Here is a 59,106-nt window from a genome sequence, read left to right as displayed (position 1 = left end):
GAATGGGCTAAGAGGGGGGGGGGGGATTTGGAGGGGACAGGCTCCTTGGAGTGAAATGCAACATTGCCTGGAAACCTAGTTTAATCTAGATCTACGGCTTACAGGTTATGTGATGTACTCAGCTTTATCCAAACAGAACACTCACCACAGTCAAGTAGCGTGGTGGTTTGCATCGGTTGCACTTCTGCCTTACAGCACTGAGGGCATAAGTTCAATTCCCAAACATGGACTTATCTGTGTACAGTTTGGTTTGGATGTTCTCTTCAATGTGTGACTGGCTTTGCTCTGACACTTGAACTTAACCTTGGACTATCACTACAATGGCACAGGATTTGGGGAACTAGTTAATTAGCTATGGTATTTACCACATACCTTTTGGAATTAATCTTGCACACAGGGCACAGTTGACCTGCCTCTTGGAGAGGTGGAGGGCACATGTTCCTTTTTGATGACATGCAAAGAGCTAATGGAAACCTTTTCTGCTATAAAAAATGATGATGGAGTTCTAAACAAACCATCTTCCTTAAATGTTACTTTTTTTGGATTATTATATACATTCTCTTTTGTCCTTAGACCCACATATTCTGTAATTGGAATATATTAATCAAGACACACACACACCAAAGAATCTGTTTATCGAACTTATATTAGTATTAAAATCTTCAAAAAAGCAAAACTATTTAGTCTTTAATAAAACTATTTACATAAAAAAAAAAAAAATACTCATACAGAGTAGACCAGTAGGCCAATTTGCTTTCCAATCCTTTTATATATTTATTTGGTTTTTTTTAAGTTTTTTTAATTTTATTTATAAAAACCCGCACTTCTGCCCCAATTTCGGCCAATGTTGGTGGGGGGTTGGAGGTCAAGTCACAGCTTCCTCCATGTGTGCTGAAAGAAACAAAAATCAAAAAAAATAAAATACACGCAAACCTAAGTTGTCAAACAGACAGGACTTACTAGAGATGTGAACGGTTACATTACTTTAAAATGTTAGGCATCTAGCTCAAAATGCATTTGGCTGCACATTAGATGTTGATAAGGCTTTGTGTAGCATTTTTATAGATGTACTACATTCTGGTGTGCCTCGGGAAGAGGGGCGTGGACAGGGTCGTCTTAACAGCATTATAGTGCCCAGGCCATTATAGTCCACTGAGGCCCTACCTACACAATCACTCACAGGAATTCTATGAAAATTGACACGAATCATGCTTATTGCTATTCACAAATTCAGTGTTTGCCAATTAAAATGACTGCTGAAGAGCAGACATTAATCTATAAACATTTGGCAAATCTAACATGACCCTTGATTTTGTCAAGCAAGATTTTCAAATCCAAAAAGTTACTCAGTTGTTTAATCATACAGACAGAGGTGGCACAGTACAAAATTACTAGGAATTTTCTTTTATTAATCAACTGTTCAAACCAAACTTTAACTTGCTTTATTGCAAGAGAATTGTTTTATAATTGCATTAAAAATCAATAGCATAATATACTGACAAGTTGACAAACCAATCGGGCCCGTCTGTTCGTGTGGCCCCTGCCCTGCGTGGCCATGTGTTAAGATGGCTCTGGCTGTGGTTTTCTGGTTTACACAAAATCAAATTTGGAGGGCCATTATGTATTAAACCAGTGACATTTATGTCACCTTTTAATCAACATGTGTGACAGCAGGGATTATTTACATTGCAATGTTAGACCAATCAGAAAAGCCTTTCCTGTAAATACTTACTCTCTCCTAACGCCTCATCCACTTGAGGCAACACCAGCTGCCCGTTTTCCTCTTGGTCCGGCTGGGCCTCGGGTTCAGGCTCCGTCATCGGCTCCAACTCCGACTCAGCGTCACCAGAGGCAGAGGTGGAGGACTGGGGCTCAGCCTCCGAATTGTCGGGCGACTCCTAATCTGCCTTTCCCTGCCCCTCCACCTCCGTCTCTGGGTCGGCCTCGCCTTCATCATTGGCGTCGCCATCCCATCTCGGCCAGGACTGGCTGCTGCTGCTGCTGCGCTGGTGGCAGTGGCTGCTCCGGCTGTGGCTGCTGCTCATCCTCCTCCTCCTCCATCACCGTTGCCGCCGTTCCCAACATTCCCGGTCTGTTGGAAACAAGCCACAAATAAACAGGGTATTGTTAACAGATTCACCAGCTTAATAAACGATAGTAGTACGATAATCCTGTGATCAGACATTTTAAATATACTTCTCATTGCCAGCACAGACAAATATTAACTACTACAAAAGAAAGAATATAAACATGATCAATACAAACCACTTCACATGACCTGTAACCAATGATTGTTTTTGGTATAGGAATGTCGAATATCTCAGTGGCCTAGTGGTTAGCACTTTGGTCTCACAGTACAGGGGTCAGGAGTTCGAGTCCTGTCCATGGCCTTATCTGTGTGGAGTTTGCATGTTCTCTCCATATTTGCATGTGTTGACTCCAACACTCCAAAAATATACTACTAGACAGTTATTTGGCAGATTTTTAAAAATGCCAATAGTCTGTGTGGATATGTTTGGAAATTTTAGTCTGTAAGCTCAAATGGGGCAGGTACTGATGTGAATGAGTTCTCTCTGTACAGCGCCACTGAATTAGTGGAGGGATATCAAATACTTTTGAAATCATCCTTTGTTGGGACTCCCTCACATTGCAAATAGCCAGTTAATGAATGACTGATTAGGTATATATAGTACAGTAAGTAATATGTTTGCACCTTATGGGACCTTCAAAATCTCTGAAAATGAGCTAAGGACTTGGTTTTCCTAGCTGGCTTTCAAATGTTGTGGCAATAATAAAAACACATCTGCCACTATAATCTGCAAAAAAAATTTAAGCTAAGGTCAGCAAGTTACAGCACTGAGGTCAAGAGTTGGAGAGCTTGAATCAAAAACCTGCATTAATGTTCTAAACTTTCTAAATAAATCATTTAGGAAAGTAAATGTTCAGCAGCCAAATGTAGGAGACAGGAGCCAAAGCAGGTTGGGTGCATTGGAAGGGGAATGACCTTTCTAGTGTGGAGGTAGGTTGATATCTAGTATTAGGCCATGTCAGGTGATTTGGGTAAACATATTTGGATACATATACCAACAATACACGCGTTTTTGGCGATTAATAAAGAACTCACTTCTTATAATCAGCTGGCGGAGTTCATGAAGCAGCTGGGGCTGACTGCGCTGGAGTTCGCTCCAGCGCCACTAGAGCTGGCCAACGGTCCTGTTGCGATGGTACCGCAGGCTGAGGTGTCTGCGGACCCTCTGGTATGCCCGCAGTTTGACCTCGTTAGAGATATAGCGGCCCAAGGGCACGTTATCCATGCCCTCGATAAGCACTCTAAGCTCTCTGCGGCTAAAGATTGTCGCCCTCATTTTGTCCATCACTCTTACTCTCACAAAATGGAAGTATTCGGCGCTCTGATTGGTTCTCTGAGCACGTATGGGCGCGCTCACGTCTCACATCTGACACCTGTGTGTGTAATGGCTGCCTCTCCATCCAAAAACATGGCGCCCATCGCAGGTGAGTCGAGTACGCTTTGCTCTGCAATTAGGAAGTCAGTGTACACCTGGCCTATTAATGAAATCATGAATTTAAACCCACCTGGACTCTTCTTTCATTCCTGTTCATTTGTATGTTGGCAGGGTAGGCTTTGCACGATTTGGAGTGTTTTTGGAGTATTTACCTTGTTTTTTTCAAACAGTATTACAGTAAGTACTATTTGATGTAATATGTTTCAATAGATACAACATGTTTTCTTCTGATTAGAGACCAACCTTGTTAGGGCAAAATCAATGTTACTTTGCTCACAACATTCAAAGAGTGGCCTTGCCCTCAAAGTGTACAGGCAAAGTATACAATTTACTGCTACACTCTGCTAATGAGCTTCCCCCTACAAAACCCACTATTAAGTAGATTATAGCATTGATGGTCAGATTACTGCAAATGTATCTATGCGCTTATTTGGGTGAATCAAAAAAAAGGAACTATATAGTCTACACTCTTAATCCTGTCTATGTCTTCTTTTGCATTCACCTTACATTTCAACTCACATTGTTTTGTTCCTGCTCAGGAATTGGAATGGCAGATAGGTGAGTTAACTGTGTTGCCAACTTGATTAACAATGTAATAAATTCAACAGTGGCGAGTGGTAGTATTTGCAAAATGATGAATCAGTGATTTTAGTCAACTAATTTTTAGGTACCGTTTGAGAAGTGACTGTTGTGTATGTATAGAAAGAACAAGCATTTTTATATTAAGGTGCATGTGCTTGATAACTAGGTTGGAGTCTGATGAATGCATTCTTTAAGGGGGTGGGTTGGCCTACAATGTTTCATTGCACCTGACTGTTTGCTTTGCCAATAAACACCCTCCATTTCTTTTATATAGCAAAATGTCGGAGGCTGGACCCAGCACCGAGTGCCCGGCAGGGGTGCCAACACGGCGACGCCTGAATTTCTCTGATTCAGAATTATAAGTACTGGTGGAGGAGGTTATAACAGAATTCCATTCGGGCCAAGAATCGATTACCGGATATGAGAGAGCTCAGAAATGGGCACAAATTACATCTAAAATCAATCAAATTTCCAGATGCCAGCGTAAAACTGGAGAAGTTCATAAACGGTACAAATCAAATGTTTGTTCTAAAGCACTCTTTTGTTTGGATGACTGTAAACATATTACTAGTAAGACGCCTGTGAGCTTAACACATCCTTGTGTCTGTGTAAGTCATTTCTCTAGCAAGGCCTTAGTTACACTACGAAATCCCCATGGTACTTTGACAAACAAACATGTTCAGTTTTCTACATTATCCAGACACATTTCACTGTTTATTGGTTTTGTTATTTTGTGTGTTAATTGGAAAAGGACACTATGAAGTTGCATGTTTTGTACTATTCTGCCATTTAACGGCATATTCTTTGTCATTTCCGCAGATGGGCTGACTATAAACTACGCCTCAAGCATAAAATAACAAAAGCACGGGAACATGCCCGAGCAATTGGCGGGGGCCCTCCCCTGGAGGCGGGTATAACACCGATTGAGGAGCGTGCAAGCGTTGCCATTTCAATGGCCGAAATTGTTGGGGTGGGCGACATTGATACCGGATCTACCCCACCCCAAGTAGGACAGCTCTCTCCCCTAGGTACATGATGATTCTCATTATTTAATCTCTGTTAATGTTTGTGTCCTGTATCTGCACATGTGACAACTCTCAGGATATGTCTTCTGTCAAACTTTAATGTCAAAATGTGTTTGTCTATCACATACTACGAAATGAAATGTACACACTGAATAGAAATTGTATTAATATGTTGGCCCATTGTAAAATGCTACCAAAATACGTGCCTATGCCTGCTTATCAGGACTGGCAAGGGCTGTTTGTGAGCAAATTACCTGGAATCTTACACTTTACAAATGCTACATCACGCTTGTGGCCGAATGTTTAAAAAGATAACTTTTAGCGTAACAGGTTGGATTTAATATATTCTCTTCTCTCTTCTCTCTTTCTCTATATACAGAATGTGAAGTCCAGGCTGCTGGGAAGGTGGAGGAGGAAGCTGCCCGTGATGTGGAGGAGCCTCAGAGGGAGCAGGCTGAACTCTCGAGGGTGCAGTCACTCTCACTCGCCAGTGGCGCACGCAGGGAGACCCATAAACCCCCCTCCTCCGCTAAAAAGTGCCCTATATATCGGCACTGTAGTATACAGCAGCCGCGGCGCTAAGAAGCTAGCAGTGTTCTTGTCACTCTCCAGTCTCCAGTGACATTGCTCACACAGAAACAGGGGTAGCAGTGTTCTTGTCACTATCCAGTCTCCAGTGACATTGCTCAGTGCCATTGCTCACACAGAGACAGGGGTAGCAGTATTCTTGTCACTCTCCAGTCTCCAGTTAGATTGCTCACACAGAAACAGAGGTAGCAGTGTTCTTGGCACTCTCCAGTCTCCAGTGCCATTGCTCAGTGTAATTGCTCATACAGAGACAGGGGTAGCCGTGTTCTTGTCACGTGAAAAAAAATCACTGGAAATTAATGTTATTCTGGTTAATAATAATGTAGCAACAAAAAAATAGCTAAATTATGTGATTTTAGCAAAAAAAATAGGGATTTTAGAAGAAAAAATAGGGATCCAAAACCAAAACACGAGAGGGCGATGTTGCCAAAACCAAAACTCAAAGTTAATCCAGATCCAAAACCAAAACACCGGGGTTAGTGAACATCTCTATTCACAGCTAACTGAATCTCTCCCAGAGTGTTGCTAGCAGGGGAGACGATCAGTGAAGACCTGTGTTTTGAATGATTCTGATGCTATAGAAAACTCTGAAAGCTTTATGGGTAGAAAGAAAAGTGCTTTTTTCCCACCTTTTCAGCTCCCCTAGGCCCATGTTTACATTGGTTTCCTCCACGTTTCCTCAAAAACCAGGGCCGCAACTAGGGCTGTGCGAGAGGGGCGACCGCCCAGGGCCCAGCGCTGAAGGGGGGGGGCGCAGTTTATGAATATTTTAGGCTCATCTGGTTATAATTTGAACGGCAGATTTCCTTCTTGACCCAGGTGCTAAAATTTTAAGTTACGACTTAAAATAGGATATTTGGTTTCTGACAAAAGTGACTTTAGTAATAGGAAATTAGATTGTAAGATACACTGGAGTAGGGACTGATATGAATAAACAAACATTCTCTGCTTATACAGTGCTATGGAATATGTTGGCTCTGCAAAAATAAATGATAATAAGAACAGGATGTTCAGGATTCTTCATATGTTTGTTGAACATTGTAAATATCTTTTCATTCATTTCTGGCAAGATGTTTATATATTATTATCATGGTAAATTATATATATTAGCGTTTGAAATATCGCCTCTAGAACATACTTGCCAACTCTCCCGGAATGTCTGGGAGACTCCTGAAATCCGGGTAGGTCTCCCGGACTCCCGGGAGAGCAGGCAAATATTCCGCATACGGCAACTTACTCGTCAAAATGACGGGATTTGCGGTGATTCGGCTCATTTTGGCCCCGCCCCATGACAAAATGACGTTTTTTTTGCAGAGGTGGGGCCAAAATGACCCTATTGAACGTTCTCCGCCCTCTACTGCCCTGCAACCACTCCCCCTGCCTGGGATCTCCCGGAATTCCCTTTTCAAAGTATGCTCTAGAAGCTCTCACGAGCAGGGCCTGCGCATGTCCAGGACTAGACCATATGTTAGTAAAAGCAGCCATGTCTGTTCGTATGCCAAGGACACTTACTACAGCCTACGATTTCTGGGCGTGAACGGGGAGGTCAATGTACAGTAATAAATGTACAGTAGGGGCGTGCCAAATTCAAACGCACACAGCCACATCAAAATCCAGCTCTGGGCATGGCAAAGTAACTTGTTTTTCTGCCGTATCTCTTGCCCAGCTACAAGGCTAGTCTAAGTCCTGATCAGTAGTGATGACAGTCTCGCATGCATGCTATAACATGTGTTTGCAATCAGGAGCAACTGTAAAAATGCATATTATGTTCAGTAGACATTAAGATCATCCTAACAAACATATTTCATGAGGGGGGGGGAAATCTTTTTTTTAAAAAACGAAAATCTGTTAATGCCTATATTAATAGAATGTGACATTAATTAATTTTTTTTTCTGTCCGTTATTTTGTGAATTTACGATCCACAAAGGTATTGAACATATCCTGCAGCCTCTTGTGTAGAAGAGCACAGCAGACCTACACCCGCATCTTCAGATCCGCTCCATGTTGAATTTGGGAGTACGCAGAGCCATTTTACGCGCACTATTAAACTAACCACGATGCGCTCAGAATGCCGGCCTTGATGAACCAGACCCCTAGTGTTTTCCTTATATACTTTTTAGTCATTTTGAGGTTATAATTATGTCAATTTATTGTTTGTTTTTATATCATTTTGTCATTTTTGTACTTACTAAAATGTTTCAGAACATGGTATATATTTATTGATAACAACTGTTTCATATACTGTAGTGGGCAAGGCAGATTTTATTTTAAGAGCTTTGTGGGTAAATTTAGCAAGCCGCGTATTTGACAAAGTAGGGATGTTGCCTATAACAACCAATCAGATTCTAGTTATCATTTATTTAGTACAGTCTACAAAATGACAGCTAGAATCTGATTGGCTGCTATAGGCAACATCTCCACTTTTTCAAACCAGCAGCTTAATACATTTACCCATCGGTGATCTCTGTAAAGCCATCTATAAATAAAGAATAAGAAGGGATATGTAGAATTATTCTCGGTATATAGAAGACAGGAAGTGGTACTATGCAGTCAGACAGTAATGTGCGGCAGGGCTGAATTTACCACTAGGCAACTTCCTAGGGCCTGGCGATCCCCAGAGGGCACCTCCAGAGCCGACGGTGAGCGGGGTAGGCAAGGGGGAGGGGCGCTCCCCTCCGCCTGCCATCCCCCTCTGTTCACCGGCATAGTACAAAAAAAAATTGCGGCCGAGTTAATAAAGAAAAAAAAAGTCACCTGATCACGCGACGACCCCGGCAGTCTTCTCTCCTCCTCACTCCCACTGCATGTCGGGCGTGACGTTATCACACCCAACGTCAATTTCAGTGAGGATTCGGCTAGGAGCAGTGGCAGCGCGACAAAGAAGAATGCAAGACAAGAAGAACAGAAAAGAAGAGAAAAATGCAATAGAAAGGTAAGTAAAATTGTTATATTAAGTACATATTGTGTGTGTGGGCAGACATTGTATTTATATTATGTGTGTGTGAGGGTGTAAGAGTATAAAACAATGAATAGTTATGAAAGGTACAAATATATGTGTGAAATACCTTAAAAAAAACTATAACTACAGATATGACAACTATGCCCTTGCAGAAAAACAAGTGTTTACTATAGTACAGACAATAACAGGATGCAAGACTGAAAATAAACGGCCTGGAAGTCATTACGTATTATTGTATTGTGTGTGTGTGTGTGTGTGAGGGGCCAGCGTATTTGTATTGTGTGTGTGTGTGAGGGGCCAGCGTATTTGTATTGTGTGTGTGTGGGAGGCCAGTGTATTTGTATTGTGTGTGTGTGTGTGTGTGTGTGAGGGGCCAGCGTATTTGTATTGCGTGTGTGTGTGAGGGGCCAACGTATTTGTATTGTGTGTGTGGGGGGGGCCAGTGTATTTGTATTGTGTGAGAGAGGGACCAACGTATTTGTAATGTGTGTGTGTGTGAGTGAGGGACCAACGTATTTGTATTGTGTGTGTGTGTGAGTGAGGGACCAACGTATTTGTATTGTGTGTGTGTGTGAGTGAGGGACCAACGTATTTGTATTGTGTGTGTGTGTTAGGGGCCAGCGTATTTGTATTGTGTGTGTATGTGTGTGTGTGTTAGGGGTCAGCGTATTTGTAATGTGTGTGTGTGTGTGAGAGGGGCCAGCGTATTTGTATTGTCTGTTTGTGTGAGGGGCCAGCTTATTTGTATTGTGTGTGTGTGTGGGGAGGGGCCAACGTATTTGTATTGTGTGTGTGTGTGTGTGTATGTGTGTGTGAGGGGCCAGCGTATTTGTATTGTGTGTGTGTGTGTGAGGGACCAACGTATTTGTAATGTGTCTGTTTGTGTGAGGGGCCAGCTTATTTGTATTGTGTGTGTGTGTGTGTGTGGGGGGGGGGGGGAGCGGCCAACGTAATTGTATTGTGTGTGTGTGTGTGTGTATGTGTGTGTGAGGGGCCAGTGTATTTGTATTGTATGTGTGTTAGGGGCCAGCGTATTTGTATTGTGTGTGGGTGTGGGTGTGCAAGGGGCCAATGCATTTGCACTGTGTGTGTGTCTGTGTGAGGGGCCAGTGTATTTGTATTGTGTGTGGGTGTGTGAGGGGCCAGCGTATTTGTAGTGTGTGTGTGGGACCAACATATTTGTGATGTGTGCGTGTTAGGGGCCAGCGTATTTGTATTGTGTGTGTGTTTGGGGCCAACGTATTTGTATCAGGGAGGGGGGGCCCAAACCAGTTTCTTGCCTAGGGCCCCATGGGGTCTAAATCCGTCTCTGATGTGCGGGAAACAAATATGTATGTTATATGTTTATCAGTGGTTTCCAAATATTCACATATATTGGGACAGTAGAGAGTTAACATCCAAGAATAATAAACAAAACACTCACAAAACAACAGGCGCTCCCAGGATGTCATTGTACAGTATATACACAGACCTTGGTTAATCATGGACATAGAAAACTGCTGAGCCTGTCTTATCTGGTACAGAGCAAATATACAGAAGTTGCAATGAGCTCTGATAATAAGCCTCGCCTCCTAGCCAGTGAGTGGAACTCCCCTCTGCAGCCTTGTATTCTGTATCACACTATTATATGTGTGTATAGTCCTCTGAGTGCTCATGAACTACTAAGATGCTGCTTCTGCCTTCCGGAGACCTGAATAATTTGGAACTAGTGGGGAGTGGAGGATTTGGACTTGTATATAAAGGATGGAGCCAGACACTCAAAATGGACATTGCCCTTAAGATGATTCAAGGGGCTCATGGGTATGTTAAGTAACAGAAGCTTATTTTTAACAATCTTAAAAAAAAATTAAATAACCATAAACTGTTTTTGCATAGTTAACGTAGTTACATAGCTTTTTAAAGCTACATTCATTTTCAAGTACTGAGAATGTTTTGTTTTCCATTGAATACAGTCGACTAGTGGTGCGATTACTCTGCTTATTGATTAACAGCAGAGGTGGCTTTTCAGGTGCTGGTGAACTACAAGCCCCAGCATGATATTCAGGTTGCCTATTTCTGAACTACACTATTGATGCGTCAATCAGGCTGCTGTGCATAGCAGCTTATATGCGCCTTCTTCTGTTTCACACGTATTGGTCTTTATAATCCTATATAGTCGTGGCCGTTTCTGCGTTATACTTTACGTGTAGACGCATTTTCCACCTGTCTTGCGTTTGCCAGGATAAAACAAGGTGAGCTTATGCATCTGAATTGTGGTTTTGAGAGTATAATACAGTTCTCTAGTTGCATAAACAGAGGTGGGCTGCATTTGGGATACACACTGTTGTGCAATAATTGGTGGGTTTACCAGGCATAGAAATTCCAAGATTAGTTGGGAAATTCCCTACACAGGAAATGCGTGTAAGCATTTGGGATATGAGGTTAGAAGGGGGAAGGAAATAAAGCTAGTTTCACTTTCATATTGGGTACCTTCACGTTGCCAAAACATGACAGTGAGACAACAGGCTTGTGTAGTTATAGGGCAACGTATGACACGTCATCAAGCCCTGGATTTAGGGAAGGGGGGGAGGGTGCACAACAGATGTTAATAATGAATTGATTACACAAGCTGACATGTGTATTAATAAAGTGTCAAGAGGCTGCAAAGTCCTTCAGTCTTTTCTTTAACTATGTTGTGGACTGGAAGCACTTTGTACTTAAAATTTGTTGGCTTATTGTTATAAGCAGTTTTTTGGAGTATCCAGGTGACTCACAGTGTGACATGGTTTTAAACAAAATATTTGTCTAATTTGTTTACATATCTCCTTAGTTGTTTTCTTTCTGGATCCACCAATATATAACAAGAACATATAAATCATAACTTCATTTTAATATTTTCTTATTTAAAGGGGATTGTTTCTCCAGTCATCGTGCACCCTCAACAGCACATGTTTTTGTCTGTTTCTGTCTGTGGAAAGTGGTAGCCAGTTACTGCAAGCAGACTAATGGGACGATTTATTATTGTTTTGTAGAAAATCTATTATCGCCGCTGTTTACCAATAAAATGTGCCAGGGACTCAGCTGCCCGGCGTTACTGGCTGGCAGTGATAGGAGGTGTCTAATCGGGAAAAGTTTAATTCAGAAAGTCCCACTGCAGAAAAATCAGAGTATATTTGTAAATTTATAAATCCGTTGCAGGAGTTGTGTTTTCGAATCCTGTAGATCTTGGATTGGGTATAGATCTACACCAAAAATAACCGCTTTACATATTGGTGGCTATTTATGAAACATAAATACTTCGCCCGCGCTGCCCCCCTCCACTGGAACAAGTTCCTTCCCTCCATCAGAACTTCCCCATATCTGTCCAGTTTCAAACGGGCCCTAAAAACCCACCTTTTTCTTAAAGCCTTTCTGTCTCCCACTTAACTTCCTACCTTATCGTCTGCCTCCGTCCCCCTACTCTCCCTCTCTCCCCTGCGTCTCTGTCTGTCCACCCCTCCCCTTAGATTGTACGCTCCTCTGAGCAGGGCCATCTCTCCTCCTGTTTCCACCACTTCTAACTCTGCTCTCCAGCTACTTAGCCCTCCTCCTCGAGGGTCCTCCAACCCACGTCCACTCTCGCTCCCTTCTCCCCCCTGGGGGTCTCCCTGTCTTCCGCGCCCTCCTTCTTGGGCCCCGTCGTTTGCAGATCCTCCCTCCCCCTTCCCCGCCCTCTCTAGCTGTGCATTGAGCTTACTGAGTTGCTGTGTTTACTGTACTGTGCTGTCTCCCATTGTATTGTAATTTTGTTTGTCTCTGTACGGCGCTGCGGATGCCTTGTGGCGCCTTATAAATAAATATTAATAATAATAATAATAATAAATCACCGAAAATGTCAGTTTTCAGGGATTAACGGCAAAATTGTGATTCATGATCACTGCATCGCAGCAGATATCATAGATATCATTGCTTTGTTGAAGCTGGCGTACATGGACAGCGCATGTGTGGAGGGATCATGTGATCCCTCCCTGTCACATGATAATAGTTCCTCGTTTTGCACTGGGACAGGTCTCTGTGCGCATGCCTGACACTTTTGGTCGGCGTAGGATTGCTGTCCCTGTTGAAGCTTTTTGATAAATATGAAATATATTTCAATCCTTATCAATGCGATGAGGATTGAAAAATATCTTTCATATTTTGCGGTGCGTCTTAAATAAGCCCCATAGTATAGCACACATCACTAGCTGTGCACTTAGCACAACAGGGGGTAAATTTATCAAGCTGCGGGTTTGAAAAAGTGAAGATGTGGCCTATAGCAACCAATCAGAATCTAGCTGTCATTTATGTGTGTCGCACATGTGGTCTGTCTTATTTATAGTAAGTCAGTATCTCCTCTATATCGGGATTATTGGAATCAGCATTATTTTATCATTATACCAATTGGCGGAATTATAAGCTTCGGTATAATGACTACCACCCGTGCCCACAGTGGTCCAATGGGCTCACTTGCAGTTATTGTGTTTTTTTTATTCCAGCTCCAACTTGAAAAGACTAATGAGGGATCTGATGAAGGAACGAGACGTGATGGAGAAGGCCAGCAATCCCTTTGTCCTCCGTCTGTTAGGCGTTTACCAGAAACCGGAAGGTGGTCTGACTGAGTATGGGCTGGTCATGGAGTACATGCCCCATGGTTCTCTCCGTTCTCTTTTCGACAACATCCCTGATGTCCCCTGGGCTCTGAGGTTCCAGATTCTCCACCAGGTGGTCCTTGGAATGAACTATCTTCACAGCCTCGATCCCCCAATTATCCATCGAGACCTAAAGCCCTGCAATGTACTTTTAAATAAGCACCTATAGGTTCAGGTGAGTGACCTTGATCCTACAACATCATACCTGATAGGTCCAACATCGGTGATTTCTAACATGGTGATCGCCTGCTGTGTGGTTAGAGAAATTGATAAGTAGATCAAAATAATTTTTCGTAGAGTGAATCAATGTTTTCATGTCTCTTGATATGTGGAGGGGGTGTGAATTTTATTAGTAAATTTAGATTACAGGGGAATACCTCCTTCAGAGGACTGTAGATCTGTGTACCAGAGCTTGTCCGTTGTCATATCCAAGGGCAAAGAAAGTAAATATATCTGCTCTGCCTGGGCAGGGACCAACATATGATTATAAAATGATTGTCCACAATATAGTGCAACCCATTGAACAACATTTATGATACCAAAGCACGCCCTTCATATCCTATACATTTGCCAAATATTTCAACAAGGTAGATTTAGAGTCATAATTATTGTAATACTATACACATGTCTGTCTCCGTCTCCAGTGTTATAACATGAGCTTATCTATATCATACTTGCCTACTTTCGGCAAGTGAATTCCGGGAGAGGGGTGTACCTAGAGGGCGGGAGGGGGCGGGGTGCGGTCAAACACATCATTTTGGCCTTGTCCCCCGCAATGGAAATTATGTTTTGTTGTGAGGGTGGGGCCAAAATGACGCAATTCACCGCGAATTGCGTCATTTTGTCCAGGCAATCGCAGGATGCTTGAGACTTGCCTGCTCTCCCGGGAGTCCGTGAGACCTCCCTGAATTTCGGGAGTCTCCCGGACATTCCGGGAGAGTTCGCAAGTATGGTTAACACCATCAGCAGATAGTGTTTATCTTTGCAAGAGAAAAGAATCCTGGTGGAAAAAAAATTAAGCTTTTTGAAGCTTGTTAAATAGCCACCTTTTGCCATCCCCATAGATCTTATGGGGGAAGGGGGGGGGGGCGGCGTTGCTCAGCGAAAACCAGATTAATGTTGGAGAAATCGGTATGTTTTCCAGTGTTAACCCCTCAATAAATTGGGCAAAAAGAAAATAAGGCTTTCTCTGGCAACAACTGCCATTTTTACCAGACATCTGGCTTTACACTCATTATTAAATATATCCCAAATTGTGAACAAAAGTAAAAACAAAACAAATTGGGCAGCACGGTGGCTCAGTGGTTAGCACTTCTGCCTCACAGCACTGGGGTCATGAGTTCAATTCCCGTCCATGGCCTTATCTGTGTCGAGTTTGTATGTTCTCCCTGGGTTTGCATGGGTTTCCTCCGGGTGCTCTTGTTTGTAAGCCCTAATGGGGCAGGGACTGATGTGAGTTCTCTGTACAGAGCTGCGGAATTAGTGGCGCGTTTGCGTGGATTTCTTCCCACGCGCCAAAAACATACTGGGAGGTTAATTAGTTGCTATTAAATTGCCCTTAGAGTCTGTGTGTGTGTGTGTGTGTATTTAGGGGATTTAGACTGTAAGCCTCAATGGGACAGGGACTGATGTGAATGAGTTCTCTTTACAGTGCTGCGGAATTAGTGGCGCTATATAAATAAATAGATGATGATGAATGCTTTTCTGTGACCTAAAAAACTTCATCAGCAATATTGCATATAGAAGAATAAAATATAAAAATGTTGGATGTGCTGCTTTGTGCAGGCAGAATATCATTATTAATAACAATAATTAATAATGACATTTTCTTATATTGTGCCAAACTCGGTAATTTAACAAGACTGTGTTAACAGATAAAAGAAGAGAGGACACTGCTTGCAGTGTTAAAATACTATCAGAAAGCTCTCTGCTAAGCAGGATACATCTGCAGGTTACCTAAACAAATAGTTCTTTACAAAAGTTTAACCCTTCCACCATAACTTGAAAGGACAAACTAAGTATAATAAAAAATAATGTAACCTTACAAGGGCACATTATCAAGACCCTCATTTCTCTTCCATGTAGATAAATGAACGTAAAAACGGAAATAATTTAAGGGGAAACACATTTTATTTTGTGTACCACTCAGGGTTGGCAACCTGTAAAAATATTTTTGGGCAGTTTAGTAAACAAAAAATAGCTGAAAACAGAACTCAAACAAAATGTCTAAAAAGCTACAATTAACAGTAACATAGAGAGCAGCAGGGGGCCCTAAATTACAAAGTCCACATTCCTATTCATCCACAAAGCAATGGCGTTATGCATGCTTTCAATAGTTTAGTTGTGCCAATTACATGCCATTTTTTTTGCTTTCATTGTACCATTATAATTGTATTTCTGTCGGTGAGACTTACGACCACACTCACCCAAATAATAGAAAAGTGGTGGCCTTATCCTTCATCATGTACATTGCCTGCTTTACTGATTTATGGTTTTTGAGGGGTGTTTGTACTCGTGTTGCCCAAGAATATTGAATAATCTTAAAGCGATCTGGCTGGAGCAGGGAAGTGTATACATGAAAAAGACTTCCTGATAGATTTTCAGAAATGTCATTTCTTGTATTGAGCAAGGGTTGGCGGTAACGTGTCTGGCTCCGGATGTTGACCTAAGGTTAATACAGTTCAAAAGACGAGTGGATGGCGATTGTGGGAACGTTTTCTTTCTTGGATGTAAACAGAATAAGGCCATAATTCTGCAGTTCCTGATTTTGTTTATTGATAGAACGATGGCACAGTGGTCACCCTGATGGCCTCACAGCCCTGAGCCATGGTTTGAATCTAACCAGGGCCCTGTTTGTGTGGCGTATGTATGTTCTTCTCACGTTTGTATTGGTTTCCTCCGGGTGCTCCAGGTATCCTCCCACAGTCCAAAGACATACTGGAGGGTTATTTATTTCTGACAAAATGAATCCTAGGTTGTCTATGTCCTTGTGGTGGGGAATAGAGATTGCATCCCCGCTGGGGTAGGGACTGATGTGAATGTTTAAATATTGGCTGTAAAGTGCTGCATAATTAACTGTTAATAATAATGAAACGTTTCCAAAATATTTTATTAAAGTTACCAGATTTTGAATTCGGATTCATGAGATAAAATGAATGGGACATATAGTGCACAGAATTTTGGACCACACTCCATTTTTAAAGGCAAATAATCTCCTTAAAGAATGGCCTCATCATCGCCAGTATAGAGTATGTCCTATCTATGGCAGTATACACTATGACCCATTTTTCCTCACCTTGCGATATAGAGTGTGCTGCGTCTGTGGCGGTGTGGAGTGTGCTGCGTCTGTTCTTGGAGCGTTGTTGTCAGTTGGCTGGCTTCTGGAAACTTGGAGTCCTGTATTGAAAATGTGCAAACATGTTATTATAGTGCAAAATGTTAACAAACCTTGAATGATTCAAACACAAACACAATACTCCATTATGACCAAATAAAACAACCCCCTAGTACAGACAATAAAATATATGACAATTATTTATAATTATATACAGGGCCAGATTAACCATAGGGCTAACTGGGCTACAGCCCAGGGGTCTCGGGCATCCAGGGGGCCCTTGAAAGTGCTCAGCAGCAGTATTGATCAGGCGGGGGCGCCCCCGGCGCGATCAATGCTGCTGAGCACTTTCACTGCGGCCCTTCCCCGGCGCGCTGTAGTCTCCTTACTGAGGAGATCTCGTGAGTCTCACTCTCACGAGATCTCCTCAGTAAAGAGCATACAGCGCGCCGGGGAAGGAGGTAAGTGCCTTGGGGGCGGCTCGGATCACGGGGGGGGGGGGCCCTCACGGGGGAATGGAGGCCCCCTTAGCCCAGGGGCCTCCATTCCCTTAATCCGGCCCTGATTATATACTATCACCTACCAGCCCCTTCTGTCTAGTATTTAGCATTCTGGCCCCCACAAGCTATTTCATCATCTCCCCCAGTCATTCTTATCAACTTTCACCAGAAAGTTTGACACCTACATCCATTTCATCAAAAATCAACCACTCGTGCTCACTCCCCAGACAATTCATCACCCCCTAGTAAATTCATTAACCCTCCCTAGCCAATTCATCACCCCCAGCCAATTCAACTAATTGCAGCCAAGCCATTAGCACCCCCCCCCACTAGCTAATTCGTCAACCCATTGCAGCCAATTCATTAACCCATTAACACCCTCTCCCCACCAGTAATTTCCCCCCTCCATAGTCAATGTATCACCTCCTCTGCCCCCTTAATATTTAGAGACAGAACTTACCTTGCTGTCTTCTGCTCCTCTTCTCTTTAGACGCCGGCACTTCTGGGTTCTTGAACGGCAGCTAACAGCAAATCTGATGCTGTTAACTGCCCTGTCAGTGTGGGCGCGGGCTCACTGCTTAGTGTGGTCACGTGAGATGTGATAATCTCACGTGACCACACTAAGCAGCGCACCGCACCCGCACTGACAGGGCAGCTAACAGCATCGGATTTTCTGTCAGCTGCCTGCCTGAGCCTAATGGGATCCACTGACAGTCGGGGCACCCCCTCCCCCTTGAGACCAGGGGAGGCCCCGATAATGGATCACCGGCATTTGCAAAAAATAAATATTAATGTGCCCGCCCTGCGCCTCCTCATGACCCAGCGCCCCAGGCTGCAGCCTGATCACCCTATTGGCTGATACCAGAATCATTAATTATTTAATAATCACTTCCACTTCTATATGTTTGAAAACCAAAGTGAATTTTATTTAAACGTCCCTTTCATTTAAACTATCGTTCATATTTAATCTTCAGTGCATAGTTTTAAGAGTTTAAGATTGTCGTATCAAACAAAGTACTTCCATCCATCTTTGTTCTTTCTTAAGATCACAGATTTTGGATTGTCTAAGATTGTCGGAGCCACTACCTCTATATCTGCCGCTCCGTGTTTTGCTGGAACCTTGTCATATATGGCACCAGAAGCTCTGGATGATATAAATTACCAGCCCAACAAAGCTTATGATGTTTACAGGTGAGTGATAGCTGACTGTGACTAGGGGCCTGATTCATTAAGGAAAGTTAAGCAAAGGTAAGTAAGGCAAAACCATGTTGTATTGGAGGGGGAGGTATATTTAAAATGTGGGTAAGACATGTCCTAGATCAACTTTAAATTTCAGTGTACAAATAATCTAAAAAGTATATGTGTACTAGATGACAAAACAGACAGTATTTTCCTTATGGGCAAAATAATAAACTCTTTTGCACCCCTTGCATTGCAACATGGTTTTGTCCAGAAAATTTGAGTAAGAAAACGTACTCACTTTTTTGCTTAACTTTCCTTAATGAATCAGGCCCTAGGTGAATGAAAAATACAATACTACCTTCATCGTACTCTCCAGGAACTGGGAATCCCCCATGTGCAGTTTTATGATATCCTATAATTTGCAAATTAATAACTAATGAAAATAATAACTAATTTGTACTTTGAGTATTTCAGAATAGTAATATACTGGATTTCCAAACTTTAAACTGAACTGCAAAGCTGACATTTTCTGTCTTCTAGCAGATCATAGATGAGTAGAGACTTTCTTTTTGTATGAGAAATATGTAATTATGCCCCAAACTTAATTATTGCAACACTTCCTCTTTCTTACTTTTGTCTGTAAAGTTCACAGAAATTGCAACAAGCTTTGTGGTGCAAGAAATGTGCAAGCGTTTCTCTTCTCAAATAAGATTTAATTTAGAATGTATTTTTTTTTTTGCTGAACTTTCTGTTCTTAAGAGGATCAGGGGCAAATGCAGGATTTGTAGATGTGGGTTTCCACACCACGGCACCAGTGGGCGTGACCAGCATGCATGGGAGCGTAGCTATAATATTAGACAGTGCTTGGCTGCTCTCCAACTCTTCCTATCCCTATAATATACATGGGCAATGCTGAATGCACCATTGTTGGGTGCACACAGCTCTCCCTTTTCAAGAAGAGCCGCAATGAAGCGGGGCCAGGGTCCAGCCAACTCAATTATACAGTGCCCCAGGCTTGGAGGGGGGTTTCCGGGCACTAGAATCCCCCCCCCCCTCAGTTTGCCTATGAGGATGAACACCCCAAATGCAGTAAATGCTGATATCCTGTTTTGACCGTGATTGTTGGATATTTATCTGACAAATATCTTGTATGTTCATCTTTTATAAAAAAAATCTAAACACAGCAGTAGAACAGTGCCACCCAGTGTCCAAAACCTGTCAATTACTTTACTTTACAGAGCAACTACATTTGAATAAAACATGTAGGAGAAATAGAAAGTCTTTGCTGAGTATGGCAAGGTGATAACTACACATATACAGTACAATAATTGCATTATGGTTGATATTGTGTGTGTGTCGCTGATTCTTCCTAATGTTTTTTTTTGTAGCTTTGGAATCTTAACATGGACTGTTTTCTCCGGTGAAGAACCTTACCCTGGTAAGTCTTATTATGTTGCCACATCCCATCGGTCACTCAAACATTTCTTTTAATCAGATACCAAGGGGTAAATGTATCAATCTGCGGGTTCTTCAACACCCGCGTGTTCAGCCTCTTCCGCGATTAAATTTCAAGCGGCACTGCATTGTAAAGGGTTAACTTCCCTTTACAATGCAGCGCCGCTTGAAATTTAATCGCGGAAGAGGCTGAACACGCGGGTGTTGAAGAACCCGCAGATTGATACATTTACCCCCAAGTGTTTTACAGCAGTATCTGCATAGGACTGATAACTCATATAGGGAGCTTAGGTGTGGGTCAACAGACTATACATTTAATTAGTGGGTTTTGTGTTTGATGTGTTGGGCAGCACGGTGGCTCAGTGGTTAGCACTTCTGCCTCACAACACTGGGGTCATGAGTTCAATTCCCAACCATGGCCTTATCTGTATGGAGTTTGTATGTTCTCCCTGTGTGTGCGTGGGTTTCCTCTGGGTGTTCAGGTTACTTCCCACATTCCAAAAACATACTAGAAGGTTAATGGGCTGCTATTAAATTAACCTGAGTCTCTCTCGGTGTGTATGTGTGTGTGTGTGTATGTTAGGGAATTTAGACTGTAAGCTCCAATGGGGCAGGGACTGATGTGAGTGAGTTCTCTGTACAGCGCTGCGGAATTAGTGGCGTTTTATAAATAGCTGATGATAATTACTTTGACCCACATCTATACTTGCTAACAGTACTGTTATACCCCATTCATACTGCACCAAAATCCCGGGTTTTTCCCGGGGCGAGCTCAAACGACCCGGGTCTTGGTGCAGTATGAATGGTACGAGTGAAAAATCCCGGGTCTTGAACCCGGGATTTATCGAGGGGTAATTCCCGGGTTGCCTGCACTATGAATGGTGCAACCCGGGTTTTGGCATAGTTGCATAGGGGAGAGAGGGGGAGAGAGTTTTTTTCATATTCCAGCTTTCAGCCAATGAAAAGTGCTCTGGTGATGACTCCCACAAATTGCCAGGGCACAGACTTGTGCAGTATGAATGGGGTCAACCCGGGAAATTCCCGGGTCCGAGGTGCAGTATGAATGGTGTTTCTGAGCTGGGACGCTCCAAGCCCCTGCAAAAACCCGGCTTCAAAAACCTGGGATATTGCAGGGGCGGCAGTATGAAAGTGGTATAACTGTCAGTGAAGCCTCTGTTCTACAACTAAAGTCAAGAGTTGTATTTTATTTTACTTTGATGTTCCACTAAAGATAAAGGGTGAAGCACAGAATGATTTCTCTCCTGTGCCAGCTGCCATCACTGACATCCCAGAGGGGCAATCTGATAACGGCCATGGGCAAAGGAGTACATGGGGGGGGGTCCTTAAATATCAGGTAAACAACCCATATCATTTGAATATGATCTTTTTTGTTTAAAGAGAAGTAAAACAAAGAAAATGTGCTAAAGTTGTATTAACAGTGGGGTTTAACAGTTCACAGGTCGACCTTACTCAGATATGACTTTGCACATATGTAGGGCAAACAAAGGTCGGCAATCCCCTCTCAAACCATCTGCAAGGTTGGTGTTCCCAGTGGAACGTATGTTCAACTAATAGCAATGATTTATTAAGTAACCATAAGAAGCCACTAGCAATAAAGACAAACAACAATTAAGTGAGTAATATGTATATACTTGGCTACAAAGAGTGACCACAGTCGGCCCCGCTGTCTCATTTTGAACACCTGAATCCTTTAGAAAGAAGTCTTCTAATCTTATATAGGTGTTATCTGGAACGATGGCTCCCTTGACTGTGACCATATAAGGTAATAAGGCAAATCTACATATATGATTTGCTTAGCACACAGCATACCAGTTATGGTTACATCCTTCAAGTAGAAACAGCTTATAGTATATATTGAAGGCATATATACGGGGAGGGCTGACTAATTTTCGCCTGGGGGGGGGGCAAGACTCGACTCAGCAGCCTATTAGGAGCATGTTAAAGGGAAAGCGAATGCAGGTGACCCAGCTCGAGGTAGCCCATGGGCATATAGCCCGTAAAAAACATATTTCTGTTTAGCTCTTACAGTTGGATACATTGATGCACATTGTGGATGTGTACACATGTATAGGCATGGAGAATAACCAGGGGCCTGATTCATTAAGGACCTTAAATGAAGAGGTATCTTATTTCAGTCTCCTGGACAAAACCATGTTACAATGCAAGGGGTGCAAATTAGCATTTAGTTAAATACTGACTGTTTTTTCATGTAGCACACAAATATCAACTTTAAAGTTCAGTGTACAAATAAGCTAGCATGTATTTGTGTGCTGCTTGAAAAAACAGTCAGTATTTAACTTATGTGCAAAACAGAATACTAATTTGCACCCCTTGCATTGTAACATGGTTTTGTCCAGGAGACTGAAATAAGAGGTTTCTCTAGTTAAGATCCTTAATAAATCAGGCCACAGATGTTGTTGCTTCACATCCATTTTGCTATCGCCTATGGTGTTCAAAAGCGTTAATGCTCAGTAAAATACAATGGACTTCTACGTGAACGCTGATTAAGTTCATAGTACACTATGCTGCAGAGGGGAAGGGGTGCATCAATGAACACACTTCTAATGCTCTGTTGAAGTGAGGACACAAACATGGTTTTGCCTATATATTTTTTTCAACCTCTGTGTGTGACCCTACAGAAGTTTGAGTCAAATCTACCATGATAAGGGAAGAATTTTTTTTTAAGGAGTAAGGCTGGGTACACGCTACAGGTTTTTCACCCGATTATTGTTGCAATAACACGATAAACAACTGTAGGTCCGATATCGCATTAGTCAGTGCTCTGTTTATCTGTCCTAAGCCTAATGCGTATCTGAACTCAAACTTACTTTGCTACCTGGAGTGAAAACCACTAGGAAAAGCCTTATTTTAGCCATGAATGTGTGTCCACCCTTTTAACATTGTTCAGTAGAGTATTCCTGTCCAGAATCTGCTATACAACCGTTCATGTTGGCAACATAAAGTTTCCTTGTTGAATAAACTGTTTATGAAATGCATGTAACAGCTGCTGAATGGGGTCACGTCTACAATATGTAGTCAGCCATCCGACCTTCCCCATTTGGACAGTGGACATAGCCCCTTAGGGCAAGGCAATTTTGCCACCATGTTATTGAAAAGGAACTGATGTATGCGGGCTCCCATATTCGGATCCACAGCCATAATTGTCGCATCCATCATACTTGTGAATGTTACAAACTGGCGTCTCATATTGACTCAACTTGTATCATAATTTATATTAGAGGTTCTGTAGTGCTGTAAGAGACCTTATTTAGGACCAGGGGCAGGGGGCATCTGCCTCCCGGGCCGGTCCCAGTGTGGGTTACCTTGGGCTGGCTCACTGGGCCACCTGCATTTTTTTCCTTTAAATATTTCTAATAAGCTGCTGAGTCGAGCCTTGCACCCCCCAAGCTAAAATTTGCCAGCCCTCCCCTGTTTATGACCCATGTCATATTGTTCATGTTAATTATCGTATCTTATTGCTTTGATAATAAATGAATTAATGTGGTTATTAAAGTTAAGAGCTTGTCCTTTGAATAGTCCAGTAAAGTGACCACAATCACGATCCCTTTACAGGTTCTGGCTTTCGCACTGTGCATGCACAGCCATCAGGAAATGTATCTCTCTTTGGTTTCATGCTTTGATAAATGGACCCCTTAGTTCCAGCAAATTAAATGTATATCTTATTAAAGACCATTCACAATGCACTTTACTCTTCGGAATGCAATATACGACAGATGACATGATTGTGATCTCCCCTCTCACAGGTATACACGCGGTAGTAATTCAGCGCTGTGTGGCCAAAGGTCAGAGGCCCAGAGTGAATCTTCTAGATGAATATACTGAGGTGAAAATGGTGCCTGAAGCCAAGGACTTAATGATCAGATGCTGGAATCCCAATGCAGATGATAGGCCCAGCTTCCATGGTGAGTACAGGAGAATACTGATCTATAGAAGACAGTGTGCCTTCTTGTATTAACCATAACAAAGGGATTGTATATGATACAATGGGGGTTTTATACTCGGAGAAATACGGATGAGAAAATGGGAATCTGTTCAAAACTGCTTTCGAGTGTCAGTTGCCTGTTATACTGCTGTCCAGTTTTATGATGTGTGGAGATGACAAGTAGCGGGCCAAGGGGGGCATTTCATGCATCGTGTGGGGTATGTCCCATAATGTATAAAAATTTGGTCAAGAAAGCGAAAAGCAAGACTTTATCCTACAGAATGACATGCTCTAATGAGACCTTGTAAATTTAGGGAGAGGCCACATTTTTACACCATCTTGGAGGTGGCACCAATGGGACCTCTGCCACTAATTTAAGTGGGGCACATTTTGTTCCACCTAAGTGCATTTTATAGAGGAGAAATATTATGTACAGAAAAACCACTGTAAATTAAATTCTACATGTAATACATAACTTGAAGGAGCATTAGGAGAGAAGGGCAAGGTTTAATTTTATAGAGGACAGGTTCAAATATAATATTACTCAGGGCTTTAATTGTAGCCCTGATCCATCTGTAAGCGCATAGTCTAAAAATCTCTGCTCCTTTTTTTTTTTCTGGGTTGTACATGGCTCCTTGTTTATCCAGGATAATGTAGTATAATTTCTAAGGTTATTAGATGTACAGACTGCCAGCTGAGCAATAGATGACGGATGTCCCAGGTGACTCCAATATACTTTCTGTTGATAAGACAAGTTAAGAGTAAGCTTATAATGAAAGTGTCAGATTGTATGATATTTGTATAATGGTTACTGGTTTGTTGGATTCCAATGTCAAGAACAGTTAGTATAGTACAAAAAGGTGTTATATACTTTAAGTACGGAGGATGAGCCTGGGGACTCCAGAGAAAGGGTTCAGGAGCCGGGGAGATAGTCGTCCGATAGCCAGGAGTCAGGAGCAAGGGAGGTAGTTATCCACAAGCTAGGAGGAGAGGAAAGATAGTCATCTGAATGCCAGGAGTCAAAGCATGGGGAAGTGGTTGGGAAGGTACAGGGACCAGAATGCTGGTTCACAGAGACAAGGCTCAATAAACTGGCCAGGTATGGTTCAAGGAAAGCTGTTTATATAGGCCTGAACATGTGATAACAAGCCTCATGTGCTGGCAACTCATTACCAGCAGCAGGTCCTAAGGCCATTCCCTGATGCAGGTCTACACAGGTGGACTGAAAAGGATGCAGGAGGTCGTTAGCGAAGGCTGTGGCTCGCTGCTCAGAAGCTGCACTGCTGTAACCTAATGGTTGGCAGTTCAAGCACCAGCTTCTTCCTGTGAATTGACATAAAAACCTTGTGAGTGCATAGCAGACATGACATGTCAGAGGAGGGGCATGATCTCACACCGTGACCCCTGCGTGCTGACCATGAGGCGTTAAGGGCATATGAAACTAGCTCATCAAGTCATAGACTGCACCAACACAGGACCGGACAGAAAAACTGTACCATGCCCATCATAATTTTGTTCGCTTAGGCATAATTGCACAATATATTCTTGTGCTAAGCATTATTTGTAAATTTTGAGATGCACACTATACTCCTTCTTATGCTGTATCTGTAAATCAATATTGTGCCTGACTGCTTAGAAGGATAGTGTTTGTGAGAACTTTCCAAATAACACTCGGTAAGGCACCATTATTTTAATTGCTTAGCTATTTGAGAATGTAATATTTTGTTTTTTTGCGTGCTTTATAAAGGATAATCATCATAATAATAATACTTTTTTCAATGCTAGTAAAAAGCATCTGGCCAATTGGTGGTATACATGACCACTCCTTGTTCCAGCTTTAAAGTGGCTGTCCACTTTCAGATAAGATAAAGCCATGTATTTTGCAAGTGTTTAAAGATGGAAAACCTTTTTTTTTATTTGTCTGATTAAGTCTATGTGATGATACCAGAACATTAGGTAGAGACCCAAGTGCTGATATCTAGTGGTTCAGAATCACACAGACAAAGAGAGAGAAAGTTTACAACCATAACTTTATTACAAAAGAAGAACCTCAAATGTAATCAATTGCCAAAAACAATTATCACACTTTAAATCAAACCCCAAGTGCTCACCACGATTCAAGTAACACTCAATAGCCTCCTAGGCAGTCCTTAACATGGACCAAGCAATGCAAAACCATTACCTGGCCAAGCTGTTGTTTTCACAGTGGTCCTGATGCAGCTGCTAGGACAACTGCAAAGGAGGTACATCAGTACGTTGAAAGTAAGGCGGTGCCTAGCCAAGCTACTAAGTCAATACCTAAGATGTTATAGGAACCACTATACCTTGTCTGCTATTACAGTCTATAGAGTTCCTGATGCTTTGTCGTGAAGATACAACAATGGTACACTGGTCCGAAGGAAATACTTAGCTCGGGGTTAACCTGTTAATTCTTATCCTTTCAATGTTGAAGACTGGTTTCTAATAGTGCTTGCTGTAGGTTCCAGCCAATCTGTAGCCGAATGGAGTGGTGTTGAGGGTGGTGCCGGAGCAAAGAAGCCTTCTGATAAACTCCCGGCAAAGCTGTGAAATGCTTAAGTCCAGGAAAAGTTGTTTAGCCAACAGACTTCTATGTTAACTCCCGGCCAAGCTGTTGCAGCAATCCTCTTCTGTCTTGCTGGTACCGGCTACTTGGCCAAAGCTCTCTATAGACATAGTAGGAATCTGGGCTTCAGTCCGCCTGCTCCAGCAGGCCCACCAGGTGAACAGATCCACAAGCATCTCCGTGTGGAGCAGAGATTCTTGGCAGCTGTATGTTTAGAGTAGTTGTGTATCAGATGCAGGATCTCGCATAGGAACCACGATGGAGCTGGTGAAAGATAATACTTGCTGTAGAAAAAAGAGAGAAAAAAAAAACTCTATGCAAAGTTCAGTGAATCCTTATACACCATTGAGTCCCCCCGGCAGTCTTTTAAACTGTCACATTTCATATATCTTACCCTGCATGGGTAGTCTTAGGTCAGCTTGTATCAGTATTGGCCAGGATGAAAATGTGAGTTGGTGATGGGCAGGGATTAGGATTCTCCCAAGTGTAGTTCTTCCCTGCTTTGCTGGAGCCTCCATGTCTACAAGAGTCCAAGGAAGAACAATGGTGGTCACATATGGTTCACAATATTCCTAATCCCAGTTAATGGAGAGCAAGTCCTCATTTAACCCCTTGCTTGCATTTGACATTGAAGGAGCTGCTAACTTACTGTGTATGTGATGAGAGGGGGGACCAGGAAATAGGAAAGTCACCATCTTGTAAATACATGGTACTGCAAGTTAATCCACCTGGCTATTGTCACACTCACAGTGGACGTACTGGGTATCTGCTATCAGCCAGAGTTGGTGCCGGCCGAACTGAGGTGCACAGAGTTTTACAAGCCCTCTAGTCTTCACCAAGAACCGTCGCAAGGTTGTGTGGACTTTGCTGCATAAGGATCGCAGGTCGTGGCCCTCATAACTGCCCTCTGGCATGATGGGCGGAGATGGACACAGAAACAGAGAAGACAAGGTGAAGTCAATGATCCCGGATCTGGTACATAAGCTGGCACGGAAGAGCAGAAAGAGGTTCAGAAGAGTAGTCAGCAGTCCAAGGTCAATGTCCTAGCGAGCAGTAGAAGTATCAAACGAATGCCAAAAGTGGGGTCAGGAAGTAAGCCAAGATCAAACACAAGGAGACACTGAGAAATGAAGGGAAGAAGAGACAATTCACAAGAAGCCAGATGCTAGAGTGCATAACTTGTTGCTCTAAAGCTAAACAGTGTTCGGAGTTTGCTTAAATGCAAGGGCAGTTTTGAATTTCCCACCTAGTGGTCACATGACCGCAGTATCAAAGGTTAAATGCATTTGTCTGGAGAACATGCAGTGTGAGCAGAAGAGGACAGCGCTGGAGGAAGGGGAAGCAACGCCCGGACCAGACCCACAGGTATGTGAACTTGTACCACTCATGTCCTATATTTAAGGACATGAGTGGTACAAGTTCACATAAAAATAGTCCACATGGTTGAACAGCCTCTCTTTAGAAAAGTAAAGGTCACACATTTTATAATCCTCTCGCCTATCTTTCTCTCTGCTTCTATTAGCAAGTGATATATCTCGTAATCCAGGTCCCCCACACTCCTCCACTACACATGTATCAAAACACTACTAAAATCCAACAAACCTCAAGCGCATCACTTGTCACCCTTCTCTTCCAAAATCTTTTAAATGTGCCCTTTGAAATGCCCATTCTGTTTATAACAAACTTACCTCCATAGACGACCTCTTCCTTTCAAACAACTTTAAGCATCTGGAACATGGCTTACACAATCAGACACTGCCTCACTTGCAGCCCATGCACATGGTGGCATCCATTTCACCCACACCTCCAGACCTGGAGACAGACAAGGAGGTGGGCTTAGACTACTTCTCTCCCCACAGTTGTACCAAATGTCCCATCACATCTTTTGAAGTACATGCTATTCGGATGTTTATCCCATTATCTATGCGTGTTGCTGTGATCTATCGCCCCCCCTGGAACGCAACAATTTCTTGAGGATCTCTCTGCATGGCTCCCTCACTTCTTATCTGCTGACATTCCTACCATCATCATGGGTGATTTCAACATCCCAATTGCTAATCCACATTCCAATGCTGCTTCCAATCTATTCTCTGTAACCTCCTTCCTCAACCTCTCCCATAGGTTGAATCCCCTACTCATCGGGATATCTACTTCCTTGATCTTGTTTTCGCTAGACTATGCTCAGTTTCTGATTTCCTTAACATGCCTTTCCCCCTCTCGAATCATCACCTTATTAGCTACACGCTCACTCCCAAAACTTTAACTTCTCTGCTGTCAAACTCTACCAAGCCTCCTCATACCCGCAGAAAGCTTAACTCAACCATTTTCCAGCACTCTCACAACACCTTCTCTCCACAATCTCTACATTCTCCTCCCCAGAAACGGCAGCACCTCATTTTCACCATACCCTAACAGCCCTTGATCAAGCGGCTTCAGTGAATATTTATACTTCACGTCGAATTTGATGTCAACCATGGCACACTAAAGTAACACAAACCTTCAAAAACTTTCCCGTAAAGCAGAACGGCACTGGCGGAAATCTCTTACCTCTAATGATTTGTTCACATATGCTGCTATATACCACTCCTATCGAAATGCTCTGAACACTGCAAAACACACATATATAACCAATCTCTCATCTTTGCTCAGGCTTTAAATCCCAAACCTGTTTTAACATATTTTAAATCTCTTATCAAGCCTTCCACCCCAAACCCTCCGACTACCATCAGCGCCCAGGATCTTGCTTCCTACTTCAAGGACAAGATTGGTAAAATCAGACTAGAAATGGTATCATCTTTCTAGACTAGCAATTGACTCAATTCCTACCCAGCACCCTCTGGCACCCTCTGTTATGTACTTGCCCTCAGATTTGCCCTCATTCAAGATGGCATTGATTGCCTCGTAAAGTTTCCATCTTGGATCTCTGTTATGAACTTGCCCTTACAATAGCCCTTATCCAAGATGGCTGGTACTGTCTCATGAAGATTCCATCTTGGATCCCATTTCCTGTTTGGGCCTAGAAAAGGCACTTCCTGTTATGAAGCCTTTGCACGAGTATTGTGTTTGTATCTGAACCAAATACTTCCACAGAACCTTGCCTCCTTGTGATTTGGACTACAAGTATTGATACTTCCACCAGACCTTTATCCTCTTGTGGATCCTCTTGTGACTTGGGACTTTATTTGTTGGACACTGGAGATTTATTTATATACCAAAATAAATCCTGTTTATTTCAGAAATACCTGGCTATTGGGTTCCGTTTGTGATACCAGAAGTGTGACACCCTCTCTTCATTTGATCTCACAAATGAAGGATCTACTCTCTTATCTTTTCTACTTCTCCTCCTGTACTCATGATCCTATATCCTCACAGATTGGTAGATCCCTGTCTTCTGTGCTCATTCCAATTCTGACTAAAATCTGTAATCTCTTTCTCTCTACTGATATCTTCCCATCATTATACGAGCATGCAGTGATTACTCCTATTCTGAAAAAATAAAATTCTATCCCAAACTCTGTCAAACTAATGTCCCATCTCATAGTTCCCATGCCCCTCCAAGCCTCTAGAGAGACTTGCCTACATTCGCCTCACACGCTTCCTTTCCGCAAACAACCTATTGGATTCTCTTTAGTCAGGCTTTCGCTCTCAACACTCCACAGAGACTGCGTTGACCAAGGTTGTCAATGATTTCATCACTGCTAAAAACAAAGGCTAATACTCTCTTCTAATTCTGTTGGATCTCTCTGCTGCATTCGACACTTTTGACCAATCTCTTCTCAAACAAAAGCTACAATCACTAGGTCTTGAAGACACTGTCCTATCCTGCTTCTCATCATAACTTTCTAATCGCTGTTTCAGTATTATTTATTCTGGATCCACCTCTGCTCCACTTTATTTCAGTAGAAGTCCAACAAGGCTGAGTGCTAGGTCCTCTGCTGTTCTCTATCTATACCACTTCTCTTGGTAAACTAATAAGCTCCTTTGGATTTCAGTATCATCTCTATGCAAATGATACCCAAATTTATCTATCCTGTACTGATCTCTCACCATCTGTGTTGTCCCGCGTTACTGACTGTCTTTGTGCCATTTTATCTTAGATGTCCTCTCGCTAACTCAAACTCAATCTCTAAAAAACAGAGTTAGTAATATTCCCACCCACCAACAGAAGCTTCCTATCAGACATTTCCTTGTTCAGTTGACAACAAGACCATAAATCCCACCCCGCAAGCTCGGTGTGATCCTTGACTCACAACTAGCATTTTTTCCCCACATCGACTATATCTAAATAATGTTACATACATCTAAAAAACCTTTCCAGAATACTCACATATCTTACACAAGACACTGCAAAATCTTTAATTCATGTATTCTTATTCTTCCGCATTGACTATTGCAATTCCTTCCTATCTGGTATTTCCCTAAACAGACTCAAACCCCATGCGATCTATTTTGCACGCAGCGGCCAGACTGATTATCCTTGCAAATTGTTCTTCCTCTGCTGAGCCACTATGCCAGTCTCTACATTGGTTGCCTGTTTTTTACAGAATCCAATATAAAATTCTTCTGCTAACATACCACTGCATCAACAAGACTGCGCCAACATACATCTCCTCACTTGTCTCAAAATATCTCCCAACCCGACACCTCCGTTCTGCACAAGATCTGCGTCTCTCTTCCACTCTCGTTACATCCTCCCATTAGTGTTTACAGAACTGTTTTTGCACTGCACCCACTCTGTGGAATTCCCACCCTCGCACAATAAGACATTCCCCTGGTCTATAAACCTTCAAGTGTTCTCTGAAAAACCACCTCTTCAGGCAAGCTTATAATATTCCTCAACCACCATCTTAACCTCACTAGGTTACCCTATTACCACCCTTTACACAATTCACACAAGACAACAACCCTCTAACCTCAGACCCACATTGCTGTGTGACTGGATCTTATAGCATACAAATCACTTTTTACCTTTGCAATCTGGCTGTACCAATATGCAATATGTAGACTTAACTCCATGTATCCGACTCCCATTGAAATATAGATTGTGAGCAGGGCCCTCTTACCTCTTTGTCTCTTTTATCCAGTATTCTTTATTACTGTGTTTCTCCCCAATTGTAAAGCGCTACGGAATTTGCTGGCACTATATAAATTGATGATGATGATCTAGTGAAATTTAAAGACAGTTAATTTAGTTAGTCTATGCTATGATAGAGCATTTCATTTGGATTTTACAAGTTTAATTTTTCACTTGCATAATACACTGTAATACTTAATTCTGTTTTGCCTTAACCAACCACCATGTATTTCACTATTGAACACTTTCAAAATGGACTGAGCATGTTTCTTAAGTACACAAAGACAGAATGACTAATGATCACCCAACCTCAATTGGTGCTTCTTGTTATTGGCAAGTCACACCTTAAAATTAAAAGTACCACGTTTATTTCCTGTTGTTTGTACTGCAAATATATGAAATTATTTACTAGTATCTAGTGCCTATCTATAAAATGTCATTATATTCTGGTTTCATTATTATATCTCCTTCCAGACTGTAGTGAATCTACAACAGAGATGTTTTCGGCATATCAGGATTCGATTGTCAGCGCTGTTCGAAGTGTACAAGATCTTTTCAAAACAATATCTTCTCCAGATGAGGTACTCTATATTCTGATTCTTAGGGGTATATTTACTAAACGGCGGGTTTGAAAAAGTGGGGATGTTGCCTATAGCAACCAATCAGATTTTAGCTTTCATTTATTTAGTACTTTCTACAAAATGACAGTTAGAATCTGATTGGTTGCTATAGGCAACATCCCCACTTTTTCAAACCCGCAGCTTAGTAAATCTAGCCCTTAGTGTTCTCTTTAGGAAACTTGCATCTTTTTAAGGGTAATGACCTCTTATTTTTTTTCTAATTCATGTCATACCAAGATATATTATGTTGTCACATCAATGGGTATTCGAAAACCCATATTAACTAATTGTATTTTATTTACTAAATCATAGAAGTGTGATCGTGTTAATTACCGGTATGTCTTACTAACTACAAAACTGATTTCTGTGATGGAGAGAAAGTATTGCTACATTTTTACAAGCAAATGTTTAAAATATGACTAAAGGACTTCATTAAAATATATTTCTACCCAAAATAACAAATAAAGATTTAGGTGCAATTAGGTGAGTTAAGATAAAGATAAAAGGTTCTTCTATACATTTACATAATGGTGTCAGGTGGTATGCTTCTGTGCCATACACAAGAATCACAATCCACAAATGTATCTTTAATGACTTACAGGATAGAAGGAAAGCAGAACAGTAGGGGGTTAAATGTATCAAGCTGAGAGTTTTCCGGTGGGTTTGAAAAGTGGAGATGTTGCCTATAGCAACCAATTAGCTGTCATTTTGTAGAATGTACTAAATAAATGATAGCTAGATTCTGATGGGTTTGAAAAACCCATCAGAAAACTCTCAGCTTGATACATTTACCCCTAGGAATGTATGTGTACGTACGTCAATGCTGCCCTCAGAATTAATTTCAGGTGTCTTTTTTACAGTTATCAGAACCAACTGAATACAATACCAGCTTGTCAGAGGATTTCGTGAGAGGTTAGTAAAGCAGCTGAAAAAAAATTACACCAATATCGATGCAATTATATGGGCAAAAATATATAATATGATCACCTTCAATCCACTTTTTTTGTGATAAAACTTCAACCAGTTTTTTTTTGTTTGCAAAGGATGTCTATAACCAATCTTATCATTGGACAGTACATAGATTGCTCTTCAATTTATGCAATGCCTTTTAATTGTGCAATTCTTAGCTGACTTATATAATTTTAATAAGAAACCTTATTGTGAAATATTAGTTGTTATTATTATTCTTTATTTATATGGCGCCACAAGGTTTCCGCAGCGTTGTACACAAGTCCAAACAAACAGTGAACCATACAGGGTACAACAGTACAGAACAAGATGAGACAAACCAAGTCTCCAATAGCTCCAAGCATAGCAAATGCAGTGACGTAGGAATAGAAGAAATGGAGTTGAGACAGAAGGGAAGAGGGTCCTGCTTGTAAGAGCTTACATTCTAAAGGGAGGGGAAACAGACAGCAGGTACGAGAGGAGTCAGAGGAGGTGATCATGTGTAGGAGGAGCGCGAACAGGAAAGATGGAGGAGGAGTAGGATAGAGAAGGTTAGGTGGATGGCTGTTAGGTAGGCTTTGAGGAACAGACGGGTTTTAAGTGTCTGTTTAAAGGTGCTCAGATTAGGGGACAGACAGATGGAAGGAGGGAGGTTGTTCCAGTGGAGGGGGGCAGCAGAGGAGAAATCTTGAATTCGGGTGTGGGATGAGGTGCTCAGGGGCGGAGGAGAGGCGACGATCATTGTCCAAGCACAGGGAATGGGCGGGAGTGTGAATGGAGAGGAGGTCAGAGATGTGCTTAACATGCCTTCTCCTACTCCACTGCCCTGTACAAGTCTATTTTTATAAAGTTGGTCAGTGACAAAGCACACTGTATCTGTTGCCTACACATAGTAGAGTCAGCCAGTTTTTATGCAGAACTATTTTCAGCTTGCCACAAATTCCTAGTGGAAGACGTCACTGAGTAGTAAGGCTTCCCTCAGTGATGCCACTAATCTGCAATTGGTTGATAGGCTGCATTCTGCGGAATATTGGTTCCGTTGTGTGTACGTGACAGGTGGACGTTAAGATAATAATGGCGCTTGGAGCCATGGTCTCAAAAGTTGAATAAAATATTTTCATAATATTTACCGATGCCTTTATGTCTTTTTACGCCATGTCTTGTAAAATACAAAAACTGGAGGTTATATTGGGCAGGTTTTATTTACTTTAAAACAAGAGAATTCTCTCCAAATATTGGCACTAAGTTGTGTAAGTATAATTAAAGAAAAATCGTTAGCATGGTGAAATACGGTTAATATTGCCAATTGGAAAGGGTTGTACAGGACATGAGATATATAATAATTATAATATACTAATTCAGGTGTCATGTTTTAGCCTTAGGCATTGCTGGAGGAGTAATTCAGGAACCCCTACAGTCATGTATAGCCACTGGTGGAGAAAATCTAGAACCTCGGGAATCGGGACGCACAGACAACGATATGGTGAGTTCTCCAGTGTACAAGAGATTTCCTGTAGGACATGTCTTATACTGAGTGAGAGATTATTTGACCTAGAGGGCAGATACCAGTGAATTACTGTGCATCATGTATAATCATGCCTGTAATCACAGTTGTATATCCTATTTCATCTCCTGATGACATGTGAGAACATCTGTTGGGGCCTCCAATACCCAGTATAGTCAAGCCATATATGTGCTTATACAGAAATACATATCAAGAGCTTACAATCTAGTGAATGAAAGACAGAGCTGAGATAAGAGTGTGGTTCAGAATGGAGATTGGGAAAGTTTTGAATTTGAGTAGTATTGATGGGGTTAATAATGGGGTTTTTAGTTTTTAGAGAACATCTATATATTTGTAGGCTAGGGGAGATGCTGATCATTCATGGTAAGGAATTGTTTACATGGATAGCAGCACTGGAGAAGCATTGTATATGGGATTGAGAGATCGTTTTCAGAGAGGAAACAAGGTGCAGGTCAGGTTTAGCTCTAAGAGGGTGTGAAGAAAAGAATTTCCCAATTTGAATTGGACTGTGTAAATCTCTGTTACTTCCCCATATCCTCCAGAGTGCTGCAGTGAATTTTGACAGATGAACATCAGACGCATTTAGAATGTCTTGAAACTGGGTCAGACGGATGAACCATCTTATCTGTCAAAGCCTAAGTCCCAAACATTCTAGATATTATATCCCATACATGTGTACAGTGATTGTGCCGTTTGCTACTTTTTAAAAAAAAATTGTTACATTTTTTGTTTTATTCTTTTAAATCTTAAATATGTGGATTATGTTGATAAATCAGAGGCTTACACTATTTTTGTTTTTCTTTTTAGCCTCTTAAAACATCTTCAGAACCCACTGTAAAGCAAGAAGATCTTTCAGGAGAAGGTTTGTTAATTACTGTTTATTTGGAACATTAACCAATGTAGATGGGAGAACTCCAACAATGACCTAAAGCTCGCTAATCGAATACCGCCGTCTCACCCTGACCTTGGCCCGCATTAGTGGCAACAAGCCCAGGCTATGAGCATTGGTGCTTGGAACTTTTGGAGAGGGAGGGTGCCGCACCATTGTTTTAATTTATTTATTTTTGTTTTACACATCAAAACACCATTCGCCAAGTTGACTATGATAAATGGCACCTCGCGTCTGCTGTCACTTCATGATACTCTTAGGTTTGGAATCAATTCCATAAAAATCTGCACAAGTTGCCTTCGGAACGGCCCGTGAGACGCCTGATTTTTTTTTTGTTGACAGGAGTAACGCTGATTTTTGCGAGCAACAAATTGCATTTCTTTTTACTGTAATGCCTGTAAAAACGCACGTCCGCGATTTTCTTAGGAACATCGCAGACAATTGAATCTGCCCCTTAAGGGCATATTCAATTAGCCACGATGTTCCGCCAAACATCATGTGCACATGTTGATGCACCTGAGTACCTGAAAACTGCAAATTTCCCCTCGCACCCCACAGAAGTAAGAGGAGACATCTGCGATGTTATATCGCAATGGGGTGCCTTTGCGACTGTTCCAGAGGCACGCTGCGACCAGTTGAATACCCCCCCTTAAAGTCTATTTTTTATACACTTTAAGTGTTTCTTCATACGGATGCAATAACGAATTTAGTTTGAGTTGCACATATCTTAAGATATCTGCATCTCAATAAATAATAGGTAAAAGCGCCAATTTTGCTGCACGCATTTTGTGTCTGCACCGTAACTCTAGACTCTCCACATCTGACATTGGGTGCCCTATACTATCCGTCGCACACTGATGCTAGCCCTCTACATACCCATTTTATTTCTAAAGATAATTGTAGACCTGTATAAATGACTTTTGTTTGTATTAATTTCCTGCCTTCATTTCAGACGATTCAATGGACAAGTTTGTAAAGATCATCAAGAACTCCGGTGACTATAAAAAGATCATGAACAACTTGACTAACGACGGCATCCTATCTAAAGCGGACCGGAAGTCGCTGAACTCCAGTCAGACTTTGAAAGACTTTGGGCGTCGGACTGATAATGTTCTACTTACTAAGTTCAAGGAGAAGCCTGAATCTATTATACCAGCTTTCAAATCACTCTTTAGATAATGAATATGAGTTGGACAACATTGATGGACAGTTGCCTATCTGAATTGTTTACAGCAAACTACATAAAAGAGAGATTATTCTATCTGCAATACAACTATCTACAGCCCATTACAACAGCTCAGGCTGTTTGCTCAACACGCCACTTACTGTTAATTTGCTATGAGAAGATTGTGAAAAGACTTCCTACCGAACTGGTATTTTACTAGTAAGTCAACCTGATGTGGACACGGTACTGACTTTAAGCTTGGCATTATAATTTATTTACAAAAAGGATTGCTGTTCTGATTACAACACACTGTTTAAATACTCATAAATGATTTTGTTGAAAGTTATTCTAATGCAACTTTGCAAAGCCAAACATCCCATTTGTGGTACTTAGGGGTAGATATTGTACACACAGCGCGTTCAACCGCATTACCTATAAACGGTTCTTGAATGCTTTCCTATTTATATTTGAATTTGTGTTTCAAAGTTGTTCATGGGTAATGTGTTTCAGGGCCAACTTAACAACATTATGGGCCCCCGGGCAAAGCAGTGCACCGGGGCCCCTACATATATATATAGATGTATAGAGATATAGATATATAGAGATAGAGATAGATGGATGTACTCAGTGACCCTTGAAGGTTTTTTTTGCAGGTTTTTTATTTTGCAGGATTATTTATTCTAATTAAGAGCCTTGTCTATGGGGTCCCCTTGCCCGTGGGGCCCCCAGGCACCTGCCCGTTGTGCCCAATGGAAAAGATGGCCCTGATGTGTTTGACAAAGTTCAATTAAAGCACAGATTTATGCGAATGCAACTACAGCAGGTTGCAATGTTCCTGACATATACCTGCTGTGTGTTTTGATCCCGCAGGAAATCCGTTCTTCTATCTTTGATGTCTTCCACGTGCGTCAAAAACATGCACGCTCTGTGACATGGAAACGTTGGGAGTCCCTTACTCCTCCTCTCCCGACATCAAGTGGTTTGAATGGAATCGTTATGTCTCCAAATTTGTGGCCTTGCCCGCCCCCGGGGGATCCCCGAGTAACCCCCCACAGTAATATCTTATGTTCCATGTTGTATCTCAAATGATATGTAAATTCTGTAAAATGTTGCAGTTGGTTTTGTTTCATGCTACTGATACGTATTGATATGTACTGCCTCCCCCCTCCCCCTCTTCCTTGGCCACTCCCATTTATCCCTTGTATATTACAATGTATGTCTTTTTGGGTTTTTTTGTGTACCCTTTAACCAAATGGAAAAACTTTAATAAAACCATTATTGAAAAGAAAACAAAAACAATGCACGCTCAACAAAAGGCCAACATGTAAATGCTTATATATGAAGTTTAATATAATATAATAGACGCAATACCATTATGGAGATCTGAAGCCACATTTGACAACTTGAGATCTGATACAAGATATAGAGGAGGCATGATGAACATATTGAGTATAAATAGATTATAAACACCTTGGATATATATATAGATTGTAAGCTTGCGGGCAGGGCCTTCTTACCTCGTTGTATTACCCAGTATTGTTTATTAATGTGTTTGTTCCCAATTGTACAGCGCTATATAAATAAATGTTGATGATGTTAGTAGTTGTAATTGCTCTTTAATTTGTGGTTCGGTTGTCATCTGAGTACTTTCACTATCTCCTGCCAAGTACAGATGATTAATTTTAATAGCCAGATTCAATAGCCACCTTAGAATCAAACATTTTTACTGTTACTACGTTAAAAGTAACTCATTTTTGCTGGCACCTCTATGGGGCGCAAGCAAAAATGAGCGTTACTTCTGTATAAAAAAAAACAACAACTTTTTATTTCTTCGTGTGCTGATTTGGAATTACTGCACATGTAGGGTGACTTTTTTTTTTCTATTTATTGTTTTATCTTTGCACACCAGTCGGGTTTCACGTTATATCTCTTGCTCCATTCACTCATGAAGACAGGCTCAGTGTATCTATTCTTGTGTGATAGGAACTGAGTGATTACGCTGCCTGTTATGTGCAGGGTAACAGAGCAAAAAAACGATGTGCTTCTTTGGGTAAAAACACAGTAGCAGAGCGCTTACGGTCTATTTGTGAATATTCGGCAATAAGGTGGATTTTTCAATAGGAAATCACCTAACCCCATAGATTATCATTAAAGTCTTGCATGGGCGGAAAAGGGTTAAAATTCCGCCTTCCGTCTGGCCAGTCTTAGGGGGATAGGCACACGTACAATCCGGCTAGCCCGTTCACACTTGCGCAGTGGAGCTGAAGACCTCTCTCCTTAGCATATTTTCCATAGGTCAGGGTGGTTGTTCCAGATGGCAAGCAAGTAGATCACGGCAGCACGGTGGCTCGGTGGTTAGCACCTCTGCCTCACAGCACAGGGGTCATAAGTTTGATTCCCAACCTGGACCTTATATGTGTGGAGTTTGTATGTTCTCCCCGTGTGTGCTCTGGGTGCTCCAGTTTCCTCCCACACTCCAAAAAAACGTACTAGTAGGTTGATTGACTGCTATTAAATTGACCTTAGTCTCTCTCGTTCTGTGTGTGTGTTAGGGAATTTAGACTGTAAGCTCCAATGGAGCAGGGACTGATGTGAGTGAGTTCTCTGTACAGCGCTGTGGAATTAGTGGCGCTATATAAATTGCTGATGATGATGATCTCCTGTTTCCTCTCTGGTTTCCTCCTGACTTACTTCTCCTTTGTTTTTATTCGTGGTGTATCTTGTTTTCCTTGTGAGCTTTTAATTTCAAACTATTTGTTTGTTGTTATTACAGTGTTCTTATCAGTATTCAGTTGGAATGATAATATGCTTTTGTTGTACCATATACCTCCCTATGTGTTAACGTTTCTCAAATGTGAAGATTGTTACTCACTGTATTTCCTGTTTTTGTTGGATTTTTTTATGCCCTCAATAAACAGACTTTTAAAAAAATTGAAAATAATCCCAATTATTACACATATGGCTCAGGAATCCTAAAATCTGATTTGCGCTCCTTGCACCATGTTACTAAATAAAAGCCTATTAGTGTCTTCATAAGTATCAGTTTAAGACACTGTCCATAAATAATTTTTATTTGACAGATGATCGACTGCCCCAAACTAGCAGAATAGCAGGGGACCCGTGTCTTTGATGCCGACATTTCTGAGAAATTCATTAAAAAAAGACATTTGTTGTCAGCACTTATCCTTAACGCTGCATATCTGTGTGTATCTACCAAAATGAAAACATGAGGTATTGGTTTATATTTGGATCAAAACATTTATGCCTGCATCCCAGCGTCAAGGGCACCTCATTGTATGCAATTTCTACACTGACCTATATGCTTTAAACACCATTAAAATGCTTTTCAAATCAGATGCACTCACCTCCCAGGTATAGGGGTTTACATCTAGCAAGGGCTGGCTTGTGAGCCACACCCAAATAAGCCTTAAATAGGCTTGATGGACAGTTGCTAAGACAACATAAGGCAATAATTTCAGACAAAATCAGCCATGCAGCTGGTACCATATATTAAATGTGATATACTGAGCGCAGAGTTATTTCCTCTTATGAAATTTATGTCTGTTGTCACCGGTAACAGACATACACAATAAATGTAAAAGCTTGAATCGTTCCTGGTATGACTGTCTCTTGTGTTTGTCTGGAATAACACCCAAAAAATCCAATATATAATGATTAATATACCAGAAAATGACAAAACATCAGTGGGTGCTATACACTATAATCTCACAAAAGCAGATATAAAACATGAAACAATATATATATATATATATATATATATATATATATATATATATATATATATATATAATCCAAGTCGTTATGTGAGTCTCCTGCAAATGATTTTCAATAAAGATGTATATCATCCTCCGTCAATTGGGGGAATTCCTTATATAGATTATATATAGTGCCACTAATTCCACAGCGCTGTACAGAGAATACACTCACATCAGTCCCTGCCCCATTGGAGCTTATAGTCTAAATACCTTAACATATACACAGACAGACAGAGAGAGACTAGGGTCAATTTGATAGCAGCCAATTTATCTACCAGTATGTTTTTGGAGTGTGGGAGGAAACGAGCACCCAGAGAAAACCCACGCAAACACAGGGAGAACATACAAACTCCTCACAGATAAGGTCACGGTCAGGAATTGAACTCATGACCCCAGTGATGTAAGGCAGAAGTGCTAACCACTTAGCCACTGTGTAGCCCATATGATGTCACATCACTTTCAGTTCAGCAGAATTCTTAATAAAAATGCCAAAACGTCTCAAAATGAAGTGGGAACAGGTTGACTTGACCCATACCATAAAACATTATTATTTTACACAAAATATTCATTATATTTACATTAAAGTGCGTAAATCTTAAAAATGGAGTAAATCTGATCATGTGATCCGATATTTACCAACAGGGAGAAAGAAGGAGTGAACACATATCACCTCTGATTGTGTCCTAAATACTGAATGAAACGAGCACATGACCCTATCTCAACCAATGGGAAGAAGGCCCTTACTTAGTTTTGGAGGAGTCATATGCCATTATACCAATGCACTTGTTTTTATTTTGTTTATCTTATTTTGTATCAATAAATGTGGTTTGACAGTAATACACGCATCTTTATTAAGAATTCTGCTGATCTGAAAGTGATATGACATCATCTATATAAGGAATTCCTCCATTCCTTATATATATATATGACAGAAACGCAGGCAAAATTATTGATCGACTCTATGTAAGTTACAGATCTCTGACCTATGTGTTTTCAACTCCAGGGAGACAGCTTTCCAAAAGCTTTGGGTACCAGTAAGAGCCAGATCAAAAGGTTCCCTGGAGTGAATGAAGAGAGAGGGAGGGCCTCCACTCATTAGGTCAAGTTCTGATCTTCAGACAGCAGGCTAATTAGCAGTTGCACCTGCAAGGTACTTTGCTTTTGCTCAGTCAGTCTCTCTCATTACCTGGGGAAAGAGGCTGGAACCCTCCACAGAGAGCGAAAACTGCTATTTGTTCGCATGTGAACTAAATCGGACATCTGCTATTTGCTTGTAAGCTGGACAGTGCACACTTAGAGAGGGGAGTCTCTAATATATTAATTAGAGCTGGGCAAGCTAGGATTTATTTTGTTTGTGTTTTATCTTTAATAAAACTAGCCGAGGTTAATTGTACCATAGCATGGGACTGCTGTGACTTTTTATGGCTGCTGCGTGGGAAGTACACCGTCTACCCCGGGTCCAATCGGTTCAACAGATGCACACCCAAATTTAATTCAGCACTGGGTATTTGAGTGTCAATGACCTAGACCAGTGGCTCCCAAACTGTGCACCTAGGCTCCCTGGGGTGGCTCGGCCAGGGCCAGTGGTAGGCAAGGCAGGGGACTTCTTGGTAATTATTTTTGCTTAGGGATGCCTTGAAGAAATGATGGAAACCCTAAGGGTGCCTTGAACTGAAAAAGTTTGGGATCCACTGGCCTAGACTAAATCTACTTGACAAGTCAGAAGGCACAGAAATAGCCTACAATGTCAAGGATCTGATAACAAGGTGCTAGAATGGAAAAGTAAGACAGTCCAGCTTCAATAGTGAGCACCAAGGAAGAAGATATTAGTTCACAGCTACCCTTAATTTGCAAGGGCCTGTAGGTTTTAAAGTTCTGTCCTTGTTAGATTTTAGCCAAGACCATATGCAGATAAACTTCTTTTATTCGGAAGGGAAACAGTTTTAGACACTATATTAAAAAATAAATACACCAATTCTGATGCTCAGTTTATGGAAAAGGTAAATTTGTCAGAAAGTGTCTGAATGTAGAACACTAAGTGCAAAATGTATCAAGCTGTGATTTGCCAAAATCACTGGTTTTTATATTATTTATATCAAACCCAGCTAGATACTTGCAGCAGTAAGAGAACTCTTACTGCTTGCCAGACTAGTATAATATCTTTCTGTGCATACATGAGCCAAGTCACGGGTTCTACTTCCAGATTCAAGAAAAAAAATAAAAATAATTACTTTATTAAAAATAAAAATGTTTTATTAATAGAGCATTTTTTCTGGCGGCAATTTCCCACTATCGGCATCTTATACCCTTTGCATGGGGAAGCTTTCGGAGAAAGCAGTCATCCATATGGAGGGTCTCTTGAATACGGAGAAGCCCCAAAACTGTTGAAAACTCCATTCCTTTATTCAGTGGTCATTAAGGAGACCAAAGCATAACAAAGGAGTAACTTTGCACCTGGACAAAACCATGTTGCATTGGAGGGGGAGGTAAATTTAAAATTTATAGTTGGGGTAGGACATGTTCTAGATCAACTTTAAATTTCAGTGTAAAAATAAATCTATCAAGTATTTGTGTGCTAGATGAAAAAAACAGCCAGTATTTTACTTATGTGCAAAATAATAAACTAATTTGCACCCCATGCATTGTAACATGGTTTGTCCCGGAGAACATTTACACCTTTTGTTTTGCCTTACTTTCCTTAATGACTCAGGCCCTGTATCTCCGGCTTCCTAAACTGTGGGTCGCTTGGCAACTGCCAAGGTTCGCTTAAGGGTATTTCCACCCCTGACCAATCCACACAGTGCACTTGTGCGGAGAACCTCTACCAAGGTATCAATCACTAAGGATTTACAAACTGAAAAATTGGAAAACTGAAGCATAATTTCTGTTCATCACGTCTCTTTATGTGCAGTTACACATGGTTTCTGGGGGAAGACCAAGGATTTTCAGGCCAAAATGGCAGCTTTTCCATTTAGAAAACACATAACAAATGAATGAAGAGATGGTCCTAAAGTAGAAGTTGGTTAGATTTTGATGGGACTTTTTGTTGTACCAAGCTCATTTTCTGGACCATCTGAGGTGTTTTCAGAGGCTGTGAAGCTGGCGTGTGTAACCCATGTCCCCATACTAAACCGACTTTCCACACACTGTTCTGGGAGTGGACAAGACCTTTACTGCATCACAGGGTGCATGTTAATACAATATGTATTTGCTAGATATTCATCATTTTAGCAGCACTTCTCTACTTCACAACAAGAATAAGCTTTATCAAGTCAGTGCTTTTAACAACACTTTGATTTCATTGACTAACCAGTGGTTACATGGCTACAACATTAGGTTTGGTGTTATATACTTACTTCTAGTTTCTCTACCTTCTGGTTCTCTTTTCCTCCAGATTGCTGTCATTGTTTACGACTACTGCAATGACGTTTCCTCTTTTTTTTCTCTCTTCCTTTCCAGTGGCTGCGCTTCATTTATATCAACTCTTTTATTTTTTTGGGCTGGTGCACTTGTGTATACAAAATATGCATTGTGGGTTGCCACTTTTTGTAACTTACTTTTGCTGTACTCTTGTTTGGTTGTAGTAATACCACCTTCTGACATGGCTGCAGAAGACTGAATCGTGATGGACATATTTAGTATAACCCTTAATCATCATCATCATCATCATCTGTTTATATAACGCCACCAATTCTGCAGCGCTGTACAGAGAACTCATTCACATCAGTCCCTGCCCCATTGGAGCTTACAATCTAAATTCCCTAACACACACACACACACACACACACACACACTGAGAGAGACTAAGGGCAATTAAATAGCAGCCAATTAACCTACTAGTATGTTTTTGAAGTGTGGGAGAAAACCGGAGCACCCGGAGGAAACCCACGCAAACACGGGGAGAACATACAAAGTCCACACAGATAAGGCCATGGTCGGGAATCGAACTCATGACCCCAGTGCTGTGAGGCAGAAGTGCTAACCACTGAGCCACCATGATGCCCCAACCTTACTTGCTTACTCTCGCGGAATTTCAGTGAGGTTACCGAATTTCAGGGTGTTCCGTGAGAGTAGGCATGCTCCCTGGTCTTGGTGGAGGCAGGGCTTAACAAAGCAATCACGTCATTATGCCCAGCCCACCGCTATGCAATGCTGTGAATTTCTGCATTTAATAGCAGGGGGTGGGGTCATGGTGAGGCAATGGCTTCACCATGCTCCCTCCTGCCCCTGTTGTCACATGACCTCCCCTTATCCCTATCTTTTAGGAGAGGTTTTAAAAGTAGGCAAGTAACCACTTCAGTTATTTCATGTATATTATGCGGCTCTTTAATACACAAAATCTGATATATATTTCCTCTTCAATCATCCATGGCAGCCATAGGTAGATTCCTTTTCCAGTTTCGATAGATACAGATCTAAAATCACCCTGAATAATTTATAAGGTAGCGACTTCTCTTCCTCTATGTCCTTCAGTGACCTCCCAAGTTGTCTTTTGAAAAATATGAACAAAAAACATTATAAACATGGATTGGAAATTGGGCCTCCATGGAGCCCATGGAGAGAGGTCAGGGAAAGATATATAGATTTGTGTGTCATCAGCATAGCGGTGGTATTGGAGGCCGAATAAGCAAATTAGTGCCCCAAGTGAAGAGGTGTATACTGAAAAAAGTAAAGGGCCAAGAACAGAGCCCTTTTGGGACCCCAATAGATAGTGGGAGTGGAGGGGAGGATGTGTTAGAAGTAGAAACACTAACGGTTCAATAGGTGGGAAGTGAACCAGGAAAGAACTGTGTCATGAAGGCCAATGGAGTGAAGAATGTGTAGGAGAAGAGGGTGATCAACAGTATCGAAAGCAGCTGAGAGATCCAGGAGAATGAGTTTGGAGAAATTACCCTTAGGGCTAGATTTACTAAACTGCGGGTTTGAAAAAGTGGAGATGTTGCCTAAAGCAACCAATCAGATTCTAGTTATGATTTATTTAGTACATTCTACAAAATGATAGCTAGAATCTGATTGGTTGCTATAGGCAACATCTCCACTTTTTCAAACCCGCCATTTAATAAATATACCCCTTAGACTTTACAGTTAGTAGATCATCGATCACTTTTGTGAGAGCAGTTTCAGTGGAATGTTGGGGGCGAAAGCCTTACCGCAGAGAGTCGAGAATGGAATGAGAGGATAGAAAGTGAGACAGGCATTTGTACACTAATCACTCAAGTAGTTTGGAAGCAAAGGGGAGGAGAGAAATAGTAGTAGCTGGAGAGAGAGGCTGGATCGAGAGATGGTTTCTTTAGAATTGGTGAGATAAGCGCATATTTAAAGGAGGATGGAAATGTGCCAGTAGAGACACGTTGAAAAGGTGAGATAGAGGTGGGCATGCAGTGAAGGAGAGGGAGTGGAAAAGTTTGGAGGGAATAGGGTTGAAGGGACAGGTTAAAGGGTGAGATGAAGAGAAAAGTGTAGAGACTTCATCTTCAGTTCCTGGAGAGAATGAATTGAGGGTGGATTGGGAGTTGTAGGTAAAAGTGGGTAGAGTGGGAGGAGTGAGTGGAATTTGGCATGAGGAAATATCTCATTGAATTGTGTTGATTTTGTCTTTGAAATAGGTGGCAAAATCATGGGCTGTGAGGGAGGGAGGAGGAGGAGGTGCAGGTGAACAGAGAAGTGAGTTGAAGGTGGCAAAGAGGCGACGTGGTTAGAAGATATTAGAGATTTGAAGAATGTTTGTTTGGCAATTAAAAGGGTAAGATGAAAGGATGAATTTATAGTGGATAGAAACGAGATTTCCTCCAGTGGAGCTCTGCAGTGTGGGAGCAATTGTGTAGGTAGTGGGTCTGTTTGTTGTGCCATGGCTGGGGTTTGGATTGTCGGAGACTATATGTAGTAGCTAGAGCTGCAAGAGTTTTGTTATAGAAAGAGGCAGACTGACTAGGACAGGACAATGCAGTCATTGGAGAATATAGTTGTTTTAGTGAAAATGAGAAGTGGATTGGGTTTCTTTGTGTAAGTGTATTTGGATGCTGGGGGATGGGCATGAGGTAAGGTGAGGCTGAAGGAAAGGAGGTTGTGGTCGGAGAGTGGGAAGGCTAAGTTGGAGAAACTAGAGATGGAGCAGTAGTGGGAGAAGATAAGGTCAAGGGAGTACCCATCACAGTGGGTGGGAGATGAGGTCTATTGGGAGAGACCAAAGAAGGAAGTAAGTGAAAGAAGTTTAGTTGCAGAAGAGACAGTGGGATTATCAATGTGAATGTTAAAATCACCTAGTATGAGTGTAGGCAGGTCAAAGGATAGGAAGTAAGTGAGCCAGGCCGCAAAGTTGTCAAGGAATTGTGAAACTGGACCTGAGAGAAGATTAATGACACCACAAAGGTGGAGAGGATAACATAGACGAGTAGTGTGGACTTCAAAGAAAGAGAATGAGAGGGAAGGTTCAGAGGGTATGACTTGTAAGGGGCAGTTTGGAGAGAGCAGAATGCCTACTCAACCACCTTGTCTGTTTCCGGGTCTGGGAGTGTGGCTGAGGGAGAGTCCCCCAAAGGAGAGAGCTGCAGGGGATGTAGTGTCAGATAAGGTGAGCCAAGTTTCTGTAATGACCAAGAGGTTGAGGGATTTAGAAATGAATAGATCATGGATGGATGTAAGGTTGTTACAAACAGATCTGTAGTTCCATACAGCTCACGAGAAGGGAAGAGAGGGTAGTGGAGATATGATTTGAGGATTTCCAGATATCTGGAAAATCTGCATGGTGGAAACTGTAATAATAGCAATAGTACTTCCTCTTTAGAGCCACCCACTTCATTAAATTAAACTTTTTAGTTCAATTTTCTCCTACAATAGTGCTCAGTTTAACCTAGTTTATGCATTCAATTAATTGTGAGGGGGACATGTGTCCTGTTTTTTATACGCTGATAAAAGTGCACCTAAAAAATACACATGGCTGCTTGTTTCTTCACGTTTTTGCAAATGTGTGCCCTTGGGAATACACACCCTGAAGCAGACAACTCCTACCATGCTTATGTCATCACAAATCCATGTATTTAACTGAAAAAAGTGTCCATTTGCTGATAAAAGTAAATGTGGGATGTTGCAAAACAACTTTGGCAAATGACCTCATTCCCAATGATATTTGTTGTAAAAATGTATTTGTCCTGCTGATGTTAAGTTCTTTACTCGCGTTCTGGAGGTCATTGGAAGTTGCCAAGGCTTGATCCATGCGTTCGCTTGCAGTAAATGCAGGTGAATACAGCAGGCAGCATTCAGAAAAAGGCTATGCTCTCAAACTTGATGGGGTGTAGTGGAATTGGATACATTGACTTCGATTTTCAGATCTGGTAACATGTGTTGCACTAGCTTTAAAAACACTAGAATGCACAAAATTGAAGCTAGTGGGTATGAGGCATTGCTGAGTGTGGAATGAATTGACTGATTTATTATTGATATATACAGCACTCCTACTATTCTACCCCCTTCGGATGAAAGTGCACGATAGTACTGAAGTGTGTCGAGCACTGTTAACCTACTTACCTTACTCAGCTTGCATAATACAGGAACTTTTTCACAAACTTATTAGCTGAAAAGACGGTATAGCGTAATGCAGACGAACACTCAGTAAGCAACAAATATCCAACTGAAGTTGAAACTCAGAGAGCAAATGCATAGGAGGCTGGTGGACAAAGCGATGAGATCCTTTTAACGTTCATATTGGGGCATATTCAATTAGTCATTGAGTGCCTCTGGAATGGTCACCAAGGCACTCCACGGCGATATTGAGGTACCGTAGTACCTGAAAATGTGAGCAACCGCAATATTTGGGGGAACATAGGGGTCTATGCATCAATTAGATGCAGTGCAACTAAATATGCATCGCTGCATATCACAGTGATGCATATTTAAGCACCGCTTGAAAACATCATGCCGGGGCTGCACTGGGAGCCCCACCAAAATGACCCCTCTCCTGCAACCTCATTTTTCTGCGCTGCCGGTGAGAGGAGGAAGTCCGCACAGAACTAACCTTGTAACGGTTTCTGCGAAGCCGAAGAGGCTTCAACAGAATCCCATGGGAAATGACAGGTAACACCATCCCGAGATAGCGTCACCTGTCTGCGCAATGCAAAACTTATTGAAGCTTGATGCATTGCAGAACATGGCAGTCCCCATAGTAATCTATGGGGGGACTGCGATACTGAACGGTATTTGCCTAAACAGAGATTTCTGTGAGATCTCCTTCGTTAGGCAGTTAATGTATAGGAAACATACTTAAAAGATGCGGAAATTTTGCCTAGGGCGCCGTGAACCCTAGCACCGGCGCTGATTAGATCAGATCTAAATGCTTCAAGCTTAAATCAAATTTATAAAAAAAATGAATATATTGATATTTAGCCATTTAATGTCAGCTGGTTTAGTGTCTTTTTAACATGCTTAATCATTATATGTGATTTTATAATAAATATACATATTCTATACGACTCTGGGATAACATTGAAGTTATTACTAATCTACTATAAGTTCTAGCGCAGCCAGTTTCCTTGGGCACAGCACTCACCAAATCCGTTTTATCCATTGAACACCAACCATTTTAACATACATGGCAACATGATTCATTTTTACAATGAGACACTACGGTTTTTTTTTATCTTTTTGCACTAATTTACTAATTGCAATAGTCTGGAATGAATTTGTTATCTCATTAAAAAAAATTAAACTAGATTAATTCAGCTCAGTTGATTGCAGTTGGAAAAGCAGAGGTGGAATATGATCTTCTTGTGAAAATAAGCAAGTTTATACCGTGACAATGCAACACGTTCCTATTACAGGGCAGATATTGTATTACACACTGTCATGACTGCAATAGTCAGCCTAGAAGATCCGCCTCTCGGCTGTCAATCAAAAGTGCGTATTGCCAGAATAGGCAGCAATGTGCAGGAAATGGGGAGGGGTGTATAGACAAGGAAGGGGGGTGATCTGCATGTCTAGAGTTTGGAAGACCTAGATATTAGCTAGGGGACATGCAGACTTTGGAGGACGGGGACCTGTCAGAGCTGAAGGTGGTGGGGTATGGAGGGTTTGGGATAGTCTACAAAGGATGGAGCAAGACGCTGGGCATGGAAATTGCGCTGAAGACCGTGAGTGGGAATACGCAGTAAGTGTGTAATGTGATTGCATTAAAATTAGTGCACGATGAGATCCATCACCTGTCAGACCCAGCAGTAACCCGATCATGTGATCTAAGCTTTTCACACCCCCTAATCACTGATGTGCACCTTACTGTATGATACTATAGTGTATAGTGTTTTTACTCATCTGTATTGTTTTTTATACTGATGGGAACAAAAGAAAATGTGACATTTACTTATTGCAAGGACGTTTTTTCACAGTTTGCAACTTGACCACTAACCACATGTATCCCTGATATGTCAGAAGTGATTTTAAACAAGGCTGGACTAATTGTGGGTTGAAAACAACAGTGATCTTTGATAAGTTTTTGTTTTGAAAGAGACTCCTATTGAGCATGATAGATAGATAGATATCTATCTATCTCAGTGCCGCAAATAGGAATTTTAGTACCCTGGGCAAGACAGGGCACTGGCGCCCCCCCATCGAAGTGAGAGTGACATTTGGCAAGTGGGTGTGGCTAACCTAATGTGGGGGTGTGGCTAGCACTTTACTGAAAGAATTCTGCTACACATATTTGCAAACGCATGAGATATGTATATTTCTCTCTCTCTCGAAAGGTATTCTAATATTTCTTGCAGTTAATACTCAAATAACAGTAAAAGAGATACGCAAAACTAGATTGTTATGAGAGAGTTTTCAAATGTAAAAAAATGAATTCCTTACGTGACAAAAATCTGTTATTTAATATTATATTTATATTATGCCACATTAATGCCCCCAGTTCATATTGTGCCACAGTAATGCCACCAATTATTTTTATGCCACAGTAATGCCCCCAGTTCATATTATGCCACAGTAATGCCCCCAGTTGATATTATGTCACAGTAATGGCCCTTCTTCATCACACTCTGCCATACAGCCTTCCTTTGCTCCCCTTTCACACTCTGCCATGCAGCCTTCCTTTGCTCCCCTTTCACACTCTGCCATGCAGCCTTCCTTTGCTCCCCCTTCACACTCTGCCATGCAGCCTTCCTTTGCTCCCCTTTCACACTCTGCCATGCAGCCTTCCTTTGCTTCCCCTTCACACTCTGCCATGCAGCCTTCCTTTGCTCCCCTTCACACTCTGCCATGCAGCCTTCCTTTGCTCCCCCTTCACACTCTGCCATGCAGCCTTCCTTTGCTCTCCCTTATTAAACTAATTCTATTGTTTTCAAATAAGCATTGCCCAAGTGATTGTATTGTGTTTCCAAAGCACAAAGTAATTTATTTTAGCAGATGTAAAATTTAGCAGTTCAATACATAATTATAATACTGTACAGCCAATACCAAAAGATAAATACATACTGCTGCGCTAGCTGCGCTCCCACTGGTATCTGCGTACAGTATTTCACCCCAGAATACTGTGGTCAGAGAATGACTGAAGCCAGTGGGAGTACAGCTATATTATATACACTCAGTAGAGAGAACAATGCAGATGACGTGGCTTGCTTCTATAGGTCCAGACTTCAGGTTGGTCCAGTGTAAACAGGTCATAGGCTAGCTCAAACAACCCCCTCCAAGGCTGAGGGTCAACATTCCAGATGATTCTCCCGCCCAGAAACCAGTTTAAACTAGTCAATTTACACATTACAGTCAGTATCACTTTAACTATTTATTCCCTAACATCACTAACTAGAGTATGCAATGTGAGATCTCTTCGCGAAAGAACCGGACAACTGCTAATGAATAGGGGATTAAAATGATACCAGACATGACACATTTCCTATAACCTGAACCTTAAATAACACTAAAGTGTACATATAATCATAATATATAAACTAATAATAAACTAAATACTATCTGCTCATAAATCACTGTGGATTGGAATCAATATAAATATGAAATATATAAATAACTAAATGTTGTAGTGCGAGTGTGTGCGTGCGTAGTGCGTATTTTACCGCGTGATGACGCCATGCCACGTGTAACGTGGCATACTGAGTGCAATTGCACGATCAAACAATATTAACCAATATACTTTCGTTTTTCCAATTATACGACTTCGACACCCTTCACACTCTGCCATGCAGCCTTGCTTTGCTCCCCCTTCACACTCTGCCATGCAGCCTTGCTTTGCTCCCCTTTCACACTCTGCCATGCAGCCTTCCTTTGCTCCCCTTTCACACTCTGCCATGCAGCCTTCCTTTGCTCCCCTTCCACACTCTGCCATGCAGCCTTCCTTTGCTCCCCTTTCACACTCAGCCATGCAGCCTTCCTTTGCTCCCCTTTAACACTCTGCGATGCAGCCTTCCTTTGCTCCCCTTTCACACTCTGCCATGCAGCCTTCCTTTGCTCCCCTAAAACAGTCTGTCATGCTGCCTTCCTTTGCTCCCCCTTGCTCCGTTCCTTCACTTACCTTTTCTATCGGCCCTTGTGTGGACACCTTAAACAGATAAGGTGATTACGGATCCGTAAGTAACCAGTTGTTGGGATGTCTTCATATATGTCTGACATCCCTAACCGCATAATATAAAGGGATCATTTATACATGTAGTCCATAGCTAAACAGTTAATATAATGTAATACTTCCTGTGTATGGTCAATCACTAACTGGAAAATACAATGAGACCCTTCATGTGTCTGGTCCATCTCTGACTGGATAACCTAATGGTACCCTTCATGTGTCTGGTCCATCTCTGACTGGATAATACAATGGTACCCTTCATGTGTCTGGTCCATCTCTGACTGGATAACATAATGGGACCCTTCATGTGTCTGGTCCATCACTAACTGGATAATACAATGGGACCCTTCATGTGTCTGGTCCATCACTAACTGGATAATACAATGGTACCCTTCATGTGTCTGGTCCATTTCTAACTGGATAATATAATGGGACCCTTCATGTGTCTGGTCAGTCCCTAACTGGATAATACAATGGGACCCTTCATGTGTCTGGTCCATCACTAACTGGATAACATAATGGGACCCTTCATGTGTCTGGTCTATCGGTAACTGGATAACATAATAGGACCCTTCATGTGTCTGGTTCATCGCTAAGTGGATAACATAATGGGACCCTTCATGTGTCTGGTCCACCCTGATCGATCAACGCTATGTCACCAGGGCGATGCTCAACTCCCCTGAGACACTGGCCGTCAGCGGTAAGGGGAGTCTTACCACTCTCCAGTCCAGTCTGGGGTCAATCTACGCATTGTAAGCCGTCTTGCTGACTCACACATGCACACTGGAACTGGATGCCTGGACTTCAATAAGAATAATAATAACAAAAGTTATTTAAAAAAATAAAATGTACTTTATTTAAAAAACATATAAACCATTAAACTTTGCTTTTTAAATAATAAAGCATTTTTTTTCTTGTGGAGAGCCTCTGCCTTCGATATCTGAGTTGGCGATAGGAGGACAGTGGAGGTACTTGTACTGCCACTATCCCTGCCTTGAGTCATGTGGAAAGGGCTATTTCGGAGTAACGTAGTAAATATCCAATATATCTCCTGCATTATGGAAACTAAAGAAGGATACCTTCATAATTGTCAATGGGGACTGCAAAGTGAAGTTATTTATCAAGCTTTGATAAGTTTATCTTTTTGGAGCTTGTCTGCGGTTGCTAATGCCATCTGAGGATGGTGTAAGCTGGTCTTATTAATAACTAAAGCACCGCCGGAGATAGATCTTCCTCCCATCTTCCTGTAACTAACCCTTCTGTACGCATGTGCTGACTGATGGGCTTGTATGCTCAATGAAGACGTCTGGTCAGAACCCGGAATCGGCGAATGGCTTCACATCATTGGGCACTCTTAGCCGGGACAGCCACTTGTTGGATGTGTTGTCCAGACACGGCTTATGATAAATCCAAGAAATGCTAAATAATGGGGGAAATCTACGGGTATTTTGATTTCTTCTAAAGGGTAAAGTGCTCAACTAGGGACATTTTTACTTTCTACCAGTTTATTCTTAGAGCCCTGCTGAGTTTTATTTATCTTTTGCTTTCTTTCTAGTGCAGATTTCGAAGATGTTATGAAAGAGAGAGATATGATGAGCAAAGCGAATTACACCTATGTCCTCCGTCTGCTCGGTACATATGAGAAACAAGAAATAAGTCGTTGCGAATACGGCCTGGTGATGGAATATATGCCCCATGGTTCTCTCCGCAGCCTTTTTCACAACATTGATGCTGTCCCATGGGCGTTGAAGTTTCAGATTGTTCACCAGGTGGTGCTGGGTATGAATTATCTCCACCACGTGCTTAAGCCACCTATTATCCATCGAGATCTCAAGACGAGCAATGTTCTGCTGAACAAGTCCTTAGATATTCAGGTTAGTATTTCTAGATAAAAAAATGTTCTTGTGTTGCCGGCTTAAAGGAAATGCTTTTCTTCTGCTTCAATAAGTAATAGCACACTAGAGATTTCTGCAGCTGGGTATATCAGACACAAAGCAGGCAGTGTGTGATACTCTGCTGATACAGAGCCTCACTCAACTCTCAATCAGACTGAAAGTTCCTTGGTGGAGCTGGTGGTGGCCATCTTTAAGTAGCCCGTATGTAGAACTTTTGGCCATTTTGGGTGAGTCTTTGTAATAACAAGATTTCCCAGAATGCACTGTGGGGAGTGTGTGTGAGAAAGGTAGAGGAGAAAGAAAGACTGCAAGGGAGCTGCTGAGCTGCAAGTGCTGTATGCTGACAGGAGAAAAGAGCAACAAGTTGGAAACAGAGTCACCCTAGTAAACGTGTCTCACTGGTGTCACGACTCCCGGGGGAGAATCCATGTGACAGGGGGGTAGGAGGGGGCGTGGTCACCATAGCCCCATCCCCACTATAACATGCAGAAATTCATGGCATTGAATAACGGGGGCGTTGCTTAATAACGAGATTAAGCCCCGCCATTCAATGCCGTGACTTTCGGCAAATCCAGGAGGTTTGCCTACTCGTCCGGGAGGACTCACCGAAATTCGGGAGCTTCCCGGGAATTCCGGGAGAGTAGGCAAGTATGAGATATTTAGCTATAGGTTTGTGTGCAACATTGCAACAGGAACCATTGCTGCCTAGGTAATACATTTCCAGCCAGACACTGGTTTCCTTTTGGCCAATATATTTCCCGGTGAAGAAAGCTCCAGTGTGCCACTACCCTAAGGATAAATCTCTTTGACTGCTTAGACATTCTAAATATATGGCTATTTGTTCTAAGGGAAAGTATTTAGTCTGTTCTGACAATCTAAGAGCATAGGCCTTTCTCATTTCAGCTGACAGATTTCGGCCTTTCCAAAAATGAAACATCAGTTTCATCTATCAACTCTTTTGCTGGTACTGTGGCTTATATGCCTCCCGAATCTTTCACATCCATACATTACAAGCCAACAAAACAGTTTGATGTTTACAGGTGAGGTTTATAAACTATTCTTATTATGGGGGAGGGGGTTGTTAAGTGATTAAGTTTGTGATAGCTATAAAGATGCAGGGGGGATTTCTATTACAAGGATTATCTCGATTTTAGTGGGAAATAGCGTTCATGAGAGCCCATCTTATATGAGTTCACAGTTACAGTAAGTTTCAACGACAAATCTGTTGAAATATAGTATTGCTCACCTTAATATTTTAGCTGGACAGTTGTGATACTATTGCTTTGTATTGTCCTTGAACCAACCACCCGCGATTGGCCCTGCCTCCTCCACCCGTTTTGATTGGCGTCTTAGATACAAATTTAAAGGACTTGTGCTACTTGGCGATTGCCCGGATCGCCCACCCCCCTGGATCCGCCACTGATACACACTGATGTTACAGGACACAAATGTTGAACCTTAGAGGCAGCTTGCATTATTCTTTTCCATAGATAGTCCATCATTCCCTGTGTGGTGGGTGTATTTGGACTTTGTACAGGGATCAATGGTTGCTATATCATGATATATTTTGTTGTAGCTCAAACGCCCGTGTCCAAGGTCACAAACTACTAAAAATGAATTAACCTGAGACAACCTGTTGGCCATAAATGGACCTCTCGACCCTAGGCTCGAGCAGTAGACAAACACAGAGGCTGAAAACAGTCAACTATCAACTACATTTTCTGCCATGCCTAATAACGACCATCTCCATTTCAAAGGGATCAATATCAAAGATTACTGTTGTTTTAGACCCCACCCACTGCAATATTGGGCCAATTGCTTGATACCCCGCTGCATTTTCGCAGCCCAGAATGGTTAATATTGCCCTGAGTCACTGCTAGGACTGGCCCCAGGAAAAAAAATACAATAGAGATTTGAAGAAATGGGTCTAGAGGGGGGGTGAGGGGGAGAATATAAACAAATAATGGGGTTGACCTAAAAAAGTGTGACGCCATTGGGAAAAGGTAATTCGGGTACCACGATCCCCGTTTATTTTTAGAACACATGATATATACAAAATAATATGGAAACTAGTTGAAGCCAGACTAATGAAAGTAAATGTCTGTTTGCTAGCCATGAGTTATTAATCAATTGCTTCAGCATACTATATATACTGTAGTTGTTCTTTGGTGGATAATGCTTTGTCAAATCTATATGTAATACAACAGCACAAATATCATACATAAAGACATTTTATATAAACTAAATATGACACTGTCCTTCATAGCGTAAGTAGACCTTCTACTAGGATTGAACACAATAATGTGGAATTAAGGACCCAGCAAGATCTTTAAAGGAGCCAGTGAAGATGGGCTATTTGTGACCTCAACCTAATTAGTCATTTCTTTTAACAGTAACTTTCCAGCCCTGTCTTACAAAAGATAATTTAAAATAAAATGACAACAGTAAAATAAAATCGTTTACATGCTGGTATAAAAAAGGATTATATGACACTTTCAGGCGGATTTCTATATTGGGTGATCCAAAGCTGAAAAGATATGCTCTACAAATAATACTAATTATTATTCTCTGAAAGTAGTTTTGCTCTTGTGATTTAAAACATCTCTTGTAATGAGATAGCAAAGATATTCCTTAAATGTAGTTACACGATTGGTGTTAACTTGTTTGCGGTCACTTCTCATGTCACCGTTTCTCTCCCATTGTGTTGCAGCTTTGCCATTTTAACCTGGTCAGTTTTGTCAGGTCAGGAACCCTACCCCGGTATGTCCCATTATCACTTCTTGCCTACTCCCACTTTTTCTGTCAATCAATCTAAACCTCCAGCATTGGTCTTCACCATCTATAATTGTTGGGAATTGTTGGTCTGCTAAAATATCAACAGCCTATACCAGCTCTTTCAAAGTGCTAATCTGCTTTTGCTTGTTTTAGTTTCTGCTTCTAACTATCTCAATTTCCTTATTATAATTACCTTTCTGCTGCTTCTAAAATGTTGAAAGATTTTGTCATATTAAAGGTGTTTTCTACTTTAGGTTATGGCTTCCCAGGGGCTGGCTCAAAATGGGGGTCAGAGGGGATTGCCCCTCTGGGCCGGTGCCATAGTGGGCTACCTTGAGCTGGGTCACTGGATTACATGCATCTATTTGTCCTTATAATGTCCCTAATAGGCTGCTAAGCTGAGTTTCACCCCCCCCCTCCCCCCTTCCCAGGAGGCTAAAGTTCCCCAGCCCTCCTCTGGCGCCTCCTCATTAATCAATGCCCCCACCCCAAGTAGCAGTTCAGTGGGGGTTCCCTCTCCTAAAAGCAGATACCTATTGTCACTGTCACTTCCAGCACTGAATTGTCCATGGACATCTATGCTGTTTGCCTTGCTGACATTATTAGGATTATGACACACGATTGGATTGGCCACGGCATCGGTTCAGTCATGTGGTGCATTCACTTGAATCTTCTAAACACAAATAGTTTTAATTTTTCTTCTCCTTTAGCGCTTCACTGCTGGAAGATCTTTTCATGACCTAAGAGGTCACAGCGCTAAGAGCGAGGTAACAAAATACTGGAATTATCTACTAAGAACTTTCTGATAAGCCCTTAAAGGTTTGTTTCCATCATATTCTTGCTGCCATAGACCAGCAGAATGAGATGGATTGCACCACTATTATGAAGGTCCAGACTCCCCCATGTCATTATCCAGTCATTACTGGATCTGGATTGGGAATAGGCAAAACCCGATGATGATGATGTCAGCCATAGCCCCCTCATTAGGCGCTACCAGTATCCAATCAGATGCGCTGTCTCCAGAGACAGATTTCTCTAGAACTATATCAAGTTTTTAATTTGTGGTTTCAGATGCAGACGACAGAAGGATCCAGTTGCTTGTACCCAACAACAGCAGACCTGCTATGAGCCTGGTTGAAATGTGGAACTCTGAGAAGATGGTTCTTCATGCCATACAGCTAATGCAGGAATGTTGGGATAGTGATCCTGGTAACAGACCCAGCTTCTCCGGTAAGGATTTCAAAGCTCAACAATCCTCTGAGGGGGTGTGATGGTTCTGGATGGTTATTTGGGCCGAGAAAGTATTTTGACTAATGCTGATATCATGTACAACTATACAACAAATGTTGGCGCTCAGTCCAGATCTGAAGATACAGTTAGTCCATAAACACCAAAGCACTTCCTTTGTACCTTCCTTCAAATTTCGAGTGGTAAAGCCAAACAGGCAAAAAATCTGAGAATGAGAAACAGAAGGACACAAGGGGGCCGGATAGTGCAGTATTTTTAGGAAGGTAATCCCAAAACCAATAGATGTAGATTGAAAGTGGATCAGAAGTTTGAAAAGGCTCATGAACACAAGAAGACTTGGTTTGTCATCTGTACTGGTTAGTGTGATCTCCAGTCAGGTAAACCCAAAGGGAAGACAAATAACCAAGAAATAGTGTAGTATTGTCAGATCAAACAGTGAATTATATTACTAATTATCCACCAATATATGTGCAAATGAATTATACAGCGATTATCTGTTTGGATCCTTGTCTGTGAATTACTGCTTGTCCAATCCACTCCATGAAAAGGTATAGGAAAAAAAATGGAAAAACTCTTATCTAGTGTATTATTATTTTTAATAAAAGACTTTTGTTATACAAACATTTATCAAATTCACATTCCAGGGACGCACGCAGGGGGGGTTTCTGGGTCTCCAGAAACCCCTTCCCTCCGCTAAAGAAGTGCCCCTACATAGCGGCACTGTACTATACAGCAGCCGCGGCGCTGTCAAAGAAGCGTCCACGATGGTGCTGTATACAGCACCACCGCAGACGCTTCTTTGACAGCGCCGCGGCTGCTGTATAGTACAGTGCTGCCAACACAGAGCTGCTGCGCATGCGCAGGCACAGGCGCGGGCGCATGCGCAGCAGCTCTCGCTTTTTTTTTTTTTTTTTTATTTGGGTCTGTGGGGGAAACTCCCCTTTAAAAATCCTGTGTGCGCTACTGCATTTATAATATAAAAATAGATACATAAGCTTATCTGTAGTGTAGATGTAAATGTTCAGTTGTTGCGGTCCTAGAAAGCCCCTCCAATGGACCCTGGATCAGGAACTAGCTATACGTTGTTTTTTAAATAATTGGTATTGAATTTGGGATTACCTTCCTAAAAATGCTGCTCTATCTGGCACCCTTGTGTCCTTCTAATGCTGTTATCAGTTCAGGTTAATGTTACTTCTCAAGGGCTCACTGGACAACGGCTGGGGTTTTTACTTTTTGAAAGGAATCCCCGTACCCTTTAATTAGGTAGCGGCTCGGTGTGGCGGGGGGTGT

The 59,106-nt window shown here is 41.7% G+C and overlaps 1 protein-coding gene, 1 long non-coding RNA gene and 1 pseudogene across 2 annotated transcripts in view; all 3 read left to right on the top strand.

Annotated features, from left to right (window-relative positions):
- Positions 1 to 4,173: 4,173 nt before the first annotated feature.
- LOC142108768 (uncharacterized) lies at positions 4,174 to 5,576 on the top strand. Its single transcript, XR_012680224.1, has 3 exons — positions 4,174 to 4,614; positions 4,926 to 5,134; positions 5,511 to 5,576. It is a non-coding gene; the product is annotated as an uncharacterized LOC142108768 (long non-coding RNA).
- Positions 5,577 to 10,262: 4,686 nt separating this feature from the next.
- LOC142108651 (receptor-interacting serine/threonine-protein kinase 3-like) lies at positions 10,263 to 37,926 on the top strand (annotated as a pseudogene).
- An 11,350-nt stretch (positions 37,927 to 49,276) lies between these two features.
- LOC142109319 (receptor-interacting serine/threonine-protein kinase 3-like) overlaps positions 49,277 to 59,106 on the top strand; it is a 17,267-nt gene continuing 7,437 nt past the window's right edge. The window contains exons 1-5 of the mRNA XM_075193464.1: positions 49,277 to 49,480; positions 53,454 to 53,772; positions 54,697 to 54,833; positions 56,504 to 56,553; positions 57,640 to 57,798. Coding sequence (XP_075049565.1) covers positions 49,347 to 49,480; positions 53,454 to 53,772; positions 54,697 to 54,833; positions 56,504 to 56,553; positions 57,640 to 57,798 — 799 coding nt within the window. The 5' untranslated portion in view covers positions 49,277 to 49,346. The remainder of the gene's footprint in view (positions 49,481 to 53,453; positions 53,773 to 54,696; positions 54,834 to 56,503; positions 56,554 to 57,639; positions 57,799 to 59,106) is intronic.

The sequence above is a fragment of the Mixophyes fleayi genome, chromosome 12 (assembly GCF_038048845.1).
Source record: "Mixophyes fleayi isolate aMixFle1 chromosome 12, aMixFle1.hap1, whole genome shotgun sequence".
NCBI lineage: Eukaryota > Metazoa > Chordata > Amphibia > Anura > Limnodynastidae > Mixophyes > Mixophyes fleayi.
This window is presented reverse-complemented; position numbering and strand designations above follow the sequence as displayed.